The 72,089-nt window shown below is 44.6% G+C and overlaps 1 long non-coding RNA gene across 14 annotated transcripts; it reads left to right on the forward strand.

Annotated features, from left to right (window-relative positions):
- Window positions 1–10,957: 10,957 nt before the first annotated feature.
- On the forward strand, window positions 10,958–36,670 carry LOC125521666 (uncharacterized). Of its 14 annotated transcripts, XR_015611965.1 has the most exons (12): window positions 10,958–11,433; window positions 11,521–11,590; window positions 12,052–12,218; window positions 12,710–12,824; window positions 14,710–14,831; window positions 15,826–24,251; window positions 25,083–29,952; window positions 30,082–30,153; window positions 30,242–31,851; window positions 31,966–32,080; window positions 32,488–32,612; window positions 33,386–34,314. It is a non-coding gene; the product is annotated as an uncharacterized LOC125521666 (long non-coding RNA). The 14 variants fall into 14 exon arrangements; XR_015611968.1 differs by lacking the exons at window positions 32,488–32,612; window positions 33,386–34,314 and adding an exon at window positions 36,469–36,670; XR_015611958.1 differs by lacking the exon at window positions 32,488–32,612 and adding an exon at window positions 36,469–36,649 and having other exon boundaries at window positions 30,242–32,080; window positions 33,386–33,882.
- The last annotated feature ends 35,419 nt before the right edge of the window (window positions 36,671–72,089 follow it).

Genomic DNA, 72,089 nt, shown 5'->3' on the forward strand with positions numbered 1-72,089 from the left:
GAACGATTCTAGCTCCAGTGACTGTACGATGTCCATCCAATGGCCGTAGTGCTTCTTCAACATCTGGTCTTCTTGCTCCAGCCGCCCAAAGTAGCGCCGGTCGTGCCGCATGCTCCTGCCTCCCGTGGCCGGCTGTGCTGCCGCAGAGGCCTCACCGCCCCCTACTATTCCCACCGCTGGCCAGGCCCTGCGGCGATGACAGCCTCACACTGCAGCCGAACCAGTGAACCCTCGTAGTCCTCTTCGTGCGGGCTTCCACTGCCGTGTCGTCCCCTTCCTAGGCCTCGCCGTCATCCACCGCCGTGGTGCTCTCCGTGCGGCGTGGTCAACGTGGTGAAGGAACGACTTTCATCGGAAGAGTATTGTACGTGGAGAGGCTGAGAGCTGGGTCCACGGCCACATCACAGTTTTTTTGTGATTTGCCAACTAAGTCGCTTTATCAGGCCTGTTGGGCTGCAAATCTTTCAAGACGAGGAGAGCTTTCATTTGGCTGGCCGAGAAAATGGCCCGTCAGTAATGAGAAATGGGATGTACATTTTTAAAACACATCAAACCGGCAATTAGTTTCAAATATCTTTTTTTTCATTTCAAGATTTTAAATTACATTAATTTTTATGCGTGGAGAATTTGTTGGATTTTATATTGATATACATTTATTTTTAAAATCAGTTTGAATGTGAGTCGAAATTTCAGGATTAAAAACAGTTCGGACCGCACCTATGCAAAATTTCGTATAATTTTTCAACCGTTGCCACAATATGGGCTGTAATGCTAAGAAAAAGAATATGGGCTCCAAAAAAACCTTAAGAATTAGCAAATGGGCTGTAAATTATTAGAAATAATGGCAGATGGGTTGTATGCTGTTTTCCACAGATTTGAGGCTTTCCGAAAAAAAGGTTGACGCACAAGCACTAACTGTTGGATGTCCATCCAACGGCCGTCGTGCTTCTTCAATCTCTGCTCTTCCTGCTCCAGCCGCTCAAACAAGCGCCGGCGGGACTGCCTGCTCCCTCCTCCTCGCGGCCGGCTGTGCTGCCGTGCAGGCCTCACCGCCCGACCGTACTTCCATCGCTGGCCTAGCCATCCCTCTACTCACCCACATCTTCTGTTATTCTCCGACGACGGCAGACAAACCAGTAAACCCTCGTACAGTCGTACTCCCCTCCGCGTGGGAAACAACTGCCGAGTCTTCCCTGCCTCCGTGTCGTCCCATTTCTAGGCCTCACCGTCGTCCACCGCCCTGGTGCTCTCGGCGCGGCGTGGTCAACATGGTCAAGGAACGACTTCGACCGGATGTGGACTGTACGTGTCGAGGCTGACAGCTGGGTCCACGGCCGCAGCAAGGAAGTGCCTCCTTATTACGCGGAAAATAATGATTCCTCCACCTGACAGCCGGGACCCACCAGACGGGCCACTGTATTTCGCGAAAAAAATGTTTCCCCCTGACTGCTGGGACCCACCAGCTACATCTTCGCACGCAAGGAAGTGCGTCCGGACAAAAAAACGATTCGCCCCCTGACTGCTAGGACCCACCAGCTACATCTTTGCAGGCAAGGAAGTGCCTGACAGTCGGGACCCACCTGGTCGAAGCGTACGTAGCGTTGTCATTCTGGTCGCGAACGTGTACGTACATACTGGTTGATGTAGAGGCGCGCACGTGTCGTAGTAGAGGCGCGCACGTGTCATAGTAGAGGCGCGCACATAGCATGTACACGTACGTACGGCGGCCAGGGTGCAAGAAAGAAAATACGGCCACGTATGTGTACATACGGGCGGGGTCTCGAACGCCTACTCGCGCATACGTACGGCCAGGGCTCGTGTACATGGCTGGGTCGGAACGGAGAAACAGCGTCGTCGTCGTGTTCATGGGGAGGCAACGAAATGCGTCGTGTTCATGGGGAGGCAACGAAATGCGTCGTGTTCATGGGGAGGCAACGGAATGCGTCGTGTTCATCAGGAGGGCTTGGACGGAACAGGCGATGGAAACGAGGCCTGGCGTACCACAGAACGGAGGAAACGTCCTTGTGTTCGACCGGGCACGTTCGAAACGGGATCCTGTTCATCGGGAGGGGTCTGGCGTATCGCAAAACGGAGGAAACGGACCTCCTACGGTCGAAACGAGGGTCCTGTTGATCGGGAGGGGTGTGACGTACCGCAAAATGGACGAAACGGGCTTGTGTTGGAGCGCTACGGTCGAAACGGGGGTCCTGTTCATCGGGAGGGGTGTGGCGTACCGCAAAACGGGACTCCACGGGATACTGTTCATCTCCACCGCCGACCCCCTCCAGCCTCCACGAGCTACTGTTCATCCACCGTCGACCCCCTCCAGCCTCCACCTGCGACTGTTCATCCACGGGCTCCTGTTCATCTAGCCTCCACCGCGCGCTACTCCACCGGCTACTGTTCAACCAGCCCTCTCCACGGGCTCCTGTTCAACCACCCCTCCACGGGCTACTGTTCATCCCGCCGTCCATCGTCTACTGTTCATCCTGCCCTCCACGGGGGGGTCCTGTTCATCCAGCCCTCCACGGGGTCCTGTTCATCCAACCCCAACCGGCTTGATCAATCGGGGTCCTATTCATCTAGAGGCAACACCACGGGGTCCTGTTCATCCACCCCCACGCAGCATCGATCGGCTTCAGTTAGCAGCAGTAGCGAAGGAATCGCTCGATCGGGTTCAGTTAACAGCCATCGATCGATCGCTCGGGTTCAGTAACACGTAGCCTGCAGTGCAATCGCTCGGGTTCAGTTAGAGCCCAACGCCTCGCTCAGGTTCAGTTAGAGCCAACGCCTCGCACACACGCGCGTACGTGTACGAGAGAAACGCGCATCGCTCGGCCCCCGACCTCCCACCGTAACCGGGAACTCCCCGAAATTTTCCTCCCCCTCGCTTCTACCACGGGTTTTTCCGTCATGGACGGCCCAAAGAATGTCATGTAGCTGCGTCTCCGGCCCGCCCAGGACGAAAAGCCCATTTTCTGTCATGATTTTTTGTCATAGAAGTAGGAGCCCACCACATCTATGATGATACCGGATTTTGTCACAATTATCGTCATAGAAGTGTCATATGTATGACAGAAAAAATTTCGTTTGGCCCAAAATGTCACGGATGTGTCTTTTTTTTATAGTGCAAGGAGTTTTGGGCAAAGCGTCGCCGCAGCCCCTATGAGGAAGACCAAGATCCCACTTTGGTCAACCACCCGTTCTGGAACCGCTTTCAGTTTTCCATCTTTTTTGATGTGATCAAGGCTAAGAAGAATCTCTATGTTGATGTACGCTCCATCGGCACAGATGCTATGGAGAAGGACCCTGAGTACTTTGGCGAAGCCCTTCAGATGTGTTCTCAGTTGAACATTCTTATAATCATGCAGTTCAACAAGGATTTTGATGCAGATTTGGTGGCTCAATTCTTTGCTACTGTTCATGTTGGGACTGATGCCGACAGGACTCTGACTTGGATGACCAATGGCAAGTTGCTTTCCGTCAAGTGGAAGGCCTTCATGGAGTTACTTGAGGTGGAAGATCACGGGCTTGAGACTCCAGTCGGCTTCCGCCCTCACCACAATGCTACCTCCACTCACAAGCAAGCCCTCTGGCCCTACTGTACTGTGAAGGTTCACCCTGTGACTAAGAAGGAAACCTATGAGCTGTCTGCCTTTCTGGAAATCCTTCATCGTGTCTTCCGAGAGACTCTCTTCCCTCGCATCGGGAATCTGGATATGGTCCACTCCTATCTCGTGGACATGCTTCTATTCTGCCAGCATGAGAAGGAAGCAAACACTGGAGAGTGCCTAGACATTTCTCATGTTATGTGGTCTGAACTTATCTCTGTCGCTTCTGAGCGCAAGTGCCCAATCTATGGTCCATTCATCATGCGGCTCATTGAGAAGGCCTAGGCACGTGTCTATCCCAAGGAGATGTTGGAAACTGGAGAATTGGTTTCTCATGAGATCAAGCGTCTGAGGAAGAAGGACAATTGGGGCACCCCAGCGCCTAAACCAGGGGGTCCATCTACTGCTGCTGACATGGAGACCGAGGGTGGGGCTGCGGCCGATGATCACGATGAGGACTTTGGGCCTTCTAGTGCAGAACCCTCTTGGGCAAAGAAGCTTAAATGCAAGATGAAGAAGCTCTTTTGCATGGAGTCTCATGGTCAGTAAATGACTCATGTGGCTGAGAAGCAGGCCAGGGGCGTCACAAGGAGCTCATGCGTCAGCTGGGTGCGACCGTTGCCAGCGGTTCTGAGGGCCAGATCACTGAAGAGGAGGAATGGATTCAACAGCACTGTCTGTGGACCGTTTCAAACACCGAGCAGTTTCCGACTGAGGATGGCAGTGCGGATGACCCTGCCAGGATGTAATGAGGTTGCTATCACCTGGAGCCATAGCTTCGCTCTTTGCCCTTTTGGTGTCTCGCTGCCAAAGGGGGAGAGAGTTTAGAGAATTGTGTTGTTGCCGTGTTGCGAGTGTGTCTTTGTGGTTTGTGGTGTCTTGTGTTTTCTCGTCGTTTTGCTTGGTTTGGTTTGGTGCCAGTGAGACCTAACTTCTAGACATATGGTGTGAGACATATGCTACCCTATCTTTACCTTATTATCTATGTCTATTCAGTACTGTAGTATCTTATGAGTTGCATGCTTATCTTATTTTATACCCTGCTCTCATGTATCCCGTGCTTAGAACTTTTGGACTATAAAATATAGGGGGAGTGTTGATCCAAATGTGTGTGTCTTGCATTCCAAAGGCACTACTAACTAGGTACACATATTCAGGGGGAGCCCATCTATATTTTGTAGTTCTAAGTATCCTTACTTTTATGTCTTTTCCCTGTGCAAATCCCTGGTTGTCATCAATCCACCAAAAGGGGGAGATTGTTAAGGCGTATCTCTCTCGATGTAGTTTTGGTGATTGACGACAACATATTTGCAGACTAACCTTGTGCTTTGAGCATTTCAGAGATTCATCCTTTGGCTCGAGACGATTTCTTTCCTCTCGAAGTGTTTTTCAAGATGGTGTAGCTCTTTCGTTTCTTGTTGGTGGATTAGTTTCGTATAGGAGTCACCGTACTATCAAGAGGGGGTCCGCTTTGGTATGGCTAGGGTGGAATCATCACGTACACTTTCGTTTCACACCCTCTGGGCCTCCCCGTGTCGTTGGAGGTCTTATTCCCTGCTGTTTGGGCAGTCTTTAGCCCCAGCGGTAGTACCGCGGTGCCCAGCGGTAGTACCGCTTGTGTGTCCTCAGCGGCAGTACCGCTGCGGTACCGGGCCACTACCGCCTCGACTCGAGGGGGGCACTTCTCGTGTCGGGTTGAGCAGCATTGCAGCGGTAGTAGGTGCAGTAGTACCGCTCGAGAGCGGTAGTACCGCCCTGCCACCGCGGCATTACCGCGCTGGGCCTGTCCGGCAGTTCCGCATTGGGCCAGTCCCTCCTCTATCTTCAAGCCCTCTCTGGCTGGGCGGTAGTACCGTAAGGGGGAGCGGTAGTACCGCTGGGTCCAGCGGTAGTACCACCGCCCACTGCGATAGTACCGCCCTCTGCGGGGCTGTTTAGTGGGGTAACGGTTGGATTGTTCCCCTCACTATAAAAGGGGGTCCCCTTCTTCTTCGTTGACCTACCTCTTCCCCCAAAAGCTCCATTATTGCTCCAAGCTCCATTTTTGCCCGATCTCTTTCTCTAGCCAACCAAACTTGTTGATTTGCTCGGGAGTAGTTGAGAAGGCCCCGATCTACACTTCCACCAAGAGATATTTGATTCCCCCACTAATCCCTAGCGGATCTTGTTACTCTTGGGTGTTTGAGCACCCTAGACGGTTGAGGTCACCACGGAGCCATAGTCCATTGTGGTGAAGCTTCGTGGGATTGTTGGGAGCCTCCGATTGAGTTGTGGAGTTTGCCCCAACCTTGTTTGTAAAGGTCCGGTCGCCGCCTCCAAGGGCACCAATAGTGGAATCATGGCATCTCGCATTGTGTGAGGGCGTGAGGAGAATACGGTGGCCCTAGTGGCTTCTTGGGGAGCATTGTGCCTCCACACCGCTCTAACGGAGACGTACTTCCCCTCAAAAGGAAGGAACTTCGGTAACACATCCTCGTCTTCACCGGATCCACTCTTGGTTATCTCTTACCTTTACTTGTGCAAGCTTATTAGTGTTACTTCTCTTGCTTGCGTGTATGTTCGTTGTTGTTGCATCATATAAGTTGCTCACCTAGTTGCACATCTAGACAACCTACTTTGATGCAAAGTTTAATTTGGTAAAGAAAAGTTAAAAATTGTTAGTTGCCTATTCACCCCCCCTCTAGTCAACCATATTGATCCTTTCAGCTGCCCCTGTTGCCAGACGTCTCCATGGGTGATCTCTCCGATCCCGAGTCTCATAGCATGGCTCATCCATGCAGGATAATCTTCTCGCCCTACGCCACTGATTGTCACCTTTAGAATGTCCTCGATATCACAGGGAAGCATTGTTCTTTCCAAGATAGGCACGTCCCATTCTCTTCCTAGCAAATCGACCACACCTTGGAAACGTTGGTGCGGTCCAGCGCTCCCGGTGGTTTCGTTGATCTATCTCTCGGGATCCAACCATCTGCCCACACATCGACAATAGACCCATCCCCTATGCACCAAACAAAGGCCGACCTTCAACAGTTCTCGCCCAAACATGATGCTACGCCAAGTGTATGATGTGTTCTTTGGGCATGTGATGTCCAGAAATCCTGTCTCTTGAAAATACCGTTCTTTCAACACTCTAGCACAAAGAGACAACGGGTTAGATAGAATCCACCAAGCCTGTTTGGAGAGCAAAATGCTTGGTGGAAAACTTCGAAGTCTCGAAACCCCATGCCTCCCATTCTCTTGCTCATGCATGTCCCATTCTCTTTCCCATTCTCCGCTCCCTGCCAATTTTTTGATGAAATAGATGTCAATTTCTGGCATGTTATTTTTTTTGGCAAATTTGAAATAGCTCATGGAGAACATAGGAGTCCTTGAAGCACTGATTTGATCAACACCTCCGTTCCAGCTTTCGAGTGCCCTTGCATTTGATGAGATCATTTACTAGTTAGATAGGCCTCATGGTTGTAGCAGATGTGAACACAATTTTCTTTTCATTTGCGACTCATATATTTTCATAATGTTGATATTGATACTATATTTTAAACATGATAATATTTTATTTATATTTGTTGGAGTACGATCAACATTTTCCTCCCCCCCCCCCTTATCAAATCGCTCTGCCCTTGCACTTGCTAATAAAGGGAGTGGAAAGTTATATAAAAAAGTATAGATTTAAATAGTAATATAGAGAGAGAGAGAAGAAAGAAGGTTTGTTTCTCCAAAAAAAATTATGTATCAATTTTTTTGTACGTCGTCCGCTTCCTCAGAATTCCCTATTTGATGCATACTGCGTCAAATAGTGGGGGCACCGCACATGAGGATCGCACCATTGAACACAATGGGTCGGTCCATGCAGAGGCGTTATGTTCCGGTTTTAGAAACCTTCTAGAAGGTTCCGAGTTCCTGGTTGGTTTTTGTTGTTGGTTTTTTATTGGTTTTGGTTTTGTTTTCTTCCTTTTTGTTTTTTCATAATTTCAAAAATCGTTCATGTTTAAAAAAATTGGATTTCAAAATTTTGTTTGTGTTATAAAAGAAATGTTTGCAATTCGAATTTGTTCATGCTTTAATAAAATGTTCGGAATTCATTTTTTTTCATGTTTTTCAAAATATGATTGAAATATTGAAACTTGTTAAAAAATTCAATAAATGTTCAAATATTTGAAAAAAATGACGCGAACTACAAAATTTTGTTCACGCGTTCAGAAATTCTGCGAGTTTTTCAAAATTTGTTTGAAATTTGGAAAAAAAAGAATTTTAAATAAATGTGTGAGAATTCAAAAAAGTTTTGTAATTTGCATTTGTTGTTCACATTTTTCGAAAATGTTGGAAGTTTAAAAAATTGTTCAAAATTTCAAAAAATAATGTTCACTCTTTTTTGAATTTTCCTTCACAACTTCTGAATCGCGAACTACATTTGGGCGCTACAAGTATTTTTACGAGCTGCAGTGGACCGATACAGCGTCGCATTAGTTGGCTTGCCTGCCAATGGGCCATCCCAGTTCGCTGCCCGCCCGTGCTTGCTGGTGCTATACGATAAAAATGTGTCATATAGGACGACCCCGCCTCCACGGGATTCCTATTGGGCGTGTAGGGTGCATACTTCCTCGTGCGCTGGGAGTCGGATGGGCCAACCCATTTCAGGACTTTTTCTTTTGGTTTTCCCTTCTTTTTGTTCTTTTTCTTTTTACATTTCTCTTCCCTTTCTTATTATTTTTCTGTTTTCTTTTTATTTTATTTTCCCTCCTTTAATTTTTCACTTTTGTTTAAGAATTTTCTTTCAAAATTCGCAAACATTTTTTTCATCGAATTCAAAAAATGTTTATCAATGTAAAAAAATGTTCATCAATTCAAAAACTGTTTATTGAATTCATTTTATTCCATTGGGATTGAAAAAATGTTCACTAAATTTCAATTTTTGTGCAGGAAATTAAAAAAATATTCATCAAATTCGAAATTTGTTCATCTTTTTCAAAAAATGTTCATAAATATGAAATTTGTTCATCCATTTTGTTCAACAAAAATCGTCGAATACAAAGTTTTTTCATCAAGTTAAAAAAATGTTTGCCAAAAAATGTCCATGAAAATTGTTCATTCTTTTGAAATCGCAAATGTTTTTTGAATTCTAGAACTCTTTTTGAATTCAGTATTTTTTTTTAATCCGTGAAGATTTTTGAAAGTCAGAATTGTTTCCCAAATCTCAAAGAAAAAAAATAGGAGGGAACCTTGCGCCCCACATGGGCCAGCCCAGGAGGGCGTACAGAAAGCTCCCGGCCTCCACTTACCAAAGTTGTTCTTCAACACGAAGGAGAAGACAAAAAAATCCAACCCGGTAGCCCCCGTAATCGTCCGTCTTCCACACGAAGCAGTTGTCCATCTCCGTGTCCGTCTCCAACACGAACACGAGTGGGGCACTGAAAACCCAATCCACGATCACTCCCCCCCCCCGCCCCACTCCATCGTTTTTACCTCTCTCATATCTCGCCACTTTCGCCGTGAATTTGTGCTTTTATGTATGATTTTACTTGTTGCTTTAGAATGGCCAATTGGTATGCTTGGAATCAAATAAAAATGTTACATTGGTATGCTTGGAATTTGTGCTCTATGTATGATTTTACTTGTTGCTCTAGAATGAGGATTAACCATCTTCCCTTTCGACATGAGTTTAATGATAATAAAACCTTGGATTCTTACGCTAATATTGTATATGATTACTATGACGTGAAACAAATAGAAGAACTTGTTGCTTTTAAGGGTGCTTATGAAATTGTTTCTTTGCTTGAAAAATATGATGATGCACTTTACAAATTTGAAAATCTTGCCATACTTAAATATTACTATGAAAACTATGGATACAATGCTCATATTAATTATTTTATTGAGAGAATGTCTACTGCCCTGGACGAGACTAATATTTTGCAGGAATATATAGAAGAAGAAATTGCTGAAACCGTGAGTTCATTAGATGAAAAAGACGAGGAGGGGAGTGAAGGACATAAGGAGGAAGAGCGGATTGATCACCCGTGCCCACCTTCTAACGAGAGTAACTCTTTAACTCATACATTATTTAATTTTCCTTCGTACTTACCGGTGGATGAATGATTAGTTTGAAATGTCCCTTTTTGATGAAGTTGATGCTTCCTATGCTTACCGGTGGATGAATGCTATGGGCATTGTTGATCAACTCGGACAACTTAAAAGTCGTGGAAACTACGAAGAATGAAGGTTGATCAGTGGGGATAGCAACGGTGATTTCGATGACTACTACAATCTTGCTTGCAAGTTTCCTCATATATTTTGTATAATGGCGTAGCTCATGAGCTAGTAAGGATGCCCATTAGAGTTCCTTCTTGCGTGTGGATAGATGATGCCCCATCGAAGTTTCTTCTTCGTTGAATGATGTAACCATGGTCACTTGCTAATAAAAGGGAGAGGAAATTATATAACAATGATATAGATATAAATTGTAGTAGAGATATGAAAGGAAGTTTGTTTCTCCAATCTGTTTGTCTGTATAATGTTTTTTTACATCGTCCGCCTCCTAGGAATTCACTATTTGATGCATTTTGCGTCAAATAGTCGGGGCATCGCATAGGAGGTTCATGACAGCGAGCGCAATGGGCAAGTCCATTATTTATAGCGGTACGCAGAGGCGTTTTGTTCCGGTTTTAGGAACGTTCTAGATGGTTCCCAGTTCCTGACTGGTTTTTTTGATTCCTTTTTTGTTCTATTTACTCGTTTTCGGTTTCCTTTTTTGAGTTTTCATTTTTACGTTTTTGTGTTTTATGTTTCTTTTTCTTCCTTTTTGTTGTTTCATAAATACAAAAGTTGTTTGCGTATTGAAAACAATTCTAAATTCGAAAATTTTGTCCGTGTTTTAAAACACAATGTTCATAATTTGAAATATTTGTTCATGTTTTTCAAAAGTGTACGCAAATTCGAAACATGTTCAAATATTTCAATAAATATTCTATTATTTAAAAAGATCAGCATTTCAATTTTTTTTCACGGTTTTAGAAATTCCGCATGTTTGTCAAAATTTGTTTGGAATTTCTAAAATTCTTCACACTTTTTAACAAATGTTTTAAAATTCAAAAAATGTTTGTTTGTTGTTCAGGTTTTCCAAAAAATGTTCGAAATTCCAAAAATGGTTCAAAAGTTTTATAAAAAAGAAGGTTCCTTCTTTTTTCAAACTTCGTTCAGAAATTTTGGAATCACAAGCTACCGTATTTTTTTGAGAAGGCAGAAGCTACAGTAAGGCGCTGCAGTATTTATTTTTTCTGACCGTTGGTGCGTGGCCTCCACTTACCAAAGTTGTTCTTCAACACAGGAAAGGAAAACCCAGCCCAGTAGCCCACGCAATCGTCCGTCTCCCACACCAAGCAGTCGTCGTCCGTCTCCGTCTCCAACACAATCCGCCGCCGCCTTCTCCTCCCATCACCGTCTCGCATCCCGTCGCTTCCGCCGTCGGCCGATTGATGAGTGTTTCCTGTTTCTTCGTCCGCCGTCGCTCCCCGCACTCACGCACGCGTACAACCATCTTGCTCGCCTCAGCCCACGAACCCTAGACGCCACGGAGATGGAGCATCTCCGCCGCCTCGCCCAGTTCTTGCTCGCCTCAGCTCGCGGGGATGGAGCAGGACGGCGCCACCCGTCCCCTCGCACCATGCCCAGGACGGCGGCGCCGTGGACGGCTGGGCGCACGACGGCACGGAGCCCCCCCTCCCTTACGGCGCCCCGGCAGAGTGCCCCGAGGCCGCAGATCCTCCTCTTTGTCGGCGCTTCCGCGGCCACGTCTCCGCTGCCGCCTCCGCGTGCGCGACCCTCGGTGCGTGCCCTTCAACCATCTGTCGGGAATCCATTGATTGTAAAATTGTCATTTGTTTCTGATCTGAGCGTCCATGGATGGTGGCAGCGGTGGGGAGGAGGCCTGCAACGACCTTGATGCCTGCTCCTCGACCACAACTACTGCGTCCGCAAGAAAGGTACTAAACAAACCACACATCCCCCCTCAGGAATCAGAAACAACCATACATGCTGCCATGAACGACCCATACATTGCATTGCGTTGTTAAGACAAGCGAATTCACATGGTAGGAACGGTTAATAAGATGAGCAGCCGTGGAAGTGGCTATAGAATTTCAGAATCCAGACTGTTGCTGCTATAGATCTACTCTGCTCCGCCATTTGGTAATTAAATGGCAATGCAGCAGTTGTGTGGTTTACCGTTTATGCAGCAGCTAGCCGATCTTCTACCGATCTGTTGCTCGGTGATCAATTGTGTGTGGTTGGTTAATTTACTGGGTAAACTGCGCAACTCAGTAGCATGCACACCTGAATGCGCTTGGGATGACCGCAAAAGTCACATGTTCAGTCAGTCATTCCCTGCCAGCCTATGGCTACGCTTTCCAGTGTTTTCCTTATAATTTCCACATGTTATGTACAGCCGCATGGATTGGGGATATGTACTTGGGTTTGGGTTTAAAGGGGCAATCTTTGAGCATTTGTATCAACTATCAAGGATCTCAAGTTCACATCGATCGCACTATGATCAAGTGCATTCCGGTGCTATGATGATTGTCACAGAAGGTGTTAGCTGCAGAAGCAATCGCTGTAAGTGTGACGTCTCTTTTGATCATGCTTTGTTTATTTTTCAATCATTAATATTTCCATTGCTTTTCTTGTTGCATAATTGCTCTAATCTCCAGAAATTTTTCGTTGTTGACAAAAATTGCTAGTATATGCAGTTGTGATCATGAAGTTGTATTGGGCAGAATAGGGAAAGGTCATTTGATTAATGGAATAGATGATGCCTTAACTCTGTTCAAGATAGGTCTCAGCTGTGATCATGAAATTGTATTGGGCAGAATAGGGAAAGGTCATTTGATTAATGGAATAGTTGATGCCTTAACTCTGTTCAAGATAGGTCTCAGCTGTGATCATGAAATTGTATTGGGCAGAATAGGGAAAAGGTCTTTTGATTAATGGAATAGATGATGCCTAACTCTGTTCAAGATAGGTCTTAGCTGTGATAATGAAATTGTACTGAGCAAAACAAGGAAAATGTTATTTGTTTAATGGAATAGATTATGCCCTCATGACAGGTCTCAGCTTCAATATTAAAAATCAATGCACCTGAATTGTGACACAGTTTTTCTCATTTGGAACTGCGGTTATAAGGTGTTTAATCTGAAAGCTACGCTTTCATGAAATCATCAGGTATGGAAATGCTTGACCATTTCTGTAAATTACATAGTACAACCTATCTTCCTGCCTACTAGATGAAAGAGGGTTTTTATTTACTTAACATGGTTGCCTTATTAACAAAGTCATGGTTTCTGCCAGTTAGTATTTTTTATACACTACCTAAGGAACAACTCATCTTCCTACCTACCAGATATACTACTGTTTGATTGCGTTGCTCCCTGCTTAAGAAGCTCCACCGTTCTTTTATATGATCCTAAAAAAATTGAGTTCTAATTTTGTGGAAAGACATGCACAGTGCTGATGTTTTGAGGGCCGGTGTTCATTTCTAGTGGCAAATAATCTCAGATTTCTATGTGAACTATAATCCCCATCTAGATAATCCCTCTCGATATAGCTCCCTTCATTTGCACAACACAATCTAGCTAGCTTACAACGGTTCTGATTTGGATTATGGGTGTTTCTCCAAAAACTAAGATTATATACCTGAGAACAAACAAATAGCATTATAAACTTACCTCAAAGCCTATGGGATGACTGAAGCTTGATAAATAGTTTCATACACACTATGGTCTTGTAACAGTAGAAATAACCTTTGAGGGAAAGAGAACCACAAGTATAGGTCACTGCATAGTAGAAGGCCTGTAATCGTGTTCATATGCACTAGTCTCTGTCAACGATTACGAGTCGAACGACTAGTCTAGACTAGTCGCTCGACTAGTCTATGAGTCGCAAACTGGCTGTCGACTCGGTTTCTCGTGTAGACTACTTGTACGAGTCGAGCCAGTCATCGACTAGTCGACGACTAGTCCAGACTAGTCGACATGTTCGAGTCGAACGACTCAAAAAACTGGGGGAGTATAAATACGATGCCTCATCCCGCGGGAGACCTAATCCTTTCTTTCCCCTCCTCACCTGGACGCGCCGCCGGCTGCTGGACGCGCCCGTCGAGCCCTCCTCGTGCCGCCGGCCGCTGGACGCCCGCCGCCGCGGATCTGAAGCTCCACCGTCGCCGGCCCCACGTCGCGGATCTGAAGCTCCACCGTCGCCTTCGTCTCGCGCCCCTCCTGCTCCTTCGTCTCGCGCCCCTCCTCACGCCGCCGGCCCCTCGTGCTCTTCTCTTCAGGCAGGTGAGCCTCAGTGCTGCTCTGCCTCGCTGCTGGACTGCTGGTGTTGCTCTGCCTTGCCCCTCCTTTCTCCTCCTCTTTCTTCTTGGCTTGCCGCTGCTGTTGCTCTGCTTCGCTGCTGGACTGCTGGTGCTGCTCTGCTTGCTGTTGGTGCTGCTCTGCTCGCAGATAGACTGCTGGTGCTGCTGTGCTTGCTGCTAGTTGCTGGTGCTGCTCTGCCTCAGTGACTCCACTTTGCTTGTTTCAATTGTATACTGTACTTGTATACTTATATAGTGTAATACTACATACTACTACTAGGTATTATTAGTTATGTACTGTAAGTTCAGTGCTACAGTATGATGTCGACTAGTCTCGCACTAGTCTAGACTTGTCTAGACTAGTCTACGAGTCTCAACCTTGGAACGACTCGTCGACTCTTCGACTCGTAAACGTTGGTCTCTGTATAGAAGCCGACAAAAACAGAGGCATCCTAAATTTGGTTTTCTGTTCTTTCTCGTCAGTTAAGAACAGAACATTAACTCTTGGATTATCAGTAAGGGAATATGCCTTATTAGCATACTCTTATGGTGGTTATTATTGCTCAACGTTGTGAGGGCAAAGAAGAATATCACGTTTTTTTCTTAGGAAAGGGTTGTGGCAAACTTTTTATAAGCGCACCTTGTTATAAGAAATGGAAGTATAGATAATTAGATCAGCTGCATATTTCCTTTGTTATATATGTAATCCAGAAGTGCAGGTTCGTGAACTGAAAAAATGGTAGCTCCATGCAGGATTTTGACCTCCATACGAAATCTGCAAGGGTAACAACAACAAAGGAAACTGGTGTAAGATTGAGTACTAAGACTCGAAGATGAGCTACCATCAAGATTATGTCTCGACAATCAAGTATAGTGTGAGCACTTATTTTTCTTTATACATCAACTAAAATTATCAATTAACTACAAAGTGATCAACATATTTGTCTTAGATATTAAGAAAACTTAGTACTGTCATGTGCCGTATAGACTTAACTTTGTCTCATCTAGTTAATTAGAGCACAAAGAGTGAGTATCAAATTGGCTAACTTGAATTATCTGGAACTTTCACCATACCATCTGTACAGTATCCATTAAAATCTGAAATTGGCTCAGTAGTGGCCTTCCCTACTGATTTTTACTTAAAAAAACTTAACTTAAGACTGCAATGCAATATGGGTGCATGCCATTTTTATGATCCCCGAGTAACCGAGAAAAATAAGTTCATATATAGTTTCGTTGAGTAAACTAAGAAGGGTAAAGTTGCGAAGAAGAAACACAATGATCAACAGTAGTTATATCTTTATTTTTGAATTAAACTAAAGTTGCCATGGTAGCAATATTTTAGAAAAATCTGATTTTGTAGCAGGGCTCTAGGTTTGACTTAACCTGCAAAAAGTTAAATCAGATTGTAGCGCGAACATAGAGGTAAATATTATGATGGCAAGCAGATATGAATGTTTCTGGAATAAGTATATCTGATAAACTTACACACTTTACTGGCTTGATTGATCTAAAAAAGTATGGTTATGCACCCACATTATATTTCTATAAAGTTGTTACTATATATAAATTCGAGAAGTGATATAAACAAAGCAGTACGTAAACATGCAAAAAATGTCAGAAGAATATCATATTAGTTTCATAATCACAGTTATGCAAGAGAATACAGAAATAAAGTGTACTATTGCTTGAATCTCGAAATAACGCATGATCCATATTAAGTTAATTACCAATATGGTGTCACTTACATAGCACTTCAGATAATATTCCTCCAAACCTGATGAAAGTTCTTTTACGGTTGAGATTTTTGTTAAAAGGAAATACAAATTCAGTATTTTTGCAATATAACTGGTGTTGGCTGTTATGCAGGATGTTTTTTACCGAACTCACAGAAGCATATTGTGTATCCCATCCAGCGTTCAACCTAATGGACATCGAGGGAACCACTTTGAGTAGGCAATTGTTTGTGTGGAAAATGCATGGTACTAAAGCTAACCTTCCTCTGGTCCAGATGAAATCAAGGCAAGTGGGTCTTCTATCTTCAAACATCAATTTGTTAGTTTTTCCTGGCTTCAGTGCATCCCATCATATTACTGTGTTTAAACATAATTGCAATGTGCTAATTATTTTCTAAAAAAATTACAGTGTACTAATTAAGTAAAACTTATTTGAAGTAGATGTAGCATGACCTTGGATTTTGCACATGGACCTCTCAAATTTCGAGTAGTCGTACTTCTACATATGTGCTCACCAAATATCTGCATGATTATTATGAACGTGGTAAACTCTGAAGCTATTTTCTTTATTAGTCCTAAAAGAAACTAAACTATTTGTGTGGGACCAGAGAAGCGTACTTTCAATACAAACTGCAATTGCTTGGGCAAGAGAAATCAACTCAATACTGCAATTTTCCATATGAAGTAGTAAGAGGAGGTGTACAATTGTAAACTGATTTAGGCTGAAGGCTAGCTGCATTTTGGTATGTGGTCAAACCCGGCAAGCTGCAACTATGTGGAGCATCCACACTACTGCCACCACATGCTTGCTAAAAGGCTTAATCTGACCGTCCCTGTAGTCCACATCTTCGGCGAGCATGTTTGATGGCAAGCTCGGGCAACTGTTGTTCTGTTGAGTATCCAGATGATAACCGTCATGAAAATCACTACATGGATCGATGTGCCCATCATGTCTGGTAGTAGATGATGCATTATTTGAGCTTGATAGAGTATGACTATATCCCACGCGGTCTTGTTTGCATCAAAAGTGTGGCCCACTTTGGAGACACACCAACCATTTTGGTAGTGGGCATCTTAACAGTTTTATTTGGGCCTCATTCCCCTAATACGCTAGTAATTGTCTCCTTTCTCGTATTTCTCTTAGTCTCACTCCCATACACTTCATGATCTGAGAGAGGGAATGCTAGCAGCCATGGTGGCAGTGTCCCCTCCCAAGAAAAAAAAGGTAGGTACAGCTAGTCCTATAGTCAGCCATCGCACTGTAAAAATAGGATAGGTTCGATCTATGGTAATTGAGGGCCTCCTAAAAGGATCTACTAAATTCATCTGAGTTGTTCTAAAGAATAAAAACGATCGGTTGTTCATGCAACTTGAGAGGATGAAGGATCTAGCGATGTTGCGTGAAAGGCATCGGCGCCAGTGAGTTTGCCACCATCCTAGCGACGACGACAATGAGGCAAAGCATATAGTGGAGGGCAGAGCAAGACGGCTGAGGGAGATGGCTCATTAAAAGAATTCACAACACGCAAATGACCAATGTAGTAGAGAAGAGGATGAGGGGGAATCACTGGGGACAAGCCAGGTGAGGTAGTCTCAGGAAATGAATGAGGCGGGAAAGCCGCAGGTGATGATGAGCTTGATAAAGAAGCGATTAGAGGTAGAAGACACCTCAATCCCTAGGAAGTAGCAAAGAGGACCAAGATCAGACATAAGAAACCCACTATGATGAGCCTTCACAAAGGCAATGTACTTAGAGTCATCGCAGTGATGATCGACATATAGAAGGAGAGTTTGACCACGAATTGAAAGGTGGACAAGAAGTGTAGGATCATGAGCACTCGCCGAAAACTTGCCGCAATCACCACTGAGACAAAATGCTCAAAGTGGGCATGAGGGGTTTGCTTAAGGCCATAAAAGAGCGATGAAGACGACAAACCATGCCATCAGGAAGAGAATACCCAGGTGGTGGGTATATGTAGACCTCATGCAACAGGAAGAGAAATGATATCCCACATGCCTATGCGTGCAAGAGAAATAATCTCGTCTACAATCGCATGCTGCTATTCATGATGAACAAATGCGTCATACTAAGAAGTCGTCTTGAGAAAAGCGACGCTAGAATAACCAATAACCATAGGGCCAATAGGCAGAAGCGAGCTCGCTCGGAAGCCATAAGTAGGCCGAGCTTTACGTGGTGCGTTGCCAACAGGAAAGGCCATTGTAGTCCAGGGAGATGGCTCATTAGAAGGATCCACAACACGTGGACCACAAGTGTAGTGAAGATGATAAGGGGGAATCATCGGGGAAACCTCATGGATGAGCGAGGTGAGGTAGCCTCAGGTAATGAACAAGGTGGGGAAGCCGCATGTGGCGACGTGTGGGGTCTATAACAGTAATATGTGAGGATAAACTGGGATAGGTGGGCGAGGGCAATAAATGAGTGATAAGTGTATCAGGAAAATTGACGGAAGAAATATCGTCAATGGGGGAGGCCCAAGGAGAGGATGGTCTTGGATAGAAAGGACGAGACTCAATCAGAAGTCACATATCAAGGAACACCCATCTGACGACTAACAAGATCCCAACACCGGTAGCCCTTGTGCTTATCACTGCAATTTAAGAAGACACATTCAATAGACTGATCAAATAGTTTGGTGCATGAAGAACGTAGCAAACACAACCAAACAAATGAAGTGTTGAGTAGTTAGGAGAGAATGCTCACAAAGACACTCGAGAGGAATGTCGCCTTGTAGAGCTGAGGAAAGATGAATGTTGATGAGATAGGTGGCTATGGTCATCAACGTGCTAGCCGCCTCATGAAGGTGAGGATGCTTGCGCTCAACAACCCTATTCTAAGCATGAGCACCAGGACAAGAGAACTGAGCAAGTGTGCTTTGCTCAACAAGGAATTTGCGCAACAAATGAGAGAGATACACACAAGCAGAATCTGCACGAAAGACATGGATAGTAGTGAAAAACTGGGTATGAACCAAGGCGACAAACTTCTTATAGATAGATAGACCTCACTACAAGAAGGCATAAAATATATTGACTTGTGTCGAGAGAAATAATTGTAAAGATAATATAGTGGCGATGGCCTCCTTTCGAGGCGAAGAGAGCTGGGTCCTAAATATTAGAGTGAACAAGATTGAAAGTACGCCGAGACACAATCTCGCTATGAGGATACGGTAACTAAACGTGTTTACCTAGCAGACAAACTTGGCCATCTAAAGTTACATTGCGAGACAGATCCTAGAATACCACATCGTTCTAAGGATGAGAGACTAGAGCCACACATGTGACTGAGATGATGTCGCCACAAAGAGTCGGTAGACAAGGTAAGAGAGTCGAAGAGAGTGGCGGATGTGCTAGTGGAGGGAAGGCATAGCCTGGCAAGCTTCAGTGGCTGTGTGAGTCACAACGTCGAGGGCCAACACCAAGCAGAGCACCCGTGGGCCGTTCCTAAATTAGGACAAGAGTTAAAGTCAAGAATATTGGAGACGATGTCGCCACAAAGAGTCGGTAGACAAGGTAAGAAAGTCGAAGAGAATGGCGGATGTGGTAGCGGAGGGAAGGCATAGACCGGCAAGCTTCAGTGGCTGCGTGAGTCACAACGTCGAGGGCCAACACCAAGCAGAGCACACGTGTGCCGTTCCTAAATTAGGACAAGAGTTAAAGTCAAGAATATTGGAGTAATAGAAATATTGTTTGTGTTAGGTTCAATGATACATTTGCTTGGATTCCAGGACGGAGTTAAGCTTGATATTGGGCACTTGGATTTGTGATATTTTGACATGAGCTTGAAACTGGAGAACTTTAGGGTGTACCATGATGAATCTGAGATATATTGAATTTATATAGGTATAGTATGATTAGCATGAATGTGGTATTTGTGGACTATTGGATCATCTTGGATATTACTAGTTGGATTCTAGGTTAGAGATAACTTGAGCAGTTGGATTTGTGATATTTTGACCTAAGCTTAGTAGCTTGTATGTGCCCCATATGGCTATGAGCATGCAGATAATACGATCGTAATTGGTAGACCATGATGATTTTGCTAACCCTCCCCAAGAATATTACAAGTACAAGATCATCATGGGAGGATGATTTGGATTAATTAGAATAGATGACAATTTCAGTGGTATGAGCTCTGTTGGAGCAGCTGATGTTGCTTTTATTATGTTTTTGTGCTCCTTTAGATGTGGTAGTAGGACGATAGGACTTATGAAGTGATACTATATTGGTGGATAAATAGATCTTTAATAACCTTGAAACTGGAGAACTTTAGGGTAGGACTTATGAAGTATGGATTTACTTGCATGATTGTGATCTTGAAGAAAATCTGGTGGATAAATAACTTCTAAGTTTTTGGATCTATAGTCATCCATTGGAAGCTCGCTTTATACTGGACTTAGATAACCATGATAGTGGGCTTGGTTGGATCATAGTTATGATTTGTACTAGATGCACACCTTTAAAGATTGAAACTAGAGAACTTTAGGGTGTAATATGAATATGATCAATTGGATATATTGGATTTATATGATTATAATATGATTGTGAAAATTGATGGAAGAAAACAAAGATATTGGAGTAATAGAAATGTTGCTTGTGTTAGGTTCAAATGATGTATCTTCTTGAATGCTAGGTCGGAGTTGCTTGGATTCTAAGTCGGAGTTGCTTGGATTCTAGGTCGGAGTTAAACTTGAGATTGGGCACTAGGATTTGTGATATTTTGGCATGTGGTTGAAACTGGAGAACTTTAGGGTGTAGCATGATCAACCGGAGAACTTTAGGTAACGTCGTGCTCTCGGGCTGTGTCTCGTGGGTTAGCCATTGCGGTGCCGACTGCCTGTGTGGCTATGGCGGCACCCAGCTAGGAAACACGAGATGTGGGATTGAGGCATCGCACATAGCAACCCGAAGCCAGGCAAAGGATGCCGGTCGGACTGGCAGGGAGCGGATTGCACCTGAGGTACGGTGGAAGGGATGAAAACATTGGTGGGAGCGAACTGTCATTGCCGTTATTCATTGTACTTGGAGCCAAGCGTTGCGGGGATGACGATTGGGGAAGGTGGGAAGATGGTTGGATCATAATTATGATTACTACTAGATTCACAACGTTTGAGATTGAAACTGGAGAACTTTAGTGTTTGAGATTGAAACTGGAGAACTTTAGTGTGTAGTATGATCAATTGGAGATATATTTTTATTTATGTGTAATATGATCCGCATGATTGTGAAAATTGATGGACTATTACATTATCTTGGATTGAACTAGTAGGAAGAAAACAAAGATATTGGAGTAATAGAAATGTTTGTGTTAGATTCAAATGTTCAATGATATATGTGCTTGGATTCTAGGTCGGAGTTAAACTTGAGATAGGGCACTTGGATTTGTGATATTTTGACAGCTTGAAAATGGAGAACTTTGGGGTGTAGCATGATCAACCTGAGATGTATTGGATTTATATAGGTATAGTGTGATTAGCATGAATGCGGTGTTGGACTATTGGATGATCTTGGATATTACTATTTGGATTGTAGGTTGGATATAACTGGAGCAGTTGGATTTGTGATATTTTGGCCTAAGCTTAGTAGCTTGTATGTGCTTCATATGGATATGAGCATAGAGATGATACAAGTGGATCGTAGTTGGTAGACTTTGATGATTTCGCTAGCCCTCCCCAAGAATGTTACAAGTACAAGATTATCATGGGACGATGATTTGGATTAATTAGAATAGATGACCATTTTGTGCTCCTTTAGATGCAGTAGTGGGAGGAGAGTAGTACTTAGGAAGTGATATTATATTGGTGGATAAATAGATCTTTAATAACCTTGGAAAAATTTGGATTTACTTAGTTGATTGTGATGTTAAAAAAAATTGATGGATAAGTAAATTCTAATTTTTTTATCTATAGTGATGCAGTGAAAGCTTGCTTTATACTGGATGATAACCATGATAGTGGGCTTGAGTTTGGGTCATAGTTATGATTTGTACTAGATGCACACCTTTAGAGATTGAACGTGGAGAACTTTAGCGTCTAGTATGATCAATCAGACATATGTTGGATTTATATGTGTAATATGATCAGCAGGATTGTGAAAATTGATGGACTATTACATCATCTTGGGTTGAATTAGTAGGTAGAAAACAAAGATATTGGTGTAATAGAAATGTTTGTGTAAGGTTCAATGATATATTTGCTTGGATTCTAGGTCGGAGTTAACCTTGAGATCGGGCACTTGGATGATGTTTTGACATGAGCTTGAAGCTACAGAATTTTAGGGTGTAGCATGATCAACTTGAGATGTATTGAATTTATATAGGTATGGTATGATTAGCACGAATGGGCTATTGGTGTGCTATTGGATCATCTTTGATATTACTAGTTGGATTCTAGGTTAGAGATAACTTGAGCACTTGGATTTGTCATATTTTGACCTGCTTAGTAGCTTGTATGTGCCTCATATGGATATGAGCACGGAAAGGGAACAAATAGATCATAGTTGGTAAACTTGATGATTTTGCTAGCCCTCCCCAAGAATGTTACCAGTACAAGATCATCATGGAAGAATGATTTGGATTAATTAGAATATATGACAATTTCAGTATATGAGCAGTTGATCTTGCTTTCATTATGTGTTTGTGCTCCTTTAGATGATGTAGTAGGAGGGTACTAGTTATGACATGATATTATATTAGTGGATAAATATATCTTTGATAACTTTGGAACAGTTTGGATTTATTTAAGATGATTGTGATCTTGAAAAAAATCTGGTGGATAAATAACTTCTAGATTTTGAATATATAGTCATCCAGTGGAAGATTGCTTTATACTGGACTTAGATAAACCATGATAGTGGGCTTGGTTGGATCATAGTTATGATTTGTACTAGATGCACACCTTTAGAGATTGAAACTAGAGAACTTTAGGGTGTAATATGAATATGATCAATTGGATATATTGGATTTATATGATTATAATATGATCAATATGATTGTGAAAATTGATGGAAGAAAGCAAAGATATTGGAGTAATAGAAATGTTGCTTGTGTTAGGTTCAAATGATGTATCTTCTTGAATGCTAGGTCGGAGTTGCTTGGATTCTAGGTCGGAGTTAAACTTGAGATTGGGCACTAGGATTTGTGATATTTTGGCATGTGCTTGAAACTGGAGAACTTTAGGGTGTAGCATGATCAACCGGAGATGTATTGGATTTATATAGCTATAGTATGATTAGCATGAATTTGGTATTGGTGGACTATTGGATGATCTTGGATATTACTAGTTAGATTCTAGGTTGGGGATAACTTGTGCACCTAGTTAGATTCTAGTTAGATTTGTGATATTTTGACCTAAGCTTAGTAGCTTTTATGTGCCCCATATGGATATGAGCATGGAGATGATAGAATCGGATCGTAGTTGGTAGACTTTGATGATTTTGCTAGCCCTCCCCAAGAATGTTACGAGTACAAGATCATCATGGGAGGATGATTTGGTTAATTAGAATAGATGATTATTTCAGTGGTATGAGCCTTGTTGGAGCAGCTGATCTTGCTTTTATTATGTGTTTGTGCTCCTTTAGATGCAGTAGGAGGAGGCTAGTAGTTATGACGTGATATTATATTGGTGGATAAGTACATCTTTGACAATGTTGGAATAGTTTGGATTTACTTAGATGATTGTGATCTTGAAAACTAATCTGGTGGGTAAATAACTTCTAATATTTGGATCTATAGTAATCCAGTGGAGGCTGAGGTAGTTGGAGAGGACCGATGAGAAAGCACATGAGAAGCTTTACTCGATCTCCTTAAGATCGACATTGCCGCACGGCTTGGCGCAAAGCCGGTGCGGCTGACAAGGTTTTCACCCTCTCCCACACCTCATGTGCATTGTTCATTCTCGCCAATTCGGCTTGGTGTCCTTCCCTTGTTTGCGAGTTCCGTGCCAATGACTTGATCTGGCATCACACGTTCTCCCGCCGTGCGTCCTTGGTCTTGGCGGTAGGTAACGTCGTGCTCTCGGGCTGTGTCTCGTGGGTTAGCCATTGCGGTGCCGACTGCCTGTGTGGCTATGGCGGCGCCCAGCTGGGAAACACGAGATGTGGGATTGAGGCATCGCACATAGTAACCCGAAGCCAGGCAAAGGATGCCGGTCGGACTGGCAGGGAGCGGATTGCACCTGAGGTACGGCGGAAGGGATGAAAACATTGGTGGGAGCGAACTGTCATTGCCGTTATTCATTGTACTTGGAGCCAAGCGTTGCGGGGATGACGATTGGGGAAGGTGGGAAGATGGTTGGATCATAGTTATGATTACTACTAGATTCACAGCATTTGAGATTGAAACTGGAGAACTTTAGTGTGTAGTATGATCAATTGGAGATATATTTTATTTATGTGTAATATGATCCGCATGATTGTGAAAATTGATGGACTATTACATTATCTTGGATTGAACTAGTAGGAAGAAAACAAAGATATTGGAGTAATAGAAATGTTGTTTGTGTTAGATTCAAATGTTCAATGATATATGTGCTTGGATTCTAGGTTCAATGATATATTTTGACAGCTTGAAACTGGAGAACTTTGGGGTGTAGCATGATCAAGCTGAGATGTATTGTATTTATATAGGTATAGTATGATTAGCATGAATGCGGTGTTGGTGGACTATTAGATGATCTTGGATATTACTATTTGGATTGTAGGTTGGATATAACTGGAGCAGTTGGATTTGTGATATTTTGGCCTAAGCTTAGTAGCTTATATGTGCTCCATATGGATATGAGCATAGAGATGATACAAGTGGATCGTAGTTGGTAGACTTTGATGATTTCGCTAGCCCTCCCCAAGAATGTTACAAGTACAAGATTATCATGGGACGATGATTTGGATTAATTAGAATAGATGGCCATTTTGTGCTCCTTTAGATGCAGTAGTGGGAGGAGAGTAGTACTTATGATGTGATATTATATTGGTGGATAAATAGATCTTTAATAACCTTGGAAAAATTTGGATTTACTTAGTTGATTGTGATGTTGAAAAAAATTGATGGATAAGTAAATTCTAATTTTTTGATCTATAGTGATGCAGTGAAAGCTTGCTTTATACTGGATGATAACCATGATAGTGGGCTTGTTTGGACCATAGTTATGATTTGTACTAGATGCACACCTTTAGAGATTGAACGTGGAGAACTTTAGGGTCTAGTATGATCAATCAGACATATGTTGGATTTATATGTGTAATATGATCAACAGGATTGTGAAAATTGATGGACTATTACATCATCTTGGATCGAATATGTAGGTAGAAAACAAAGATATTGGTGTAATAGAAATGTTTGTGTAAGGTTCAGTGATATATTTGCTTGGATTCTAGGTCGGAGTTAAACTTGAGATCAGGCACTTGGATGATGTTTTGACATGAGCTTGAAGCTAGAGAATTTTAGGGTGTAGCATGATCAACTTGAGATGTATTGAATTTATATAGGTATGGTATGATTAACACGAATGGGCTATTGGTGGGCTATTGGATCATCTTTGATATTACTAGTTGGATTCTAGGTTAGAGATAACTTGAGCACTTGGATTTGTCATATTTTGACCTGCTTAGTAGCTTGTATGTGCCCCATATGGATATGAGCATGGAGATGGTACAAATAGATCATAGTTGGTAAACTTGATGATTTTGCTAGCCCTCCCCAAGAATGTTACCAGTACAAGATCATCATGGAAGAATGATTTGGATTAATTAGAATATATGACAATTTCAGTGTATGAGCCTTGTTGGAGTAGTTGATCTTGCTTTTATTATGTGTTTGTGCTCCTTTAGATGCCGTAGTAGGAGGAGGGTACTAGTTATGACATGATATTATATTAGTGGATAAATATATCTTTGATAACTTTGGAACAGTTTGGATTTACTTAAGATGATTGTGATCTTGAAAAAAATCTGGTGGATAAATAACTTCTAGATTTTGAATATATAGTCATCCAGTGGAAGATTGCTTTATACTGGACTTAGATAAACCATGATAGTGGGCTTGGTTGGATCATAGTTATGATTTGTACTAGATGCACACCTTTAGAGATTGAAACTAGAGAACTTTAGGGTGTAATATGAATATGATCAATTGGATATATTGGATTTATATGATTATAATATGATCAATATGATTGTGAAAATTGATGGAAGAAAGCAAAGATATTGGAGTAATAGAAATGTTGCTTGTGTTAGGTTCAAATGATGTATCTTCTTGAATGCTAGGTCGGAGTTGCTTGGATTCTAGGTCGGAGTTAAACTTGAGATTGGGCACTAGGATTTGTGATATTTTGGCATGTGCTTGAAACTGGAGAACTTTAGGGTGTAGCATGATCAACCGGAGATGTATTGGATTTATATAGCTATAGTATGATTAGCATGAATTTGGTATTGGTGGACTATTGGATGATCTTGGATATTACTAGTTAGATTCTAGGTTGGGGATAACTTGTGCACCTAGATTTGTGATATTTTGACCTAAGCTTAGTAGCTTTTATGTGCCCCATATGGATATGAGCATGGAGATGATAGAATCGGATCGTAGTTGGTAGACTTTGATGATTTTGCTAGCCCTCCCCAAGAATGTTACGAGTACAAGATCATCATGGGAGGATGATTTGGTTAATCAGAATAGATGATTATTTCAGTGGTATGAGCCTTGTTGGAGCAGCTGATCTTGCTTTTATTATGTGTTTGTGCCCCTTTAGATGCAGTAGGAGAACGGGGCTAGTAGTTATGACATGATATTATATTGGTGGATAAGTACATCTTTAACAATGTTGGAATAGTTTGGATTTACTTAGATGATTGTGATCTTGAAAACAAATGTGGTGGGTAAATAACTTCTAATGTTTGGATGTATAGTAATCCAGTGGAGGCTGAGGTAGTTGGAGAAGACTGATGAGAAAGCACATGAGAAGCTTTACTCGATCTCCTTAAGATCGACATTGCCGCACGGCTTGGCGCAAAGCCGGTGCGGCTGACAGGGTTTTCACCCTCTCCCACACCTCATGTGCATTGTTCATTCCCGCCAATTCGGCTTGGTGTCCTTCCCTTGTTTGCGAGTTCCGTGCCAATGACTTGATCTGACATCACTCGTTCTCCCGCCGTGCGTCCTTGGTCTTGCTCTCGGGCTGTGTCTTGTGGGTTAGCCATTGCGGTGCCGACTGCCTGTGTGGCTATGCCGGCGCCCAGCAGAGAAACACGAGATGTGGGATTGAGGCATCGCACATAGTAACCCGAAGCCAGGCAAAGGATGCCGGTAGGACTGGCAGGGAGCGGATTGCATATGAGGTATGGCGGAATGGATGAAAATGTTGTTGGGAGCCAACTGTACTTGGAGCCAAGCGTCGAGGGGATGGCGATTGGGTAAGGCGGGAAGATGGTTGGATCATAGTTATATTACTACTAGATTCACACCTTCAGAGATTGAAACTTGTGAACTTTAGGGTGTAGCATGATCAACCTGAGATGTAATTAGATTTATATGTGTAATGATTGACATGCATGCTGTATTGGTGGACTATTGGATGGTCTTGGATATTACTGGTTGGATTGTAGGCTGGAGATAACTTGAGCACTTGGACTTGTGATATTTTGACCTAAGCTTAGTACCTTGTATGTGCCCCATATGGAAATGAGAATGGAGATGATACAAACGGATCATAGTTGGTAGACTTTGATGGTTTTGCTAGCCCTCCCCAAGAATGTTACGAGTACAAGATCATTGGAGGATGATTTGGATTAATTAGAATAGAATTTCAGTGGTATGAGCCTTGTTGGAGTAGCTAATCTTGCCTTTATTATTTGTTTGCGCTCCTTTAGATGCAGTAGTAGAAGGAGGGTAGTACTTATGAAGTGATATTATATTGGTGGATAAATAGATCTTTAATAACCATGGAACAGTTTGGATTTAGTTAGGTGATTGTGATCTTGAAAAACATCTCGTAGATAAATAAATTCTTTTTTTGGGTCTATAGTCATCTAGTGGAAGCTTGGTTTATATTGGACTTAGATAACCATGATAGTGAGCTTGGTTGGATCATAGTTATGATTTGTACTAGATGCACACCTTTAGCGATTGGAACTTGAGACCTTTAGAGGTTGGATCATAGTTAGAGATGCACACCTTTAGAGATTGGAGATATATTGGATTTATATGAGTATAATATGAATTGTGAAAATTGATGGACTATTACATCATCTTGGATTGAAATAGTTGAAAGAAAACAAAGATATTGGAGTAATAGAAATGTTGTTTGTGTTAGGTTTAATGATATATATCTGCTTGGATTCTAGGTCGGAGTTAAACTTGAGATTGGACACTTGGATTTCTGATATTTTCGCATGAGCTTGAAACGGGAGAACTTTGGGGTGTAGCATGATCAACCTGAGATATATTGGATTTATATAGGTATAGTATATGATTAGCATGAATGTGGGATTGGTGGACTATTGGATCATCTTGGATATTACTAGTTGGATTATAGGTTGGAGATAACTTGAGCACTTGGATTTGTGATATTTTAACCTAAGCTTGTGCCCCATATGGACATGAGCATGAAGATGATACAAACAGATTGTAGTTGGTTGACTTTGATGATTTTGCTAGCCCTACCCAAGAATGTTACGAGTACAAGATCATCATGGGAGGATGATTTGGATTAATTAGAATAGATGACAATTTCAGTGGTACGAGCCTCGTTGGAGAAGTTGACCTTGCTTTTATTATGTGTTTGTGCTCCTTTAGATACAGTGGTAGGAGGGTATCACTTATGAAGTGATTTTATATTGGTGAATAAATAGATTTTTAGTAACCTTGGAACAATTTGGATTTACTTATGTGATTGTGACACAGCGGCGGATAAATAACTTCTAATTTTTGGATCTATAGTAATCCAATGGAAACTTGCTTTGACTTAGATAACGATGATAGTGGGCTTGGTTGGATCATCGAACATATAAAGGATGAGCGGGGTGCTAGGCACAACCGCTGTGTCCACGTAGGCTATGAATAGTGCTGGCGAAGTGAGCGTTCTGCCGGCACTGCGTCCACCGCTCCCCCGCCTCGAGCCAGACAACGCCATGGAGCCTCCGCTCCCCCGCCTCGAGCCACCCCGCGCCTCGTCCACCTCCTCTCCTCCCTCTCCCTCCTCTTCTCTCCCGCACCGCAAGCCCCTTCTCTCTCCTCCCCCGCGCAAGCCAGCCTCGGATCTGGAGGAAGAGGAGATCCGGGCCTCCCGGCGGTGGCTCGACCGATGCAAGGTGATGACAAGCTGCCTCCTCCTGCGCGCCCTCTCCCTCGCCGCCGCCACGGCCTCTCCCACCGCTCATCTCCACCTCCTCCCGCTTTCCCTGTCGCTCACATCCCTCTCAGTCCATGGCTTCCGGCGCATCCCCTCGCGGCGGCCACCACTCCTTGTCTCCTCCTAGGTTCTTGATCTGGAGCGGGAGGGACAGACGAGGCTACAAGCACCGGCATGATTGTCCACAGCACCGTCGCCGTCGTCCTCGACAGTGGGAGGGCGGGCCGCCAAGAAAGCCGGCTCTGTCTTGCTCTCGCGCCACTGTCCATCCACCTGAGAAGCCCGTCCACACACCTGTCATTCACGCCCCTCCTCCTCGGCTCATTCTCATCTCTGTCAGGCAGATGAGCTCCTGCTTCCTCTCTGTCTCCCTTTGATTTTGTGCTTGTGCTGTACTGTGTGTTTGTGCAGTTGCTTTTTGAGCTACGGCTACTACTTGTGCTGCTAGATGTGTGTGCTGGTTCTGGTGCTGCTAGCTGCTGCTGGTTGCTTGTGTTGCTACTGCTACTACCTGTTGCTGGTTGCTTCTTTATTTGGTTAATTGTGACACTGAAAAGCCTTTGTGAAAAGCAAAAATTGATGAGAAGGCTATGAGCTGATGAGATGACCTTCATTTTCAATATTTTATTTAATAATTGATGAAGGATATGTCATATATTCAGTTGCTAACATTTTCTCTATGGTGTATGTACCTATTGTTCATTGCATTCGAGGGAGAGGACAACAAGATTAAGAGAGCCTTGGGACGCGAAGGGAGTAGCATGCAGCGCCAGGTCAAGTGCACCGACCTCGACGACAAGAGACCAGTACACTTAACAAGAGTAAGAGAGCCTTGGGACAACACTGGATGAGGGCGTCGACTAAAGGACCGCGAAGACGTCTTCCTCCAAAATCTTGCCGAGGTGCTCCTCTCTCTTTGCCTCTTCTCTTTTCTCTGTACTTTATATTGGCAGTATTTTCCCTATCGTGTCTGATGTGTTCATGAGCTAATTTGTTCTTATAGTGGTTCCAACTTTATTTCTATGTCGCAGGATTTTGTTGCAACGACACAGTGCTGACAATTTTTGTTTTTGGAATTTGTCAATGAAATTCTGCTTGATCAGGTAAACCTTTTGTTTGGATTGTCGGCCGCCTTGTCTATATTTGTAGATACTGATTTTGTTGTTTGCTTAATGGCTCATTATTTCACAGGGTTCTTAAATATATGTTCACCAATTCAGATGAACTGCTTATTTTATGTGCATACTGGATATTTGTCATATATGTAGAAGGTTCTACAATATATCAAAGAAAAACAAAACAGAGAGGATGCTGGGGCTCGGGCAAGGGAGGCTGCGCTCAGTGCAGTACTGCGGTCTTTACTGCCTTTCACTGTTAATTAAATATATATTCTCTTCATAGTTCATACAGTTTTAGGCTTTTAGCAGTATGAAAAGTCACAGATAATGTGATGGTGGCATTTGGGCTTATACAAGTGTTAGTTGTCAGTCTCTGCCCGCATGCATTTGAACGTTGCCTTGGCCACGATCCTTAAGCTTGTCAAAAGTTGTGGATCGATAGGCATTGACAAAAAAAATATAAGCTCTATGTTCTGAAATACAGGTAGAGCAGCAGCTATAGCACCCCTAGAGAGATTGCGTTGATTGATTCTCATCGTATATATAACTCAACTATTTAAAGTATTCTATATACACTGAAATCGTGCTCATAATTTTTTAAAGTATTCTATATGCACTGAAATCGAGCTCATAATTTTTTTATCATGTGCCTTTTCTACTAAAGATCATTACACTTCTCTTCAGTACATCAATGTTACTTCCAAAGCAGAGTCCCTCCTAGAGGACAGTTTCTTTTATCAGAAGGGTGAGTGTTGTATATTTTTCTGTCCACTAAATGAACTACTTCTGGTTACATATTGTGACAGAATTAAGTAGGCATAGGCTTGTTCGTTGATTTTTTTATACCGAAACTGAATTGGTATTGTGTTAATACATTATAGTCATCCTTGAAGGACATGTGTTTTATTGCCATGCTTGCTTAATAATTGCTTGCTGAAGCATTGGTCCTAATTTACTACGGGTTTCGCTGGCGTTGCATTTTCTTTTTGTATATGGTTGCTGCAGTGGCCATTGAATAGTGATTCTATCCATTAGTAGTATCTTGTTATTATGAAAGTTTGTGTATTTTTTGTACATATGAAGGTTTGTGTATTTTGTTCTCAGCTGCGTTGCTACATATAAATTTGAGGCAAATGATGATAAGGTTCAGACTCACACTTTTCTGATTTTATCTTGTCATCATGAAGGTTTGTGTATTTGTTTTTGTGCTGCATATAAATTTGAGGAGAATGATTTTATGGTTCAAAGAGACAGTTTAATCATATTTGAGCTGCCAGCTTGCTTCAGCCATGTGATACCGGAGCCCGAGGTTGACAGTGGCCAAATGACTGAACTTTTTCGCAACATCAATAGTACTTCCTCCGTCCGAAAAAGCTTGTCCCAAGCTTGTCTCTCAAATGGATGTACCTAGCACTAACTTGGTCTAGATACATCTATTTTAGGAACATACTTTTTCGGACGGAGGGAGTAGTACTCTTGATAAACATAGCAATCCTGACCTTTTTGTATCGTTCGCCTGTTTGCATGTTTATAACAGGGGAATTAGTCCGAGTGTTATTGGTTCAGTTGCTACAGGTGGAATATATCTTTGGTGTTATTGAATCTTAACCAAGACATGGCTGGAGGCTGGAGTACACTAATCCTGATTGAATTTGTCATCTCACTTTATAGGTGGAGTAATTGGTGAGATTTTTTCGGTCTCTTGTATTTTACTTTCCAGAAAATCTGCATGATGGTACTCAAAATTTATGAATGGTTTTATTGGCATGTCATGGTGTGGATCGAGATGATGTTCAGTAGACTCCCTCATCACCTTTCCAGTGCTATTGATCGCTCACAGCTTGAATCTGAATGTGCTTCTTCCAGTCTATGCTCCCTCTCTTTGGTTCATTGGCCTCCCAAGACTACTTTGGTATGGAAGTAAAGCCTTCACTTACTGCCAGTGTAATTTTGGCTATTTTTTTCATTTCATTACACATATACGTTTCTGGAGTGATCTTCATAACATACACAGTCAAATTTGTTTTTCTCACAAGCTGGATCATCGCATAACTTATTGGTGGTTGCACTAGCTGAGCTTTGTTATAAGTTCTGGTGCGCATTGTACATCATAGAAAAAGTGTATGTAATCTTCATGGTGAGTAGGTTTTAGAATGATATAAATTTTAAATAATTGAGCTAGCATTATAATTCTTCAGGTTTTTTCTTTCAATCAATTAACTTTTAACTGCTCACTAATTGGTGCCCATGCATGTTCTGTTTTATTTTTCTCACTTCATTAAACATATAAGTTTCTGGAGTGATCTTCATAACATACAGAGTCAAATTTGTTCTTCTCACAAGCTGGATCATCGCATAACTTATTGGTGGTTGCACTAGCTGAACTTTGTTATAAGTTCTGGTGCGCATTGTATATCATAGATACAGTGTATGTAATCTTCTTGGTGAGTAGGTTTTAGAATGATATAAATTTTAAATATTGAAGCTAGCATTATAATGCTTCAGGATTTTTCTTTCAATCAATTAACTTTTAACTGCTCACTAATTGATGCCCATGCATGTTCTGTTACAATTGAAGGTAATTTACAAGAAACGGTAGATGTTTTAGTTTTAGTAAATATATCAAAATGAAATCTGTGGTCAATCTAGGTTGTACTAATATATATGTTTTTAAGAGACTGCTCTGTATTTATTTCCTAGCAGGAATTCCATACCATTTCATGGCCATTGAAACTTGCCTATTAACCACGAGAAACCACTTTAGCTCTCTCTGTACGTTGATCATTGTAGTGCAGTGTTTGATATGTTGCCAATAGCCTTTCCCTTGGCTCTTCCTCTCTATTTAGTTATTCCTCGAATCAAGTGCATAGTTATTTTGCCTATTGCAGGTTTTGTTATCGTTATAATTGTGTACTCACTTTGTTCTAGGATATAAACGCATATTAGTTATTCCTTTATCATGCCTGCAATGTTCTAAACTTTGAAATCATATGGGATAAAGATCACGTCTCTTTTTATTTTGACATGGCCACCTTTATCGTTATACAGTATTTTTTATGAAAAACATTGCAGATATTATTTACAGATGCAAATTTGTATCAGGACTTGAAAATTTGTAGTCACTGCATGTTCTCTTATATACTCTGTCATGGTGTACTTCATTTTAAGCTTCAGAACTAGGAGATTGGTTTAGAGGTCATGTGCCTTTGTTTTGTAGTAAGTTGTGGATGTCAATGTCAGTTCTTCTGCTGCAAAGTTGGGGAAAGAATTGCAGTGCAATCAAGTTTCGTCCGAGCACACAACATCAGCGACGTGACGATGAAGCAATGACATTGTCTGGCTATTCATACAATTCTATAAAAGATGCAATGGACGTTGCAACTGCTCGAGTAATGAAATATATGGAGACCATGTGTGCCAAGGTATTGAAAGACTATAGTTACAACGAGCTGCAACAAACAAAGGAAAGAGAACTGCATCTGATTGGTTTGTTAGGACAAAGAGAAAGAAATCAAAGAACAGGCTCTGAAGATTAGAGAACTTAGCAAAGACTTTGCAGATCAGGTTAAAAGCACTTCTTCTGAGATTCACCGCCCAGCTAAAGGAAGTGTATGCTCAGCCAATTCCATAAGTGGTCGCGAGCTCGACAAAGCGGCTATAGATATTCACAATGCAATTGCTCATCTTGGCCAGTTGAGTGAAAACTCTATGCAGGTAATCCAAAACACATCGGTATATCCACGTAGGAGAGGATCTACTTCCACAGCCTATGTGCCTTCAGAAGATGCCGATACTACCAGCTACAGCAGCCTTCTTTTTGAATATCAAGTGATTACCTTTGTCTAGAGAAGATCACTGCCATAGTTCATCTGCCAGTCTTTCCAGAGCTTCTATCCCGTTGATGGACTTTGAACTTAAGCTATCCCCAGCTATGTATGTTAGTTGCGGCAATCGCATGTATATAGATTAAACCATCAGCTACGTTCTATGTTGCGAGGCAAATGTCAGTAGTCTCTCAATATAACATGCAGCAGCTTATTACGTATTTCCTACGAACATATGTTCACTATTAATAAACCTACCATGCATTGTAATATATAAAGCTATGTAACACGGAAATCCTCTTTGGTGCCCGAGCACCATGTAGCTCGGAATCACGGCCATCACATTGGCTCGTGATTTCTGCCCTGTGCGCGTCTCATCGAAGTATATGGACCGTATTCCCATCATAGCAGGTCGGTAAGAGACATAAATGGCACGGGTTAAGGTGTCCAACTGATGGGCTAGAAAAGATGCTGGACAGGGGTTTGTTCAGTCTTGACTAATTTATGTCTATCTAATTTATTAGTGCGTACTTAGTGAGAACGGACGTTTGGCTCTTGGCCTTCATAGAGGCCTTTAAAAAAAATCAAATTTCAAACTTTTTGGTTTCAAAAGTCTGAAAAATTTGTGCAAGTAAACAAGGATGTTATGTGTATGTATGTAAAATTTCAAGATGAAATACGTTGAAATGCGATCTGTACAAAAAAGATAAATTCATGCTTGCGAGGATGAATAGTATCATGTGTTAAAAATCCCCAGATTTGTCTTTTTTTGCATAGCCTTCATTTCAATGTATTTTGACCTGAAAATTTACACACATGTGTGTTCTGCCTCCATGTATATCTGTATTTTTTTCAGAATTTTTTAAAACATAGAAAATATGAAAATTGACGAAATTTAATTTTTTCAAAATCGAGCTCCGCCTCCAAAGGCAATATCTTATACTTAGCATGATGTCAACTGCATAAACCTTCAATGTTATGAATATTAATGTAATCAAGGGCATAGATCTTCCTGACACAATTTACTAATGTTCTGCCCATGATTTTTAGTAATTGATAGGATTTTTTTTTACTAAAGCAACTAGGGCTGTTATATATTCTCCAGATGAAGACATTCTTATCGGTCAGTTTGGCAATCAAAAAGTACACTTCACTTCAATGTCCTCCATGATTCAAATGATAACACCACAAATTGACCCCAATAAATCAAAATGGGCACATTATGAAATTTCAAAATTAATATGGAGCTTTTATTTCACGATTAAGTACCACATCATGGCATATTGCCCCAAACAAATTATCTGGCCATGCATGAAATGAAGGACAACCAAAGATCCGTATAAGCAAACTTAGAAAAAAAAACAATGTTCAATCACTGCACAGAAAAAGAAAAGAAAAGAAAATGAATTTCAAAAGAAAACATATGTAAAGAAAATGGGAAAACAAGGAATGATGAAAAATAATGAAAAAAATTAACAAAGAGAAAAGAAGCCTTCCTAGTGTTTTGAGCCACTAGAAAAAAGTTCAGTGTTTCCACCATCGTACTTAATCATCATTCTTTTAAGCAATAATGCTACAGTTATACGCAAATATTTATAGATTGGAATTATGGGCTGATGTGAAATGATGGGGTTGGCCGGTTGAAAATCACAAAGGACACATCAAGAAAAATCAGGGGAGGAGATAGGATTACCAGAGAGACCGCCCCGTAAACCATCATCAATAAACATTTGCCTGTCGGTGTAGTAATTTTTTTTCTTTATGGGGCTGTGTCTTTCTTAGTGAATTTCCGGAACATACTTAATTATCTCTTAATGCGCAAAAATAGTTAATTATCTCTTTTCAGAGCCGTAGTTTTCTTTTCTTGAGAATTTATTTAGAGCTGTTGTTAACTGTTCTGCATGTATTACATGGGCCCATACTAAGAAATAGGTGCGCAACAGTTGACTGCCAACCATCCACCTGGGCCACTTCAAAACCAAAGCAAATATTCGCCAATCTGTTCACGTTATGAGCCTGGGCCAGCCGCATACAACAACACTGTTGAAACTCGATGTATTCAAGTCCGTATTGTCTGGCTAAATAAATTTGACTCAGATCCCCATGCTCCACCGAACGATTGGGATACCGAGCGCCATGTCGCTCGTGACCCAAAACGCCGTACTCTATCAATTCTAATTGATCAATAAAAATACAATTCAATGGAATTCCTTTTTTGTTTTTCTTTAGATTAGTTAATCTTTTTTGAAAAGTAAAAAGGGGTGGAGTAAACCTGTTTTTATTTTCTTCAAAACTAGCGCCCTCTTCCTCCGCGTGTAGAAAAGGAAGAAATAAATCAATCAAATTACGAGAAGCCTCCTATGTAACATCATATCTAAGTATCATTTTCCTTATCCTTCAAAAATTTATGATTGGTCTATTAATATTCTTATTTGCTTGGTTCGAATGCTTGGTTTCCTCCCGCCCTTTGCGCCAGGTGCGCCAATGTGGATGAAGCGCGTGTTGCATATAAAAAAAATGCATGTTCTTGCTGGAGCTACCTACTGCTTCAATGGCTATCTGTAATCCCAGACAGGCTCTTCTAAAGATTCATAGTGTCATGGTTGAACTTCAGACCATTTCAAGCGCGGCATCTCTCTCACTGAAGAAGGAAGATATATACCCATAGCAAAAGAAAGTATATACCCATATGATCCAGGCTCAGACTCAAGCTGTGATGAGGATTTTGTCCCTATGAACCAACCTTCAATGTAATATATAATACTACGTAGGAACATCATACCTGTATCTATTTCCCTATGCTACAAAGATTTAATGAACGGTCTCTAAATATTCTATATCTCAGGGTTTGACAGCTTGGTTCGCTCTTGCTTTTTGCACCATCGGCGCAATAGGTCATCTAGTAATTATAGTGGCGAAGGCACCGCTCGGCGACCATGGGCACTTGCCTGGGCTCACGAGGCCCACGCGCTATGATGCCCCTGATACATCAGGGAAAATCGTCAACGCATCTGGGGTTACCCGGGCAGCTGGGCTAGTTGTGCTTCATTAATCAGCTAATGGGCTTCCTTCCGTCAGTAAATGAACGGGTTAGCTGACCTGGAGTACTGCTACTAACCTAGGCCTACCAATCACCGAAATCAATAATTAAGAAGTACTCGTTGTAAAGAACACTCCACTTTTCCAGGTCGCAACAAGTGGTGCACATGCAGCGCGCCACTTGTTGCAACCCGGGAGTTTTTTCTTTTTTCTAGATTCGTTTTTTCAAAACATTTTATCTTTTAAATCGTGTGTCCAAATCTCGAACCGTTTTCATCATTGGATTCCTCGCGTCGAGATTTTCAAAACTAGATCCATGTTGATAGGTTTTGAGAACATTTTTTTTCACGAAAAAAACCGAAGGAAAAACCGGGCGAAAAAAACCGAACCGGGAGCATGGTTTTTTCCCTTTCCGAAAGTGGCACGCCCGTGCCTCTTGCGAAATCACACCCGTGCCTCTTGTGGAAACAAAACCGTGACTCTCGTGGAAGGAAAAAAACGCGTTTGTTTTTTCCGTTTCCAAGAGGCATGGCGTGACTCTTGCGAAAACACAATCGTGCCTCTCGTAGAAGCAAAACTGTGACTCTCGCGAAAGAAAAAAAACAGAAAACGCGTATTTTTTTCCTTTCTGAGAGGCACGGCTGTGACTCTCGTGAAAGCACAACCGTGCCTCTCGCGGAAGCAAAATCGTGACTCTCGCGAAAAAAAAACAGAAAACGCGTTTTGTTTTTCCCTTTCCGAGAGGCAAGGCCGTGACTTTCGCGAAAGTATAAGCGTGCCTCTCGCGGAAGCAAAATTGCGACTCTCGCGAAAGAAAAAAAAAATAGAAAACGCGTTTTTTTCGTTTCCGAAAGACACGGCCGTGACTCCCGCTAAAGCACAACCATGCCTCTCGCGAAAAAAAACCGTGACTTTCATGAAAGAAAAAAAACGCGTTTTTTTTGAATATTTTTGATCAAAAAGCTAAGGAAGACCAGGGGAAAACCAAAACGTCGAAAACCCCCGAAAAAACCCATTTAAAAAGCCGAAAATGCGTGCGGAATAATAGAAAAACAAAATCCGGAGGGAGTATCCAGAGCGCAACACGTGGCGAATGGCTGATAGCGCGCCAAGTGGCGCTGATCGTTGCGAGGCTCCCGAAGGAGCACTCGTTAACTAGTTGCTCCCAACAATCACTGTATTGGATTGTTTTACTTGAGGAGAGGACCATGATATTTTTCCTCAAAAAAAAAGAACCATGATCGAGCGTTGGCTCCACCTCCTCGTGATTGCTTGTTAGACTGTTCCGGACGGCGACACCCTGGGTTGATCAGAGACGAAACGACGGTGAGTGGAGGCTGGCCTGGCTGGGCGCAGTGAGTGGGCTGAGCCGGATTGGATCATCCTAGGTATTGAGTATATGTGTTATGTGTATATTGTGTATTAGACCCGCCTTCTAGTTACTTGTATAGTTGAGGTCCATTGATTCACCTTTATACATCATATATACGTGCCTATGCATGAAGAGCAATACATCATGCAATCATAATCTTCTACATGATATCAGTTTTTAGATTCTAACCCTAATCTTCCGCTATCGCCGCCGCCTAACCGCCGCCGCTTGCACGCCTCCGCGCCGGCTATCGCTCGCGTGCTACTAGCTAGCCTCGCATCAAGCCTTCCTTGGTTCGCTAGCTAGCTAGCCTCGCATAGAATCAAGCCTCGCCCCGATCGCTAGCTAGCTAGCCTCGTATCAAGCCTCGCCTCGCATCATTGCTGCCGCACCCAGCCTCCCGTCCTGCTAGCATCCACCGCCCGCCCGCCCGTCAGCCACGCGCGCCAGCCACGCGCTTCTCCAGCCGCGTAGCCTCGCCCGCCTGACTGCAGAAGCCGCATCGCTCGATCTGCTGCTGCATGCCCGAGCTGCTGCTGCCGCCGCGCGATCCACCCCTAGCCGCCGCGCAAGTCGCTGCCGTCGAACCAGCGATGGCGTGAACCGGCCCGTCCGCCGCCGCCTCTGTTGTCCAGTCGCCAGCACCATCTGGCGCGGCTCCGTTGCCGGCGCCCTACGGCGTGGCCCCGCCGCCATACGGGGCGGCCGCCACCTACGGCGTGTCCGTCGTCGCCCCGCCGCTGGTGCCCTCCGGTGCGGCCCCACGCATCCATTTTCACGTACGGAGCGTACGGGGCTCCTCCCGCGTACGAGTCTCTCGAGTACTGATGGGGTCATTAACGAGTCAGCACTCGCCCACTGGGCAGCAGCCAGACGGCGCTCAGCACCTGTAGCATCTGTCAGTGGGCCCGCAGGTTTTTTCGGGAGGCCATCTGGCCTATCCGGCATCGCAGTTGCAGCCGGGGCTGTATGAAGCGTACCCACCGCCGCCGTTGAGCGGCAGCTACGGCTTCCCCATGGCGTCTTTGCCTCCCTCGCCGGCCCTGCCGTCGGCGCCCTGGGACCCGGTGCTCCTCATCGGGCTGCATACCGCTCCTACGCCAAACAACTACACTGGATGTGGTGATTGGTACATGGACACCGGTGCTACGGCTCACATGTTTGCTCATCCTGGTAACCTTGCCTCCTTCACTCCTATCTCCATCGACTGTTGTATCATTGTCGGTGACGGTTCCACACTTTCTATCACACATATTGGGCACACTTCTTTTCCTTCTACTTCCACTCCTTTATCTTTGTCTAACATACCTGTGTCACCTCATCTTATTAAGAATCTCATTTCCGTTTGTTGTTTCACTCGTGAAAATCCTGTTACCGTTGAATTTGACGAGCTTGGTTTTTGTGTCAAAGACGCTCGCACCAGGATGATACTTCACTGATGTGACAGCCCTGACGAGCTCTATCTGGTGCACTCGCCTTCATCCATCACCACCGCACCGGTTGCTCTCTCCGCTGGTGTCGATCTCTGGCACGCTCGCTTGGGTCATCCCAACCCCGTCACACTTCATCACATTCTTAGGAGTTTCAATTTCAGTTGCAATAAGATCGAGGATCACACTTGTCATGCCTATCGAGTCGGAAAACATGTTCACTTGTCGTTTACTAAGTCCACCACCATTGCTTCTTTTCCTTTTCAGTTGATTCATAGCGATGTGTGGACTTCTCTGGTTCCCAGTAACTCGGATTATTTATATTATCTGGTCATTCTTGATGATTATTCTCATTATGTGTGGACTTTTCCTTTGCGTAGAAAGTCGGATGCACTCTCTACCTTGACGGCCTTTTACTCCTATGTCCGCACGCAGTTTGGGCGTCCCATCCTTGCGTTTCAGACGGACAACGGAAAAGAGTTCGATGTTTGGGCGTCCCATCCTTGCGTTTCAGACGGACAACGGAAAAGAGTTCGACAACCTTGCTTTCTGCACCTTTTTGTCACATCACGGCACAGTTTTCCGCCTCACATGCCCATACACTTCACAGCAGAACGGTCGAGCTGAATGCGTCCTTCGCACTCTGAATGACTTGGTTCGCACGCTCCTGTTTCATGCCAATGTGCCGCCTCGTTTTTGGCCGGACGCACTTGCCACTGCATCACTTCTTCTTAACATTAGACCCTGCCGCCCACGGAGGAACTACGCACCTCACGATCTTCTCTTTGGTACGCCCCCGTCTTATGACGACTTGCATATTTTTGGGTGCCCTTGCTACCCCAGCACTGCTGACACTGCTTCTCACAAGCTTGCACCTTGATCTGTCGCTTGCATCTTCATCGGCTACCCCTCCAACTCCAAGGGATATCGGTGCTACGATCCCGTCTCCCACCGTGTGTTCACTTCCCGGCACGTTTACTTTGATGATCAGGTGTTTCCGTTTCACCAGGTACCCCTGGCTGTTCCTCCCACCACTGGTGATGCGGGCTCCTCGACGCCTCTCCTAGGGCGCTCGCACGCCTCTCTTGGCCCGCCCTTGGATTTGAGGCGTGCCCCCCGCATGCGGCGCCTCCTACAGCCATGGCATTGGCACCCTCGCCGCCCCCGACGTTGGCGCCCGCGCCTCCCCGCGGCCGCGGCCTTGGTGCTCGCGCCCCCCCGGCGCCCCGACGTCGGCCCCCGCAGCCCCCACGGCGCCCGCGCCGCCCCCCAGCCCCCCCGGTGCCCGCGGCTCCCTCGGTGCCCCCGGCACCACCGGAGCCCCCGCCCCCCTCGAAGCCCGTGACCCCCCCGGCGCCTGTGGCAGGTCCGGTCACCCGCGCCCTTACGGGTGTTTTTCGCCCGAGCTCGCGCTACGCCTCGGATGACTACGTCCATGCGGCATCCACCTCTGAGCTGTCGCCGTTGCCGTCCTCCGTTCGAGCCGCTCTTCGTGACCCACTCTGGATGGCTGCGATGCAAGAGGAGTTTGATGCCCCTTGAGCTGGCGCAACCGGACGTGGCAACTTGTTCCCCATCCCTAGCATGCCAACATAATTACCGAGAAGTGGGTCTTTAAACACAAGCTTCATCCTGATGGTACCCTTGATCGCTACAAAGCGTGCTGGGTCGTTCGTGGCTTCCGACAGTGTGCTGGCATTGACTTCACCGACACCTTCGCTTCGGCCGTCAAGCCCGGCACGATACACACGGTTCTCCACCTTGCGGTCTCCCGTGCTTGGCCGGTGCACCAGATGGACGTCTCCAACGCCTTCCTCCATGGTCACCTCGAGGAGCAGGTCTTCTGCCAGCAGCCCACTGGGTTTGTTGATCCGGCGCTTCCTGACCATGTGTGCCTGCTTTCGCGGTCCTTGTACGGACTCAAGCAGGCTCCGCGCTCTTGGTACCAGCGCATCGCGACGTTTCTCCACCAGCTTGTGTTTCGCTCTACCCGCTCGGACACCTCACTCTTCGTCTATCATCAGGACTCTGACACGGCCTACTTGCTGCTCTATGTCGACGACATCATCCTGATGGCATGTACGGCTGGTCTCCTCAGTCAGCTCACGGCTCGTCTTCGCGCTGAGTTCGCCATCAAGGACTTGGGTCCTTTGCACTACTTCCTCGCTGTCGAGGTGGTGCGCCGTCCAGATGGCTTCTTCCTTCATCAGTGGAAGTACGCTCATGAGCTCCTCGAGCGCGCCGACATGCTAAACTGCAAGCCCGCCGCTACGCCTGTTGATACGAAGGCCAAGCTTTCTGTCACGGATGGTTCTCTTGCTTCGGATGCTGCTTTCTATAGGTCTATCGTTGGTGCTCTCTAGTACCTCACTCTGACTCGACCGGAGATCCAGTATGCCGTGCAGCAGGTGTGTCTTCATATGCATGCTCCTCGAGATGTTCACTGGGCTGCCATCAAGCGGATTCTCCGCTATATCTGTGGCACTATGGATCTTGGCGTCATGCTTCACGCCTCCGCCGACACCGCCCTCACTGCCTACTCCGATGTAGACTGGGCGGGCTGCCCTGACACTCGTCGCTCCACTTCGGGCTATTGTGTCTATCTTGGACCCTCACTCATCTCGTGGTCGTCCAAGCGCAGCCTACGGTCTCTCGTTCCAGTGCTGAGGCTGAGTATCGTGCGGTGGCCAACGCCGTCGCCGAGTGTTCGTGGATTCACCAGCTGCTTCAGGAGCTCTCTTGCCCTGTTGAGCGTGCCACGGTGGTCTACTTCGACAACGTCTCGGCGGTCTACCTCTCCGCTTACATGCAACATTCTCAAGAAGGAAAATGGGGTTATTGCAGCAAGCTAGCTTTGACACTTGGCTAAGCTATCCTACTAGACAACAATCTGTAAATGTTTTGCGCACACGAGTCCACTACTCACCACAATAATACACTACTGTGGATCCTCCTCCGTCATCCTACGGAAGGGCCATCCACAGCACTCACACTTGTCTTGAGGCTTTTAGGAGTATCCATTTACTTGTCTATGAACTATAGTAGTAGTAGGGTACTGCCCTCGCAGGCAGAACCTACCATGAAAGACACCATAGAACATAATCAGCACGAGGTAATATGCAACAATATGATGCATGCTATGACATGGCAATAATGTGTGTTTTGTCTAATGCATTGTTAAACATGTTGGTTTGAGTTAATTTGAATCAAAGATTCAAATGAAAGCTCATGCTATTAAGTCATATAAGTGCATTAGCTTGTTTCACTTAAACAGCAAGGTTAAAGTGTCCTGTCATGCATGAAACCATTACAGATGGATAGATTGAATTTTTCTGATCAAAATTCATATATAAATCTTTGCATTTGGAGTTATAGATTAATTTCTATGATTTATTGAAGTTTAGATCATTTTCTGGAATTTCCTGTATAAGAATAATTCCAGTAATTGAATTATTGCGTCAGCATTGCGTCAGGGTGACGTCAGCAGGTCAAAGGCGCCAAGCCAGGTCAAACCTGACGGTTGGGACCCACATGTCAGTGTAACAACTAAATAACAGAGTTAGTTAGTGTTACATTAGCACTAATCTAGGTTAATTAGGGCCTGGGCCCACATGTCAGTGAGTCAACCCATTAACTAAATTAGTTAGCGATAACTAATCTAACACTAAACTAAACAGGGGCATGGCCCACCCGTCAGTGACCCCGGGGGGGGGGGGGGGGGGTCAAACTGGGCCCACCCGAGGTCAAACTGGGTCAGCAGGGTCAAACTCGCCGGCGTTTAGCCGCCGGCGAGGCCCGACGCGGTGGGGCAGTGTGGGTTTTGCACTCCAACGACCAAATGGACGGCGGAGACCTCCTACGTATAGCTGGGAGCAAGCCGCATCGAGTGGTGGCAGTGGGTGGAGCTGGGGTGGCCGGAAACGTCGCCGGCGACGAGCGTTGCGGCTCCCAGAGTTCGGGCGAGGTCGAACTAGTCGCTAGAAGGCACGACGAGGAGCATGCGGGGGTGCTACGTGCTCCTGCGAGTGCGGTGAAGATGATGACTTGCTTGGTTGCGAGGCAACGTGGCTGTGGCCAGGACGGCGACATGCGGTGGCCGCGGTGGGTGCGGCCGAGCTTGGTGTGGTCGCGGCGGTGGTCGAGAAGGCAAACTGAGAGGATGGGGAGGTAGCTGAGCTCAAGGCGATCACGGCGGAGCAGATGGCGAGGTCAGGGATGAGCTGGTGCGGTAGTGACGGTGAAGGGGATCTCCGGCGACGGCGAGGTCGGGCGAGGCTGTTGCGGTGGCTCCAGGGCAGGCGAGCGCTCGGGGCTCGGTCTGCTCGACGGAGAGGAGGACGGCGAAGCTCTTGGACACGGCAGCGCGACGCGGGGACGACGGTGGACGCGAGAACTATGGCGGCGCGGGCGAGGCCGCGTCGGCCATGGCGAGGAGAGGGCGAGGGAGAGAGACAGAGGAGTGAGCGGGGTGTCTGCGGGGTCGAGGCGGCGACGTGGAGCTCGCCCAGGTGTCCAGGGGCGAGGCAGCAAGCAGGTGCCGCCGTGGCGAGCTCGGCGGCGTCGCGGTGTCACTCCTGCCTGCCTGGCAAAGACGAAGCAGCTGGCTGACATGGGCCAGCACAGTGCTGGGCCGCCAGGTGGGCTGCAGCCAGGTAAGTTCTTCTCCCTTTTATTTAATGTTTTGTTTTATTTCCTGCAAGTTTGTGGCATTACTAAAAAATAGCTAGGCACTTCCAAAAATCACCAAACTTCACATGGCCGCTGTTTGGAATAAATCCAACAGGGAACATTTTAGTTTAGGATTATTTGAGCATTTTAAATATTTATTAGCATTTAAATGCCCAAATTCAAATAGCTAATGATTTAATCCAGTGACCTTAGGATGACCTAGAAATTTGTGCATCATTTTTGTTAGAGGTTTAGGACCAAGGCAAAGATGATGAACATTTTAGAAGGGCATTTCAGGTTCATTCAAAATATTTTTAGTAAACCCTAGTTGTTATCAGGGGGGTGCTGGGGGTTCTGTCATCCCCATTTTCAAGTTTCTGTTGAACATGATGCAAGCACTCTAATGGATGAGCTAGCTAGGGTGTGACAACTCAGCCCCACTCAAAAGAATCTCGTCCCGAGATTTAGGGTCCGGCAGGAAGAAGGTGGGGTACTCAAGTCGAAGAAGATTCTCCCTTTCCCAAGTGGCTTCTTTCTCAGAGTGGTGTGACCATTGAACCTTGAGAAACTTGATGTTGTGGCGTCGAGTGGTATGCTCGGCTTGATCAAGGATACGAACGGGATATTCGCGGTATGTGAGATTATCTTGGAGATCAAGCGTTTCGTGGTCCACTCCACGGATAGGATCTGAGAAGCAACGCCTGAGTTGAGAAACGTGGAAGACATCATGAACTCTAGAAAGATGCGGAGGTAGTTCCAATTGGTAGGCAACTTCTCCTCGTTTGGCAAGAATGCGAAAGGGACCAATGTAACGAGGAGCCAATTTGCCTTTGATACGGAATCAATGGGTTCCCTTCAGAGGAGTAACCCGAAGGTAAGCCTTCTCGTCGACTTCAAAAGTCATGGCCTTATGTTTACGATCATATTGGCTCTTTTGACGGGATTGGGCTGTTTTCAACTTTTCATGAACAATGTGAACTTTCTCTTCTGCTTCCTGGATCATATCCGGGCCAAAGAATTGTCTTTCCCTGGTTTCTGACCAGTTAAGAGGTGTTCGACACCTTCTCCCATAGAGAACTTCAAAAGGAGCTTTGCCCAAGCTAGATTGATAGCTATTGTTATAAGAAAACTCGTCAAATGGAAGGAATTTCTCCTAATCCATTCCGAATGAGATAACTAAAGCTCGGAGCATATCTTCCAGAATTTGATTGACGTGTTCTACTTGACCAGTTGATTGAGGGTGGAAAGCGGTGCTAAAGGTGAGACGAGTCCCCATAGCATTTTGGAAACTTTCCCAAAATCGAGAGGTGAAGAGACTTCCACGATCTGAGTTAATCTCCAATGGAACACCATGAAGAGACACTATTCGAGAGATATACAAGTCTGCTAGCTGGCGAGAGGTTATACTCTCCCGAACAGGTAGGAAGTGGGCTACTTTGGAAAGACGGTCGATGACAACGAAAATAGCATTATTCCCTTTCTTGGTCCTGGGAAACCCGGTGATGAAGTCCATACCGATTTTATCCCATTTCCATTCAGGAATAGCTAAAGGTTGAAGGGTGCCAGTAGGCCGTTGATGCTCTGCTTTAACACAACGACAGACGTCACAATTTGCAATATATTGAGCGATTTCTCTCTTCATCCTAGTCCACCAAAACCTCTGGTGTAGGTCTTGATACATTTTAGTACTACTGGGATGAATGGTGAGAGAAGATTCATGAGCTTCCCTAAGGATTAGCCGCCTCAGGTTTCGTTCCTTGGGAACTACTAAGCGGTTTCCAAAGAACACGACACCTTGATCATCAATGGAGAGACAATTCGCGACTCCTTTCTGGATGTTCCTCTTGATACGGGAAATTCCCGGGTCAACCTTCTGTGGTTTGATGATCTGATCCGTAAGGGTAGGTTTCGCCACCAAGGTAGATAAGAACCCTTGAGGAACAATGTGAAGATTAAGCTTCCGAAATTCTTCATGGAGAAGTGGTTGACCTTGTTGTAACATCAGATTGTTACAATAGGATTTATGACTTAGTGCATCAGCCATAACATTGGCTTTTCCCAGGGTGTAAGTTATCCCTAAGTCGTAATCTGAGATCAACTCGACCCAATGTCTTTGCCTGAGATTCAAATCCGGTTGGGTGAAGATATATTTCAGACTTTGGTGATCGGTGAAGATCTCGCAACGATTACCGAGAAGGTAATGTCGCCAAGTTTTAAGTGCATGGACTAGCTGCCAGTTCTAGATCATGTGTGGGATAGTTTTCCTCGTGGGGGTGTAACTGCCGCGAAGCATAGGCAATTACATGACGATCTTGCATGAGTATGCAACCTAGTCCTTGTCGCGAGGCGTCGCAATAGATAATAAAGTCCTTGGAGAAATCTGGTGGTACCAGTATGGGAGCATATGTCAGGCGTCTTTTCAGTTCCTGAAAGCTGAACTCGCACTGTGGGGTCCACTCGAACTTTTTATATTTCTTGAGGAGTTCAGTTAGAGGTTTAGCAACTTTGGAGAAATTCTCGACAAAGCGGCGACAATAGCTCACTAAGCCAAGGAAACTCCGAACTTGCTTGACCGTTTCAGGTGGAGTCCAATCAAGGACAACTTGAACTCGCTCGGGATTGACAGCAATACCCTTACCAGAGATTACATGGCCTAGGTAGGTCACTTCTGGCAACCAAAATTCACATTTGGAGAATTTGGCATAAAGGCGATGCTCTCGAAGTTTCGTCAATACTAGCCTTAGATGCTCGGCATGATCTTCCTCATTCTTGGAGTAGATGAGTATATCATCGAGGTATACCACGACGAATTTATCCAAATACTCCATGAAGATTGAGTTCATTAACCGAGAGAAGGTGGCTGGGGCATTGGTTAAACCGAAGGACACGACGGTGTACTCGTATTGGCCATAACGAGTAACAAAGGCCATTTTGGGAATGTCCCCATTTTTGATTTTGATTTGATGGTAGCCCAACCTCAAATCCATTTTGGAGAAGACTGAGGATCCAACGAGCTGATCATACAGGTCGTTGATCCTGGGGAGCGGATACTTGTTCTTTATGGTGACCAAGTTGACGGGTCGATAATCTACAACCATCCAGTCCATACCATCTTTATTCTTGACGAAGAGGAGGGGGCAAGCCCATGGAGAAGAACTAGGACGGATGAAACCCTTTTTCAAGGACTCATCGAGTTGTTTCTTAAGTTCAGCTAGTTCTAGGGGTGCCATCTTATAGGGTCTTCTAGAGATTGGAACGGTTCCTGGTACAAGGTCTATCATGAACTCAACATCCCTGTCAGGTGGAACACCTGGCAATTCTTCTAGAAAGACATCCGGGAAGTCACGGACTACCGGAATATCTTCAAGGTCTGGAAGAGGGTTGGCATTTAGGGAGTAGAGTTGACGCTTGGCCACTCAAGTTAAGACATTGACTGTCTTGCCCGATGGGTGAGTAAGTTGAACAGTTCTAGTGGCACAATCAATCTTAGCATAATGGGCTGACATCCAGTCCATACCTAAGATGATATTTATGTCCGAGGACTTGAGAGCTATTAAGGATGCAAGGAAGACAAGTCTATCGACAAGAATTTCATTCCCATGGCTTACTCTAGAAGTTTGCCATTTGGAACCCGGAGTTTGAATTACCATGGAAGTGGGCATGTCACTGTTATGGAATCGAGCATAGCTCTCAGATATGAATGAATGAGATGCTCCAGTATCAAAAAGAACAGATGTCGGATGGCAGTTAACAAGGAGCGTACCAAGGATGACGTTGGGATCATCATGAGCCTCCTCTGCTGAGACATAGTTAACATGGCCACGTGCAGTGGTGGCTGGCTTGGCATAAAGTACCTTTCCCGCTGACTTACCATGGCCAACGGACTTTCCAGATTGGTTGGGGTTGTTGTTCTGGGGACACTCTCGACTGTAGTGACCCGACTCTCCGCACTTGAAGCATGTCACAGTGTTGGTGCGCGGAGTAGCATTGGCGTCCGGTCCACCATAAGCCTTAGGCGGTGTATACTGTTGGGTTGGGCGAGGCGCCTCATAGGATGGCCTCGGAGTGAACCTGGGTGGCAGAGCTGTGTTTGGAATCCACACCCGGCGCTTTTGAGCACCGGAGCCAGATGAAGAACCAAAATCACGGGAATGCTTATGTGTAGCCTCATAGTCAGTCTGCCCGGTCTCAACACTGATGGCTTTGTTCACATGCTTCTAGAAAGAGGAGCACTCGTGCAAACGGAGGTCACGGCGAAGCTCGGGGCTAAGTCCCCTCCGAAACCTTGCCTGCTTCTTGGCGTCAGTGGACACTTCCTCAGGTGCATATCGTGCCAAGTTCCCAAACTCACGGCTGTAGGCGTCCATGGTCAGTCTGCCTTGGGGTGAAGTTATAGAATTCCTCTCTCTTGCGATCCATAAGACCCTCCGGAATGTGGTGTTCATGGAAAGACGCGCTGAATTCATCCCAAGTGGTAACCTGGCCGACTGGGCGCATAGCTTCATATTTTCCCACCAAAAGCTAGGAGGGCCCTCAAGGTGATAAGCAGTGTAAGTGACCTTGTCAGCTTCGGCTACGCGTGCAGAACGTAGCTTATGGGTAATGTTGCAAAGCCAATCATCCGTATCGAGAGGCTCGACCGAATGATGGAAGGTTGTGTTGGGGAACGTAGTAATTTCAAAAAATTTCCTACGCACACGCAAGATCATGGTGATGCATAGCAACGAGAGGGGAGAGTGTGATCTACGTACCCTTGTAGATCGACAACGGAAGCGTTAACTTGGTTGATGTAGTCGTACGTCTTCACGTCCCGACCAATCAAGCACCGAAACTACGGCACCTCCGAGTTCTAGCACACGTTCAGCTCGATGACGATCCCCGGACTCCAATCCAGCAAAGTGTCGGGGAAGAGTTCCGTCAGCACGACGACGTGGTGACGATCTTGATGTACTACTGTCGCAGGGCTTCGCCTAAGCACCACTACAATATTATCGAGGACTATGGTGGAAGGGGGCACCGCACATGGCTAAGAATATGATCACGTGGATCAACTTGTGTCTCTAGGGGGTGCCCCTGCCTCCGTATATAAATATTCAAAGGGAGGGGGGCGGGTGGCCGGCCAAGAGGAGGCGCGCCAGGAGGAGTCCTACTCCCTCCGGGAGTAGGACTCCCCCCTTTCCTAGTTGGAATAGGATTCGCGGAGGGGGGGGGGAAGAGGAGAGAGAGGAGGAAGGGGGGCCGGCCCCCTCTCCTTGTCCTATTCGGACCAGGGGGGGAGGGGCGCGCGGCCCATCTCTGGCCACCTCTCCTCTCTTCCACTAAGGCCCATATACCTCCCGGGGGGTTCCGGTAACCTCCCGGTACTCCGGTAAAATCCCGATTTCACCCGGAGCACTTCCGATATCCAAACATAGGCTTCCAATATATCAATCTTTATGTCTCCACCATTTCGAGACTCCTCGTCATGTCCGTGATCACATCCGGGACTCCGAACAACCTTCGGTACATCAAAATGCATAAACTCATAATATAACTGTCATCGTAACCTTAAGCGTGCGGACCCTACGGGTTCGAGAACAATGCAGACATGACCGAGACACGTCTCCGGTCAATAACCAATAGCGGAACCTGGATGCTCATATTGGCTCCTACATATTCTACGAAGATCTTTTATCGGTTAGACCACATAACAACATACGTTGTTCCCTTTGTCATCGGTATGTTACTTGCCCGAGATTCGATCGTCGGTATCCCATACCTAGTTCAATCTCGTTACCGGGAAGTCTCTTTACTCGTTCCGTAATACATCACCCCGCAACTAACTCATTAGTTGCAATGCTTGCAAGGCTTCAGTGATGTGCATTACCGAGAGAGCCCAGAGATACCTCTTCGACAATCGGAGTGACAAATCCTAATCTCGAAATACGCCAACCCAACATGTACCTTTGGATACACCTGTAGAGCACCTTTATAATCACCCAGTTACGTTGTGACGTTTGGTAGCACACAAAGTGTTCCTCCGGAAAACGGGAGTTGCATAATCTCATAGTCATAGGAACATGTATAAGTCATGAAGAAAGCAATAGCAACATACTAAACGATCGGGTGCTAAGCTAATGGAATGGGTCATGTCAATCAAATCATTCACCTAATGATGTGATCCCGTTAATCAAATAACAACTCTTTGTCCATGGTTAGGAAACATAACCATCTTTGATTAATGAGCTAGTCAAGTAGAGGCATACTAGTGACACTCTATTTGTCTATGTATTCACACATGTATTATGTTTCCGGTTAATACAATTCTAGCATGAATAATAAACACTTATCATGATATAAGGAAATAAATAATAACTTTATTATTGCCTCTAGGGCATATTTCCTTCAGTCTCCCACTTGCACTAGAGTCAATAATCTAGTTCACATCACCATGTGATTTAACACCAATAGTTCACATCTTTATGTGATTAGTTCACATCTTCATGTGACCAACACCCAAAGGGTTTACTAGATTCAGTAATCTAGTTCACATCGCTATGCGATTAACACCCAAAGAGTACTAAGGTGTGATCATGTTTTGCTTGTGAGAGAAGTTTAGTCAACGGGTCTGCCACATTCAGATCCGTATGTATTTTGCAAATTTCTATGTCAACAATGCTCTGCATAGAGCTACTCTAGCTAATTGCTCCCACTTTCAATATGTATCCAGATTGAGACTTAGAGTCATCTGGATTAGTGTCAAAACTTGCATCGACGTAACCCTTTACGACGAACCTTTTTGTCACCTCCATAATCGAGAAACATATCCTTATTCCACTAAGGATAATTTTGACCGCTGTCCAGTGATCTACTCCTAGATCACTATTGTACTACCTTGCCAAAATCAGTGTAGGGTATACAATAGATCTGGTACATAGCATGGCATACTTTATAGAACCTATGGCTGAGGCATAGGGAATGACTTTCATTCTCTTTCTATCTTTTGTCGTGGTCGGGTTTTGAGTCTTACTCAATTTCACACCTTGTAACACAGACAAGAACTCTTTCTTTGACTGTTCTATTTTGAACTACTTCAAAATCTTGTCAAGGTATGTACTCATTGAAAAAAACTTATCAAGCGTCTTGATCTATCTCTATAGATCTTGATGTTCAATATGTCAGCAGCTTCACCGAGGTCTTTCTTTGGAAAATTCCTTTCAAACACTCCTTTATGCTTTGCAGAATAATTCTACATTATTTCCGATCAACAATATGTCATTCACATATACTTATCAGAAATGTTGTAGTGCTCCCACTCACTTTCTTGCAAATACAGGCTTCATCGCAAGTCTGTATAAAACTATATGCTTTGATCAACTTATCAAAGTGTATATTCCAACTCCGAGATGCTTGCACCAGTCCATAGATGGATCGCTGGAGCTTGCATATTTTGTTAGCACCTTTAGGATTGACAAAACCTTCTGGTTGTATCATATACAACTCTTCTTTAATAAATCTATTAAGGAATGCAGTTTTGTTTATCCATTTGCCAGATTTCATAAAATGCGGCAATTGCTAACATGATTCGGACAGACTTAAGCATAGATACGAGTGAGAAACTCTCATCGTAGTCAACACCTTGAACTTGTCGAAAACCTTTTGCAACAATTCTAGCTTTGTAGATAGTAACACTACTATCAGCGTCCGTCTTCCTCTTGAAGATCCGTTTATTCTCAATTGCTTGCCGATCATCGGGCAAGTCAACCAAAGTCCATACTTTGTTCTCATACATGGATCCCATCTCAGATTTCATGGCCTCAAGCCATTTTGTGGAATCTGGGCTCACCATCGCTTCTTCATAGTTCGTAGGTTCATCATGATCTAGTAGCATGACTTCCAGAATATGATTACCGTACCACTCTGGTGCGGATCTCACTCTGGTTGATCTACGAGGTTCAGTAGTATCTTGTTCTGAAGTTTCATGATCTTTATCATTAGCTTCCTCACTAATTGGTGTAGGTGTCTCAGAAACAGGTTTCTGTGATGTACTACTTTCCAATAAGGGAGCAGGTACAGTTACCTCATCAAATTCTACTTTCCTCCCACTCACTTCTTTCGAGAGAAACTCCTTCTCCAGAAAGTTTCCGAACTTAGCAACAAAAGTCTTGCCTTCGGATCTGTGATAGAAGGTGTATCCAATAGTCCCCTTTGGATATCCTATGAAGACACATTTCTCCGATTTGGGTTCGAGCTTATCAGGTTGAAGCTTTTTCACATAAGCATCGCAGCCCCAAACTTTCAGAAACGACAACTTTGGTTTCTTGCCAAACCATAGTTCATAAGGCGTCGTCTCAACGGATTTTGATGGTGCCCTATTTAACGTGAATGTGGCCGTCTCCAAAGCATAACCCCAAAACGATAGCGGTAAATCAGTAAGAGACATCATAGATCGCACCATATCTAGTAAAGTACGATTACGATGTTCGGACACACCATTACGCTGTGGTGTTCCAGGTGGCATGAGTTTGTGAAACTATTCCACATTGTTTTAATTGAAGACCAAACTCGTAACTCAAATATTTGTCTCTGCGATCAGATTGTAGAAACTTTATTTTCTTGTCACGATGATTTTCCACTTCACTCTGAAATTCTTTGAACTTTTCAAATGTTTCAGACTTACGTTTCATCAAGTAGATATACCCATATCTGCTCAAATCATCTGTGAAGTTCAGAAAATAACGATACTTGCCGTGAGCCTTAACACTCATCGGACTGCATACACCAGTATGTATTATTTCCAATAAGTCAGTTGCTCGCTCCGAAGAACGGAGTCTTAGTCATCTTGCCCATGAGGCATGGTTCGCAAGCATCAAGTGATTCATAATCAAGTGATTCCAAAATCCCATCAGCATGGAGTTTCTTCACGCGCTTTACACCAATATGACCTAAACGGCAGTGCTACAAATAAGTTGCACTATCATTATTAACTTTGCATCTTTTGGTTTCAATATTATGATTATGTGTATCACTATGATCGAGATCCAACTAACTATTTTCATTGGGTGTGTAACCATATAAGGTTTTATTCATGTAAACAGAACAACAATTTATTCTCTTACTTAAATGAAACCATATTACAGTAAACATGATCAAATCATATTCATGCTTAACGCAAACACCAAATAACACTTATTCAGGTTCAACACTAATCCTGAAAGTATAGGGAGTGTGCGATGATGATCATATCAATCTTGGAACCACTTCCAACACACATCGTCACTTCACCCTTAACTAGTCTCTGTTTATTCTACAACTCCCGTTTCGAGTTACTAATCTTAGCAACTGAACTAGTATCAAATATCGAGGGGTTGCTATAAACACTAGTAAAGTACACATCAATAACATGTATATCAAATATACTTATGTTCACTTTGCCATCCTTCTTATCTGCTAATCACTTGGGGTAGTTCCGCTTCCAGTGACCAGTCCCTTTGCAGTAGAAACACTTAGTCTCAGGCTTAGGACCAGACTTGGGCTTCTTCACTTGAGCAGCAACTTGCTTGCTGTTCTTCTTGAAGTTCCCCTTCTTCCCTCTGCCCTTTTCTTGAAACTAGTGGTCTTGTCTACCATCAACACTTGATGTTTTTCTCGATTTCTACCTTCGTCAATTTCCGCATTACGAAGAGCTTGGGAATCGTTTCCGTTATCCCTTGCATATCATAGTTCATCACGAAGTTCTACTAACTTGATGATGGTGACTAGAGAATTCTGTCAATCACTATCTTATCTGGAAGATTAACTCCCACTTGATTCAAGCGATTGTAGTACTCAGACAATCTGGGCACATGCTCACTAGTTGAGCGATTCTCCTCCATCTTTTAGCTATAGAACTTGTTGGAGACTTCATATCTCTCAACTCGGGTATTTGCTTGAAATATTAACTTCAACTCCTGGAACATCTCATATGCTCCATGACGTTCAAAACGTCTTTGAAGTCCCGATTCTAAGCCATTAAGCATGGTGCACTAAACTATCAAGTAGTCATCATATTGAGCTAGCCAAACGTTCATAACGTCTGCATCTGCTCCTGCAATAGTCCGTCACCTAGCGGTGCATCAAGGACATAATTCTTCTGTGCAGCAATGAGGATAAACCTCAGATCACGGATCCAATCCGCATCATTGCTACTAACATCTTTCAACACAATTTTCTCTAGGAACATATCAAAAATAAACACAGGGAAGCAACAACGCGAGCTATTGATCTACAACATAATTTGCAAAATACTACCAGGACTAAGTTCATGATAAATTTAAGTTCAATTAATCATATTACTTAAGAACTCCCACTTAGATAGACATCCCTCTAATCCTCTAAGTGATTACGTGATCCAAATCAACTAAACCATGTCCGATCATCACGTGAGATGGAGTAGTTTCATTGGTGAACATCACTATGTTGATCATATCTACTATATGATTCACGCTCGACCTTTCCGTCTCCGTGTTCCGAGGCCATATCTGTATATGCTTGGCTCGCCAAGTATAACCTAAGTATTCCGCGTGTGCAACTATTTTGCACTCGTTGTATTTGAACGTAGAGCCTATCACACCCGATCATCACATGGTGTCTCAGCACGAAGAACTTTCGCAACGGTGCATACTCAGGGAGAACACTTCTTGATAATTTAGTGAGAGATCATCTTATAATGCTACCGTCAATCAAAGCAAGATAAGATGCATAAAAGATAAACATCACATGCAATCAATATAAGTGATATGATATGGCCATCATCATCTTGTGCTTGTGATCTCCATCTCCGAAGCACCGTCGTGATCACCATCGTCACCGGCGCGACACCTTGATCTCCATCGTAGCATCGTTGTCGTCTCGCCAATCTCATGCTTCCACGACTATCGCTACCGCTTAGTGATAAAGTAAAGCATTACAGCACGATTGCATTGCATACAATAAAGCGACAACCATATGGCTCCTGCCAGTTGCCGATAACTCGGTTACAAAACATGATCATCTCATACAATAAAATTTAGCATCATGTCTTGACCATATCACATCACAACATGCCCTGCAAAAACAAGTTAGACGTCATCTACTTTGTTTGTTGCATGTTTTATGTGGCTGCTACGGGCTTAAGCAAGAACCAATCTTACCTACGCATCAAAACCACAACGATAGTTTGTCAAGTTGGTGCTGTTTTAACCTTCGCAAGGACCGGGCGTAGCCACACTCGGTTCAACTAAAGTTGGAGAAACTGTCACCCGCAAGCCACCTATGTGCAAAGCACGTCGGGAGAACCGGTCTCGCGTAAGCGTACGAGTAATGTCAGTCCGGGCCGCTTCGTCCAACAATACCGCCGAACCAAAGTATGACATGCTGGTAAGCAGTATGACTTATATTGCCCACAACTCACTTGTGTTCTACTCGTGCATATAACATCAACATATAAAACCTAGGCTCGGATGCCACTGTTGGGGAACGTAGTAATTTCAAAAATTTTCCTACGCACACGCAAGATCATGGTGATGCATAGCAACGAGAGGGGAGAGTGTGATCTACGTACCCTTGTAGATCGACAACGGAAGTGTTAACTTGGTTGATGTAGTCGTACGTCTTCACGGCCCGACCGATCAAGCACCGAAACTACGGCACCTCCGAGTTCTAGCACACGTTCAGCTCGATGACGATCCCCGGACTCCGATCTAGCAAAGTGTCGGGGAAGAGTTCCGTCAGCATGACGGTGTGGTGACAATCTTGATGTACTACTGTCGCAGGGCTTCGCCTAAGCACCGCTACAATATTACCGAGGACTATGGTGGAAGGGGGCACCGCACACGGCTAAGAATATGATCACGTGGATCAACTTGTGTCTCTAGGGGGTGCCCCTGCCTCCGTATATAAAGGTTCAAAGGGGGGGGGGGGCTGGCCGGCCAAGAGGAGGCGCGCCAGGAGGAGTCCTACTCCCTCCGGGAGTAGGACTCCCCCCTTTCCTAGTTGGAATAGGATTCGCGGAGGGGGGGGGGGGGGAAGAGGAGAGAGAGGAGGAAGGGGGGCCGGCCCCCTCTCCTTGTCCTATTTGGAACAAGGGGGGGAGGGGCGCGCGGCCCATCTCTGGCCACCTCTCCTCTCTTCCACTAAGGCCCATATACCTCCCGGGGGGTTCCGGTAACCTCCCGGTACTCCGGTAAAATCCCGATTTCACCCGGAACACTTCCGATATCCAAACATAGGCTTCCAATATATCAATCTTTATGTCTCGACCATTTCGAGACTCCTCGTCATGTCCGTGATCACATCCGGGACTCCGAACAACCTTCGGTACATCAAAATGCATAAACTCATAATATAACTATCATCGTAACCTTAAGCGTGCGGACCCTACGCGTTCGAGAACAATGCAGACATGACCGAGACACGTCTCCGGTCAATAACCAATAGCGGAACCTGGATGCTCATATTGGCTCCTACATATTCTACGAAGATCTTTTATCGGTCAGACCGCATAACAACATACGTTGTTCCCTTTGTCATCGGTATGTTACTTGCCCGAGATTCGATCGTCGGTATCCCATACCTAGTTCAATCTCGTTACCGGCAAGTCTCTTTACTCGTTCCGTAATACATCATCCCGCAACTAACTCATTAGTTGGAATGCTTGCAAGGCTTCAGTGATGTGCATTACCGAGAGGGCCCAGAGATACCTCTCCGACAATCGGAGTGACAAATCCTAATCTCGAAATACGCCAACCCAACATGTACCTTTGGAGACACCTGTAGAGCACCTTTATAATCACCCAGTTACGTTGTGACGTTTGGTAGCACACAAAGTGTTCCTTCGGCAAACGGGAGTTGCATAATCTCATAGTCATAGAAACATGTATAAGTCATGAAGAAAGCAATAGCAACATACTAAACGATCGGGTGCTAAGCTAATGGAATGGGTCATGTCAATCAGATCATTCACCTAATGATGTGATCCCATTAATCAAATAACAACTCTTTGTCCATGGTTAGGAAACATAACCATCTTTGATTAACGAGCTAGTCAAGTAGAGGCATACTAGTGACACTCTATTTGTCTATGTATTCACACATGTATTATGTTTCCGGTTAATACAATTCTAGCATGAATAATAAACATTTATCATGATATAAGGAAATAAATAATAACTTTATTATTGCCTCTAGGGCATATTTCCTTCAGGTTGGTGGAGTCAGCTTGATGAAATCATTGAGAGACACCAAGTCGTTCCTCTGGGAACGTGCAGTGTTTTGCTCGATGCGTTCCAACAACCGGTTGGTCTCGCGTTTGTTCCTTTCTGCCTCCAACATGACTTCAGTCAAGGAAGGTGGATGGGGCAGATTCCCATCCCTAGCTCCACTGGCCTCACCCTGCTCCTGAACAGCAGGGGTGCTTCGGGTGTTCACCATCCTAGGAAATCAAAACAATGGTTTAGAAAAGGATGGCAAAACCGTGGCATAAGAATGCAGAATGTAATGGATGACACCGAATGCAGAGATGTTCATCCGTACGACATGGTAATACAGAAACTGCTATATATATACCATCAGTCATACACACCAAACATAGTTTAGTACAAGCCCAGGCTCAATTACAACTACGGTGAGGAACATTACATCTCATCAGAGGCATTCCAAGCTCCTATACATTATTTTTCTACACCTCCGGAATTCAGTACACACTAAGTCATATTCCACCAAACGCGCAGGACTGTGGAGATACAACTGTTACAGTACTAGTGAAGCTACTACCAACTACCAACTCAGATGTCTCCGTAGTAATCTTCGTAGAGATTACCACCATATCCTGGGAGCTGAACATGATCATCTGGAAACAGTCGGTCCTGTGGAGCTTGAGGTCCATAAGGACTCGGATGTGGCCTTGGTCCAACAAACGGCGACAGACGGGATCCACGGGGAGGAGTGATGCCTCCTACATCATGCCAGTCCATACGATCCGACAAGCTAGACCGCACGGGGTACAAGTCCCTCATGTCCATATACCCAGCCTGCACGGCAGGTGCAAACCGTGTCAGAGTGGCCCAGTGGTCAGCTCGACTATTGAAAAGCTCCATTCACAAGGCACGATTCTCATGGTCCTTGTCCTCAAGCATCTCTGTGGTGGTGCGGAGTAGTGAATCCTCATGGGAGGAGTCAGTGTAGAGAGCCCGATAGTAACCTTCTGCACCAAGAAGTGATGCTGGCATATAGCGGAACTCAGTGTTCCGAAGCAAGGGAAGTCTAGCTCGCATGATAGTCATCATCGAGTAAGCAGCGTCCTGTACAGACATCTCGATGGTAATCCCAAGTCCATATGAACAATGGAGGGCTTCAGGAGCTCTAGGATAGGAAGGGTATATCCTGATTGTGCATAGGTATTGGCTTTGGTTGAAGTCTCGATACTGCTCCTCAACGGTATACTCAGGATACCATCGATAGCTCGCTTCGGTCATCACACGGACTAGCATGGCAGTGTGACCAGGTACATCGAGGCATCGAGTCAAATGAACCACCTGACTCTGGGTGCGGGTGGCCATTTGAAAGCATGAAATAATGCAAAGGCATTAGAAATTTTCTAGGAGAAATCGGATAGCATAACAGCTGTAAATGCTCAGAAAAAGATTTGAGACATTCACAACAGTTGGCAAAACCACTCAACAACATCATATCAAGGTTCTAGTTCAACTGACAACATACTAAAAGTAGTAGAAACTGAACTGAGGCCTGGAACCAACAATCCTAAGATTCTACGGATTAGTAACACGTGAACCTGATAGAAGATGAGATCCTAGTCCTTAAACCACATAGGAAGAGAAGAGGATGCCTCAGATCAGAGGGCATAAGGTAAAGGAGTAAAAAGAGCCTTACGTTCCCTCCCGTAATCAATTCCCCTACATATAACTAAAGCATTTCTAGACTCGACATCGACCAGCTTGGCTTAACAAACCTACAGGCGGTCTGGCTCTGATGCCAACGCTGTCAGGACCCCGATTCCAAGTCACATTGATCTAGCCTGTAACACCTCATATCACTTGGCGACCTCACGCACGGTATTCCCACGGGTGTCTCCTTACCATGGCCCGGGACCATTTTCGCCTTTTGGCTCACGTATATGATAGTGTCGCTAGCATCCATATGACAGAGAACCCGGGCCGACATGACTAGTCGTGAACCCAAAGTGGCACTAACTGACGGGGACATGCATACATGAATCAACATCGAACATGTCGGTTAACAGCGTATGAATCCGGGCTGTAGCAACTGGGCTAATAGGACTCCGGGAACCCGGGGTGTAGCAGGCTAACACGACTCCGGATGCCTCCGCGTGACATTTCCCCGAAGGGACAGACACAGGAACGAAGTGAATCACATGCCGGCCAGTCAAGTGTTCCGGAGCAGTAGTGCTGGGCTAGCAGGACTCCGACGAACCGGGCTGTAGCGGACTACTATGGCTCATGGAAGCACAATACTACATTTCCCCATAAGAGAGGCTACCAAGGATAAACAACTAGATTGTCAAATCCCATACATACCAAGCATTTCAAGCATACACACAATATGCTCGATATGTGTAAATACAACATGGCATCACAACAAAACTCTACAACTTAAAGTACTTTATTCAGAAGGCTCCAGAGAGCCTTTCATAATATGTTCATACAGGTAGGGGTCACACGACCCGACACTCAAGTCATACAAACATACAAGCACATGCGGAAGCAAACTTATATGAGTACAGACAACTAGAAAGCAAGAAGGCTAGACGAAGCCTGTCTATCTACAAGGCCCTCCATGGCTCGGAATCACCACCTGGGTGGTAAGTCACTCATCAACGTCGAGATCTACATAAAACCCGTCGGAGGGGGCGGTGTTCTCTTCTGCAACAGTAATTAAGCAAACATGAGTACAAAGGTACTCAGCAAGTCTTACAACAGATCCTACTATACATGCAACATGCTCAAGAAGGAAAAGGGGGTTATTGCAGCAAGCTAGCTTTGACTCTTGGCTAAGCTATCCTACTAGACAACAATTTGTAAATGTTTTGCGCACACGAGTCCACTACTCATCACAATAATACACTACCGTGGATCCTCCTCCGTCATCCTACGGAAGGGCCATCCACGACACTCACACTTGTCTTGAGGCTTTTAGGAGTATCCATTTACTTGTCTATGAACTGTATAGGCAACCAAGTAGTCCTTTACCGCGGACGCGGCTATTCGAATAGATGATGTTAACCCTGCAGGGGTGTACTTCTTCATACACGCTCTCACCACTTACCGCTGTTTACACGACATGTACTCGGCAACCTTCAAGCGGAAGCCCAACGAGGGTGTCGGCCACGGCCTACCTAAACACTCAAGTCTCTAGTCTAGGTTTATCGCCTATCCAGGTTCCATCCGCAGGGAGTCCGGCCGAGGTTTCCACATACGGCCCCGAACGATGTGTACAGGGTTCACGAGACACCAAACAGGCGACTCGGTACATTGTGCCATGGTGTATCTACCGCATCATAGCCCACCCCTAGGGTCAGCGCTATGCACGGCCGCCAACACATATCCTATAAACACCAGAAACTAGTTGCAACTCCTGGACAGAGAACTAGGGTGGTTAAGAAGCCGAGAGGGTCAATTAAGGATCCCAATGCATGGTAACTCATTCTTAAATCACACATACAGATCTCGGTGCTTAAGGACAGTTCCAATGAAACAACCCACCATGTACTCCTACATGGCCTCTCATCGATACCTTTACCAAATCGTGTTCAACACATCACTCACATTACCGACATATTCATTTCACTCTAGCCCATCACCCAGATGAACCAGACCTGACACAACTCTAAGCATAGCAGGCATAGCAAGGTAGGAAATGCATACATGACTCAATCAACTCCTACACATGCTAGTAGGTTTCATCTAGTTACTATGGCAATGACATGTCATGCAGAGGAAAAGGGTTCAACTACCGCAGCACAGAGCAGTTTGAAACATTGTTGTCTTAAATGCAGTAAATCAGAGCAGGAGCGAGAACATGGGATTGTATCGATATGATCAATGGGGCTGCTTGCCTGATGGAGTAGTAGTAGGGTACTGCCCTTCAGCCGGATATTCGAAGGTATCCTCGGAGGCAGAACCTACCACGAAAGACACCACAGAACACAATCAATACAAGGCAATATGCAACAATATGATGCATGCTATGATATGGCAATAAGGTGTGTTTTGGCTAATGCATTGTTAAACATGTTGGTTTGAGTCTATTTAAATTAAAGATTCAAATGAAAGCTCATCTTATTAAGTCATATAAGTGCATTAGCTTGTTTCACTTAAACAACAAGTTTAAATTGTTCTGTCATGCATGAAACCATTATAGATGGATAGATTGAATTTTTCTGATCAAAATTCATATATAAATCTTTGCATTTGGAGTTACAGATTAATTTCTATGATTTATTGAAGTTTAGATCATTTTCTGGAATTTCCTATATAAGAATAATTCCAGTAATTGAATTACTGCATCAGCATTGCGTCAGGGTGAGGTCAGCAGGTCAAAGGCGCCAGCCCAGGTCAAACCTGACGGCTGGGACCCACATGTCAGTGTAACAACTAACTAACACAGTTAGTTAGTGTTACGTTAGCACTAATCTAGGTTAATTAGGGCCTGGGCCCACATGTCAGCGAGTCAAACCATTAACTAAATTAGTTAGTGATAACTAATCTAACACTAAACTAAACAGGGGCATGGCCCACACGTTAGTGACCCTGGGGGGGGTCAAACTGGGCCCACCCGAGGTCAAACTGGGTCAGCGGGGTCAAACTCGTCGGCGTTTAGCCGCCGGAGAGGCCAGAAGCGGCGGGGTAGTGCGGGTTTTGCACTCCGATGGCCAAATAGACGGCGGAGACCTCCTACGCGTAGCTGGGAGCAAGCCGCGTCGAGTGGTGGCAGTGGGTGGAGCTGGGGTGGACGGAAACGTCGCCGGCGACGAGCGTTGCGGCTGCCGGAGTTCGGGCGAGGTGGAACTAGTCGCTAGAAGGCATGGCGAGGAGCATGTGGAGGTGCTACGGGCTCCTGCGAGTGCGGTGAAGATGATGACGTGCTCGGTTGTGAGCCAACGTGGTTGTGGCCACGACGGCAACGTGCGGTGGCGGCGGTGGGTGCGGCCGAGCTTGGTGTGGTCGCTGCGGTGCTCGAGAAGGCAAACAGAGAGGATGGGGAGGTAGCTGAGCTCATTGCGATCACGATGGAGCAGACGGCGAGGTCGGGGATGAGCTGGTGCGGTGGTGACGGTGAAGGGGATCTCCGGCGATGGCGAGGTCGGGCGAGGCTGTTGCGGTGGCTCCAGGGCAGGCGAGCGCTCGGGGCTCGGTCTTCTCGATGGAGAGGAGGACGGTGAATCTCTTGGACACGACAGCGTGGCGCGGGGACAACGGTGGACGCGAGAACTACGGCGGCGCGGGCGAGGCAACGTCGGCCATGGAGAGGAGAGGGCGAGGGAGAGAGACAGAGGAGTGAGGGAGGTGTCTGCGGGGTCGAGGCGGCGACGTGGAGCTCGCCCAGGTGTCCAGGGGCGAGGCGGCAAGCAGGTGGCGTCGTGGCGAGCTCGGCGGCGTCGCGGTGTCCCTCCTGCCTGCTTGGGGAAGACGAAGCAGCTGGCTGGCATGGGCCAGCACAGTGCTGGGCCGCCAGGTGGGCCGGGAGGTGGGCTGCGGCTAGGTAAGTTCTTCTCTCTTTTCTTTAATGTTTTGTTTTATTTCCTGCAAGCTTGTGGCATTGCTAAAAAATAGCTAGGCACTTTTAAAAATCACCAAACTTCACATGGCCACTGTTTGGAATAAATCCAACACGGAACATTTTAGTTTAGGATTATTTGAGAATTTAAAATATTTATTTGCATTCAAATGCCCAAATTCAAATAGCTAATGATTATTTCAGTGACCTTAGGATGACCTAGAAATTTGTGCATCATTTTGTCAGAGATTTAGGACCAAGGCAAAGATGATGAACATTTTAGAAGGGCATTTCAGGTTCATTGATAATATTTTTAGTAAACCCTAGTTGTTATCAAGGGGGTGCTGGGGGTTCTGTCATCCCCGTTTTCAAGTTTCTGATAATTGAACATGATGCAAGCACTCTAATGCATGAGCTAGCTAGGGTGTGACACCCGAACCTGGGTAAAACTTTGTGTCCCTTGTCTCCTGTTACCATCAACCTCAGAAACACAGTTCGGGACCGCTTACCCGAGATCCACCGGTATTGACATCGACAAGAGGGCCGGCCAGAGGTGGCGCCCCCCCTTGCCCAGTCTGAATTGGACAAGGGAAACGGGGGCGCCCCCTCCTTCCTTCTCTTCTCTCCTCTTTCCCTTCTTCTCCTTCTTGGACTAGGAAAGGGGGAAACCTACTCCTACTAGGAGTAGGATTCCTCCCCCCTTTGCGCACCCCTTGTGGTCGGCCGGCCTCCTCCTCCCCTCCTTTATATACACACAAGTTGATCTTTAGCCGTGTGCGATGCCCCCGTCCATAGTTTTCCACCTCGGTCATATTGTCGTAGTGCTTAGGCGAAGCCCTACGTCGATAACTTCATCATCACCGTCAACACGTCGTCGTGCTGACAGAACTCACCCTTGGCCTCAGCTGGATCAAGAGTACGAGGGACGTCACCGAGCTGAACGTGTGCAGATCGCGGAGGTGTCGTGCGTTTGGTACTTGATCGGTTGGATCACGAAGACATTCGACTACATCAACCGCGTTACTTAACACTTTCGCTTTCGGTCTATGAGGGTACGTAGACACACTCTCTCCTCTCGTTGCTATGCATCTCCTAGATAGATCTTGCGTGATCGTAGGATTTTTTTTGAAATACTGCGTTCCACAACAGTGGTATCAGAGCCAGGTCTATGCATAGATGTTATATGCACGAGTAGAACACAAAGAGTTGTGGGCGATAATAGTCATACTACTTACCAGCATGTCATACTTTGATTCGGTGGTATTGTTGGATGAAGCGGCCCAAACCGACGTGCTTCGCACACAGGTGGCTAGTGGGTTTCTGTTTCTCCAGCTTTAGTTGAATTGAGTGTGACTACGCCCGGTCCTTATTGAAGGTTAAAACAGCACACTTGACGAAAAATCGTTGTGGTTTTTGATGCGTAGGTAAGAACGGTTTTTGCTAAGCTCGTAGCAGCCACGTAAAACTTGCAACAACAAAGTAGAGGACGTCTAACTTGTTTTTGCAGGGCATGTTGTGATGTGATATGGTCAAGACGTGATTATATAAATTGTTGTATGAGATGATCATGTTTTATAACAAAGTTATCGGCAACTGGCAGGAGCCATATGGTTGTCGCTTTATTGTATGAAATGCAATCGCCATGTAATTGCTTTACTTTATCACTAAGCGGTAGCGATAGTCGTAGAAGCAATAGTTGGCGAGATGACAACGATGCTACGATGGAGATCAAGGTGTCAAGCCTGTGACGATGGTGATCATGACGGTGCTTTGGAGATGGAGATCAAAGGCACAAGATGATGATGGCCATATCATATCACTTATATTGATTGCATGTGATGTTTATCCTTTATGCATCTTATTTTGCTTAGTATGGCGGTAGCATTAGAAGATGATCTCTCACTAAATTTCAAGGTATAAGTGTTCTCCCTGAGTATGCACCGTTGCTACAGTTCGTCGTGCCGAGACACCACGTGATGATCGGGTGTGATAAGCTATACGTTCACATACAACGGGTGACAGCCAGTTTTGCACAAGTAGAATACTCGAGTTAAACCTGATGAGCCTAGCATATGCATATATGGCCTCGGAACACTGAGACCAAAAGGTCGATCGTGAATCATATAGTAGATATGATCAACATAGTGATGTTCACCATTGAAATCTTCTCCATCTCACGTGATTACCAGACATGGTTTAGTTGATATGGATAAAGTGATCACTTAGATGACTAGAGGGATGTCTATCTAAGTGGGACTTCTTAAGTAATATGATTAATTGAATTTTAATTTATCATGAACTTAGTACCTGATAATATTTTGCATGTCTATGTTGTTGTAGATAAATGGCCCGTGCTACTGCTCCAATGAATTTTAATGCGTTCCAAGAGAAAGCTAAGTTGGAAGATGATGGTAGCAACTACACGGACTAGGTACGTAACTTGAGGATTATCCTCATTGCTGCACAGAAGAATTACGTCCTGCTGATGCTGCTGCTGATGATGATAAGTACGTCTGGTAGAGCAAAGCTGATGACTACTCGATAGTTCAGTGTGCCATGCTTTTTGGCTTAGAATCGGTACTTCAATGATGTTTTGAACGTCATGGAGTATATGAGATGTTCCAGGAGTTGAAGTTAATATTTCAAGCAAATGCCCGAATTGAGAGCTACGAGGTCTCCAATAAGTTCTATAGCTGCAAGATAGAAGAGAATAGTTATGTCAGTGAACATATACTCAGAATGTCTGGGTACTGTCGGTGTCAAAACCGGCGGATCTCGGGTAGGGGGTCCCGAACTGTGCGTCTAGGATCGATGGTAACAGGAGATGGGGGACACGATGTTTACCCAGGTTCGGGCCCTCTCTATGGAGGTAATACCCTTCTTCTTGCTTGATTGATCTTGATGAGTATGAGTATTACAAGAGTTGATCTACAAAGAGATCGTAAGGGCTAAACCCTAGAAGTCTAACCTGTATGACTATGGTAATGAATATATCCTTTCCGGACTAACCCCTCCGGCTTATATAGACACCGGGGGGGGGGGGGGGATCTAGGGTTACATAGAGTCGGTTACATAAGAAGGAATCTTCATAGTCGATCGCCAAGCTTGCCCTCCACGCCATGTAGAGTCCAATCCGTACACGGGTACGGTCTTCCGCCTTCATGTCTTCACAGCCCATCAGTTCGGCCCATGGATAACAGGCCGGACGCCCGAGGACCCCTTAGTCCAGGACTCCCTCGGTATCCCCTGAACCTGGCTTCAATGACGAGGAGTCCGACGCGCAGATTGTGTTCATCATTGCAAGGTAGGTTCCCCCTTCCGAACTCCTAGTTGATCTTCAGATGTGATGATTGTATCTAGACTTATATTACGAGTTCAATCCATCGATCACTTTTTGGTAATATGACACCACGCCTGCCCGGCCACTACTTGCGAACCGTTTTAGCCGGCCCGTCGCCCCACGTCCTAAGACATGGCTTTATTGGTGCGTCTTATCCAAGCGGAGATCGTGCCTCCCTTTTTTTAAGGGATTCCTATCAACCCGTCCATGGGTAACCCAACCGTCGCTGGGGTACAACTCCTTGGAAACAAGCAAGTTTGTTAGGCCCAAGAGGAGATGTTTGATATTTGTACCTGATACGTCTCCGTTGTATCTACTTTTCCAAACACTTTTGCCCTTGTTTTGGACTCTAACTTGTATGATTTGAATGGAACTAACCCGGACTGACGCTGTTTTCAGCAGAATTGCAATGATGTTGTTTCATGTGCAGAAAACAAAAGTTCTCGGAATGACCTAAAACTCCACGGAATATCTTACAATAAATAATAAAAAATCCTCGCCAAAGATGAAGACCAGGGGGCCCATACCCTTGCGACGAGGGTGGGGGGCGCGCCCCCCTATGGCGTGCCCCTACCTCGTGGGTCCCTTGGAGACGTCCTGACTCCAACTCCAACTCTATATAACTGCTTTCGGGGAGAAAAAATAGGAGAGAAGATTTCATCACTTTTTACGATATGGAGCCGCCGCCAAGCCCTAAAACCTCTCGGGAGGGCTGATCTGGAGTCCGTTCGGGGCTCCAGAGAGGGGGATTCGTCGCCGTTGTCATCATCAACCATCCTCCATCACCAATTTCATGATGCTCACTGCCATGTGTGAGTAATTCCATCGTAGGCTTGCTGGACGGTGATGGGTTGGATGAGATTTATCATGTAATCGAGTTAGTTTTGTTAGGGTTTGATCCCTAGTATCCACTATGTTCTGAGATTGATGTTGCTATGACTTTGCTATGCTTAATGCTTGTCACTAGGGCCCGAGTGCCATGATTTCAGATCTGAACCTATTATGTTTTCATCAATATATGAGAGTTCTAGATCCTATCTTGCAAGTCTATAGTCACTTATTACGTGTTATGATCCGTTAACCCCGAAGTGACAATAATCGGGGTACTTACCGGTGATGACCGTAGTTTCAGGAGTTCATGTATTCACTATGTGCTAATGCTTTGTTCCGGTTCTCTATTAAAAGGAGTTTCCATTAGGACCCCACGGCCACGGGAGGGTAGGACAAAAGATGTCATGCAAGTTCTTTTCCATAAGCACGTATGACTATATTCGGAATACATGCCTACATTACATTGATGAACTGGAGCTAGTTCTGTGTCACCCTATGTTATGACTGTTACATGATGAACCGCATCTGACATAATTATCCATCACTGATCCGATGCCTACGAGCTTTCCATATACTGGTTTACGCTTATTTACTTTCCTGTTGCTATTGTTACAATCACTACAAAATACCAAAAACATTACTTTGCTTTCGTTACTCTTTTGTTACAGTTACCATCACTATCATATTACTTTGCTACTAAACACTTTGCTACAGATACTAAGTTTCCAGGTGTGGTTGAATTAACAACTCAGCTGCTAATACTTGAGAATATTCTTTGGCTCCCCTTGTGTTGAATCAATAAATTTGGGTTGAATACTCTACCCTCGAAAGCTGTTGCGATCCCCTATACTTGTGGGTTATCAAGACTAATTTCTGGCACCGTTGCCGGGGAGCATAGCTCTATTCTTTGAGTCACTTGGGATTTATATCTGCTGGACACTATGAAGAATTTGAAAGACGCTAAGACAACAATTTATCCCTCAACTACGAGGGGAGGTAAGGAACTGCCATCTAGCTCCGCACTTGATTCACCTTCTGTTATGAGTAAGCTTGCGACACCTAAACCTGCTTCTGCTATTCGTTCTGATATGTCGCATGTTATTGATGATGCTACTTCTGCTATACATGATACTTATGATGAAACTACTTCTATGCTTGATACTACTATGCCACTTGGTGATTTTCTCGAGGAACGACTTGCTAGGGCTAGAGAGATTGAAAATATTGGATCTAATTATGATGATGAAAGTGATGATGAAGAATCACTTGTTATTCCTGAGGGTTATTTATTTTATCAAGAAGCTTCTTTAGCTATTTTAGCTTGCAAAGATAGATATGAACTCAAAAGGTTATTAGCTAAATGGAATAAGCAATCTCTAAATGCTAGGATGAAACCTGACCCTGCTTTTTCTACTTCACCTATCTGTGTTACTGATTAGGATTATGAATTCTCTGTTGATCCTGATATAATTACTTTAGTTGAATCTGATCCTTTTCATGGCTATGAATCTGAAACTATTGTGGCACATCTTACTAAATTAAATGATATAGCTACCCTGTTCACTAATGATGAGAGATCTCGCTACTTTTATATCCTTAAAATATTTCCGTTCTCATTAAAGGGTGATGCTAAGATATGGTTTAATTCTCTTGATCCTGGTTGTGTGCGTAGTCCCCAGGATATGATTTACTACTTCTCTGCTAAATATTTCCACGCTCATAAGAAACAAGCTGCTTTAAAGGAAATATACAACTTTGTGCAAATTAAAGAAGAGAGTCTTCCACAAGCTTGGGGGAGGCTTCTCAAGTTACTTAATGCTTTGCCTGATCATCCTCTTAAGAAAAATGAAATACTTGATATCTTTTAGAATGGACTAATCGATGCTTCCAGAGATTACCTGGATAGTTGTGTTGGTTCTCTTTTCAGGGAAAGAACAGCAGATGAAGCTGAAATCTTATTGAATAATATGTTGACAAATAAAAATAATTGGGCACCTCCTGAACCAGCTCCTGCCCCAATTAATGATCCTATTCCTAAACCAACTCTGAAGAAGAGAGGTGTCACTAGTAGAAAATGGGCCTATTGTCCCAGTTCGTAAGGGCCTTTTGTCCCGGTTCCTGAACCGGGACTAAAGGGTCGTTACTAATGCCATGTCCCTTTAGTCCCAGTTCAGTCCAGAACCGGGACGGATGGGCCTCCACGTGGCCTGTGCGCCGAGCCCAGGCAGGAGGGCCTTTGGTCCCAGTTGGTGGCACCAACCGGGACCAATAGGCATCCACGCGTCAGCATTTCTGTGGCTGAGGTTTTTGTTTTTTTTGAAAGGTGGGGGGGAGGGTTTGGGGGCTTTGGGGGGTTAATTTAGGTGTTTCATATATTGTGTTAGCTTGCTATAATTAATAGAGAGAAGTGTCCTCTCTTATGTCCGTGCTTGGTCGATGCTACGTACTATACATACGTATAGAGAGGACTAGACACGCTAGCTAGCTAGTAAGAAAACGAAGGAAACAGAAGATCGTCATGAACATATATGCATACAGAGAGAAGTGGTATCGACCACCTCTCCTTCTCCGAGAGATTGGTCGAACAACAAGTTCTCGTATGTCTATCCGACACTACCGGCTACATATATACAATAATTATCTCTTAAAAATATAATCTCCTAACATACAGATGCATGGTCCACATAGTATTCTCCGTCTTCAGCGATCACATGGTCAAGAAAGAATGCCGCCAATTCCTCTTGAATTGCTTGCATGCGAGCTGGTGCTAGGAGTTCATCCCGCTTTCGAAACATCTAATTTGAAGAAGGGGGTCAATACATATATATATATATATATATATGAATGAATAAAACTCAACACAAATGATGGTAATAAAATAAAATTCTGAATGTTGTTATTTACGCACTTCATATTGTTCGTCAGAGTAGCCTCGCTCACAGGTCGTGTGGCGGATGGAATCACAAACGTAGTATCCACAGAAATCATTCCCTTGTTCCTGCCACAACCACTTTACAAGAAATAGATTTCAATCAAACTGATAAGCAAGAATGCCAAATGGTATTGATGAAACTAGCGCTTGAATCACTAGGAGATGCGCGGAACATGCTACTATAGTACTTACTTTCGGGTGTCTAAATTGCAGCTTCTTCGGCAGTCCCAGAGCTTTTTTGGTGAATTTTCTCCAAACCCTGCCAGACAAAGAAAACAATTACTTGATATATCAGGAAATGAACAAAGTTGCTGATATGGTGGATAATGATCAATTTAACTTACTTCTCGAGCATTTGAGTCATGTCCGCATAGTCTTGGGGATCTTTTCGTCTCGAGTCTAAGACGGTTACTAGTTCCTGCTCAAGCTTAATCTCTAGGAGAATATAGTGGAAACTGCACACGCATGCATAACTCATCAATTACATTACTATAACCTTGACTAATATATAAGGGAAACCGAATATGCACAAGACAGTAACACTCACTTGAAGTTGTAAGGAAAGAGTATTATATCTTTGTTTTCATTTATTACCAACGATCGTAGCAAGTTGGCCTCGGTATCCGCGGCATGAAATTTAACCTCAGTTGCATCTATGAGAATTGTGTTAATGAACCCAATATCACCGATTTGTCTTTTCTTCAATTCAACGATCTTCAATCTGCATAATATAGTGAGGATAATTATAAATACATGCAATGAAAGAGCTGAGCTATATAGAGAGACTTAATGACAGAAGTAGTACTACTTACAGACAGTAGGAGGTGACCGTTGCTTTATCGAGGGCCAATTGATTGAAAAACTGAAAGAACTCCTCAAATGGAACAGACAACAGTTCAATTCCAACGAGGTCATGCTCCTTTTTAACTCTCACATACAAAGTATTCCTCCCCAGACTCTCTGCAGATTTTCAAGTACCAAGCATGCAATCTTCGCATCATCGTTGATAGAGATCTTTCATCTTTGATGAGAGGCTTCCCGTACTCGTATCTTTGTATCTGCACCTCCAAGAAATTATACTGTACATCGTCGGGCAGGTAATCTCCAAGATTGCTATAACCGGGCACCATCCTCGGATCATTAGCGATGATGTCGCTAGGCACCTTGAGCGGGCGGCACGATTGCTTCGCTTGTTCACCGAGCTGGGCAATTTCTTTCCCAGCTCGTCGTTCTTTCAGCCTTTGATCACTGACAGTACTTCCCGACCGCTCCGCTTCGGCAAATGCCTTTCCAATAATGCGCTCATAGTTGCCTTTCGGCGGAGACTTGGGTGGTTTTGTCAGGGCAGCCAGAGTGCGCTTCGCTTTCACCGGATCTACCTTCTCCTTCGGAGGTGGATGTTTCTTTGCTTTCACCCCTTGAAAGAAGTTCCTCACTTCTTCTCGCACGATCTCGGCGTTCTCCTCCGGGGTCCTCTCGTATGGTAACTTCTCTGGAGTCTTTAGAGAAGGACCGAATCTATATGTCCTCCCGCCTCTGGCTGTACTGCTAGACGCCGACAGAGCAGACGGAGCGGGTGTCTTCTTTACTTGCTTGCGAGGCAGAGGAGAAGGACTACGACGCGCCGGAGCAGCCGGAGCGGCGGCGGGTCTCTTCCGCCCTTGCTGACGAGGCGGAGAAGGAGGAGGCTGGCCGCTCGGGCGCGCCGGCGCAGGCGGAGAAGGAGGCGGAGTGC

This window comes from Triticum urartu, chromosome 7A (genome assembly GCF_056163025.1).
Source record: "Triticum urartu cultivar PI428250 chromosome 7A, HENAU_Tu73, whole genome shotgun sequence".
NCBI lineage: Eukaryota > Viridiplantae > Streptophyta > Magnoliopsida > Poales > Poaceae > Triticum > Triticum urartu.